Raw genomic sequence first — 65,600 nt, 5'->3', positions numbered from 1 at the left:
CACAGGTATACTATGCTATGTGTTCATATTTTATTTTATTTTTATGATATTTGTTGCACGTTTATTGAATGACCTTTTTTCGGGCTAATGTAACTGCATTTAGGCATCAATTGATAAAAGTTTATAAACGTGAAAGAAAGATCGTCCATGAAGAGTGAAAGAAAAAGAGAGTTGAGCTTGCAACAATGAAAGCTGATAAAGATTCGAAGACGGATGATGAGATTGTTACAACAATGAAGCCGTACATGATACTTCAAGTACAAGGTTTTGATAATGAACAAGTAAATCAACTGCATTTCAGCTAAGGCGATGAAGAAAGATGACAAACATTGAAGAATTCGATGAAGAATCTTTGAAGACTAGTGTGCAAATGTTAAATTCATTAAAAGTCTTAGATTCTTGTAAGAGCCTTACTTAGAGTGCATATTTAGGTTGCATTTTATCTAAAAAGTCTTTAGAAAATCTTTTCTAAAAGAACCCTTCATGAAAATCTTTTTAGAAAACTCTTTTCTTAAATTTTCGTGTTTATTAGTCGACCAATAGACTCACCAGTCGACTAATCCTTTCGCGCCATATTTTCTAAAAAGTCATTTTTGTCAAATTAGTCGACCGAAGGTATTATCAGTCGACTGGACAGAATGTCTGTTTTTTGGAAATTTTAGCAGCAGTCGAATAATGCTTTTATCAGTCGACCAGACAAAATGTATGTTTTTCAGAAGATTTTAGCAGCAGTCGACTGAAAGGTTTTTCAGTCTACTGATGATATTATCAGTCGACTAATTTTATCTTTAGTCGACTAAGTTTCAAAAGTTCAGATTTTCAAACAGCTCGATAAACAGATCAGTCGACCGACGATAACTGTCAGTCTACTAATAACTAACTATTAGTCGACTAACTACTGTTCCAGTCGACTAATTTTGTCGTTTTTCCTGAAACTTAAAAAAGGTGTGTCTTTTCATTTTTCAAACGTTTTGATTGTTCAAAATGGACTGTTTTGACACCCTTTCATACCCTCAACGTATGGAAACTTTCAACTATAAATATGAGTGCATTTTACACTCAAAAGCACTTCAATTCAATCAATTTGAATCAATTACTTTTTGTTTTTCACTCATATTCATTTTTTCACTCACGTGATATTTTTCACTTCAGTTTTTCACTCAAATTCCTTTGAGAGATAGTAAATTCATGAGTAGAGTATTTCAACAACCTCAAAAGCCAATTGCATCTCATTTGCATTCAAAAAAAGGGCTCATAGGTTGTATTGTAAGTTGTTACTTATTTTCTGTAAAAGGAAAGACTCCTTGGTTTAAAGGAGTTGTTTGCTTTCAGTAGGTGTGTTACTGAAAGTGGGACCAGATTTGGTTTGTACGATCTTGTAGTTACACAAGGTTGATAGTGGAAATCTCAAGTGGGTTTTGCTTGGGGACTGGATGTAGGTCGGGAAAGACCGAACCAGGATAAATTTTGTGTTCTTTGTGTGTTTGTTTTTCAAATTGCAAAATCCGTCAATATTCCGCAGACAATTTTTAAAAGCACTATTCACCCCCCCTCTAGTGCTCGTTGCCTCGATCCTACTGCACTTTCAGACCTTACCCTTGAGGATGTAGAGATGACATCAGATAATGAGGTGCTAGATGACGATGAGAGTTTATAAGAGCTCTAGGCAGTTATGTGTGACATAATGAAGAAATATGCCAATGACCATATTTTTTAAGTTTTTGTTATGTACATTAATTGATTAATTGAAACATTATAGATTATTGAAGTTGTTTGAATGTGTGTTATGTACATTAATTAACTAAAATTGTTTATGAATGAAGTTGTTTGAGTCTTGTTTTTGAAAGAGGATGAATTATATATATAATAAGGAAGAAAGTTGTTTGAGTATTATTTTTTGAGGAGAATGAATTGTGTATATAGTAGGGAATGAAGTTGTTTGAGTCTTGTTTTTGGAGGATGATGAATTATGTATATAACAATGAATGAAATTATTTGAATCTTGTAAGTTGTTAGATATGTGTTGTTTTTGTATAATGTGTGAAAAAATTGTAATTGGTGAATTTTTACACCCATTTTTTTTTTGCAAAGTGCGTGAGAATTTCAGTTTCTTTTTTTTAAATGAGAAAGTAAATTTGTAAGGTATGTGCGAATTTCTGTTCATTCTTTTTTATTTAAATAAGAATAAATAAAAATTCGCACATGCCTTGCAAATTTACTTTCTCATTTAAAAAAATTTGCACGCACTTTGCCAAATTCCTTTCTGGTGCAACAATTCACCAATTATAAACACATGTTTATTCCGTGTTTTATCACATATTTTACACAAATGATTCTCATAAACAAATTAATTACATGTTACAAAAATAATAAATATCCAACTAAAAAGTTCCAAACAACTTCATTCCTTATTATATACACAATTCATCATCTAAAAACAAGACTCAAACAACTTCATTCATAAACAACTTCAATTAATTAATGTACATAACAAAATCCAAACAACTTTAATAATATACAAGTTTCAATTAATCAGTTAATGTACATAACAAATTTCAAACAACTTCAATCAATTAATGTATATAACAAAATTCAAACAACTTCAATAATATACAAAGTTTAATTAATCAATTAATATCCATGACAAATTTCAACCAACTAATGTACATAATAAAATTCAAACAACTTCAATAATATGCAAAGTTCAATTAATCAATTAATGTACATAACAAATTTCAATAATATACAAAGTTCAACTAATGTACACAAAATTCATCGCTTTAGTAGTTTGTTGATGTAATTTTGCAAATTAGCGATATGAGTACTTTGAGGGATAAACATATTTCTTAAATGGGCATTTTTGACCTCCGCCCGGTAGCTCTTATTGTAGCCCCAACTTCCTTCTAAATGTTGACCTTATCTCCCTCTTCCTCAATTTGTACATCAACCATGAATTCCCTATTGCTATCTTCCCCACTCTTGTACCAGTTTTTCAGTTCATATTCAAACAGAGTGAGGTAATTCTTTTTCTTATCCTTCATTGTACCATAGATTGTTTTACTAACTACTTCAGGGTAATAGGGCAATTGCTGAACAAAGTCAAACTATCAAACGACTTGGCTAGCTAGTTGCCATTCAACTTTGTTCATGTTATAAAACCAAACATCACTCCTTATCTCATGTGCATAACCACATCCTTACAATGCTCATCTATTACATATACTTAGGGGCACTATGTTACCTAAAACATAACAAACATCATGAATGACTCTAACAAAAGAATGAATACCTTCAACAATAAAATGAACACTTCTAATAGATTATTTAAAGAAAACTTACATGTGCTTTGGTGATGTTCTGTAATTATACTATGAAAGACACCCTATTGATATTATGACCCAACCCTCTTCGATCATTTCTATCCTCATTCTCATGTATCTATCTTCACATTACAACACGTGAAAATTCAAAGAAATAGTTACATCTCAAGGGCCTTCCAATGGATATGTGCTCTCATATTCAAACTTTTAAGGATCAATACAAGGATTAGTACCATATCAACAATTTATAGATAATGAATGCATAAAATATCAAATAATAAACATGAAAAAATAAATACTTTTAATAAAATCAAAACACATATAATATTTTTTTTGCCAGTCTTACACTTAAACAAACTTGTATGCATGTGCGTAAGAACGATAACTCACCATGCATATTCATCGATGAAAGTCAGTGGTTGCAACAATTCCAGGTACTATCCATGGATCGTCTTTCCATCTGAGTTGATGAATAAACATGCACAAAAATGAAAAGCAAAAATGCTATGATACCGTTCTGCACATTCTTTTTGCCCTTCCCTCCAAAAGTTGACACCAGCTTCTCACCAGAACTCTTTATCAATATGGGGTTATAGTGGTTCCTCAACCATGATAACTTGACCCCATCACCATCCCATGCCTTACCATCAGCATATATGATAACACAACCCAAATCCTTGAATGATCCCCAACGACATCCAATCACTGGCTTCCCATAGCACTTTAATCTAGTGATTCATGCCACATTCTCCAACATAGTTGTCATCTTAATATTTTCGAAGATGATTGTGTTTCATGACAGACTGTCAGCCTCCCAACGAGCACAGAGGAAGGAGAAGAAGAAAGAGTAGAAGAAGAAGAAGAACAAAGGGAGAAGAAGAGAGGGAGGGCGTACCTGTGAGGGAAGGGGGCCCGGCGTCGACAACGACCGTCATCGTGAGCGTTGTTGCACGCAGGGAGGGTGGAGCCAAGAGGGAGGCAAGAGAGGAGGAGCGTAGGGGTGAGGCTTTCCCTCTCACCATTGTGTGCTTTTAAAGACACATGAGGGGGTGCACGATTTGGGAAACCCCAAAGGGGTTTCTTTTTTTAGTCGAGGGGGAAAGGGGAAAGCAATGCGGGAGAAGAAGAGGGTTTTTTAAAAACCCTCACCCCCTGCGTCAGGTGTTATAACTCTAATGGGTTATCGGATCTGGGTCGGGTCCGAATCTGACCCATGTTTGAAAAGTGTTTTTTAGTGGGTTTTACACCTCCATATTTGGGCGACTATTCTCCTTCAATTTGAAGACATCCTGAAGAACTACCTCCATCTCCATCTCTCCACTACCACTAAAAGTGGCCATGTATTCATCTTGTTCAAACCAGGTATCGAGGTTGGCAACAATCCTACCTTGAGCCAATGACTTAAACTGCTTCACCAATGTGTGTCGTCCCCTTCTTTCGATGCTTCCAGGATGAGAGACAAATATTTGACTACAATGTCATCAACTTTTTTTGTAGATTCAACAACACTTTTTGGGCTAGTCTAAAAATTTTAGCAGCCCATTTATTGAAACTGCGTACAACGAATTGGATAAGCACAAATTTGTATGTTGCAGATCATTGAGGTAGTATTTTTTGTGGATAAGATCTGACAATCAAATTTTTGGTGATAGAGCATGATCCCTCTCTATCACAGTGACAACTTATTGTACGTATCAAGATATGTCTTGTGAAACACCATGTAACTATAAAATGCTACAGGTCCTTCAGGTTCATTTTGTCTGCTATTTTTTTTTTGTGTGCTGGTAGGTACAACTTATGTGTTTTTTATCTTCTTTGGTGACATCTCGTAATAAAAACTTAATTCTTACGATAACAATAATAAACTAGATAACATATATGCAAAAACTTAAACAACAGTAAACTGGATAATATACATGCAACAAACTTTGATGTCATCTTATAATAAAAAATGATAACAACAGTAAATTGAATAATATATATGAAAAAATTGAAAAAAATCAAGGAAACTAACATGCAATGTTCTACACACCAAAAAAACCAAAAAACAACTGATTAAACTGAATAATATATATGCAAAAACAAACCGATTGACATAACTAACACATACATCCAGTTTAAAAAAATATATGCTTTTATAAAAAAAACAACAGTGAAAAACTATTCACCAAAAAACCTAGTTGTCGGTAACCTTACTAGAAAAACTTGATTGAAGGACATCGATGAAGTCTTTGCCAATGGTTTTACCAAAATATTTAAAGGAGATTCGCCAGAAAACTCGTCAGAGGAAGGGTAAAATTCAAGATTTTCCACCGCTGAGGATTTTCGCAAAGTTGTCACCCACCAAAATATTTGCCTGAATCAGAAGATCATTGAAAGGATTGAGGACCACCGGATGGAGAGCACAAGAGCGCTAGGCATTGCTAAAACACCACATCCAGATAAAAAAAAGGGGTTGCGAGAACAAAGCATCTTTTATATGGGGATGAAATTTTGCAAGAAAAAGTAATTTCACAATATAGGTGCAATTCAAATAAGAGATTTTGCAATATTAGGTTTTCACAAATATTTTAGAATGTTGCAATACTTTATGCGATACTTGTAAATAATTTTGCAATTATCGAACTTTCATAAATTTTATAATTTTCGCAGGTTTTTGTGTGAAACTTGTGATGAGTTTCGCAAATTGTTTTAATTTTTGCACTCTTTTGGAATTTTGCAACCTCAGATGCGATTTTGCTGACAAGTTCTATGGGTGTATTATTTTAGCGTTATGACGTGCAAGGGGTAAAAATGATAAGAAAAAATTTGAAACCTGCGATATTGTCTATTCTGTGAATTTGGTAAATAGTAGGGCATTTTAGGAAATGCGCTATTTTTGTTGTATAGTATGGTCATTTTTTGTTCTTCAAATCAGTAGTAGATGTGCTGAACTTAGCTCCTTTCTTCCACAACTATACTCTCAAGTCTTCATTAGTGGTTACCAAATGGGGCTCCAATGGTTTGGTAGGAAAAATTTCTGCAAGTCACCATGTGATGGACCGGGCTGATCTGTTGTAAGTCACAAGTAAGGAGGTCTTCTGAGATAAATCAATCCCGCACAGGTGATTACTTGAGCCAAAAGCCCGGTTCAGGCTGACCCACAACCTGCCCATTAGGTCTGTAGGCCTAAACAGGCCAGGTTGAATATATATGCATATAATATATATTTATATTTATATATAATAATATATATTATACATATATATCAATACATATTATTTATTTATATATATACATAAAAGTTCACACATACACACACATATATTCAGGTTGGGTCCGGCCATTCCATCTTCGCCCGCTTCGGGCTGGGTTGGGCCAGAGGCCTAGTTTGGGCCAAGTCAGGTCAAAATTTACTGACCCATGGTGGGCTAGTTTGGGACAGCCCACGGGTTTCTCGGCCCAATACCCACCTCTAGTTATAATGATCCATAATCTGTCTTAGTGTTTGACCTTGCAGTTGACCATTGACCACTCTTTTTGGTGGACCTTTTTAGTCTTTTCAGTGCTTTTTTGAACTCTATGATACCTTTGTAGTCCATTTACTATACCTAGCTCATTTACTCTCTTTGACTAGTTGTTGAGTCTATTTAGGGCTCTTTATTGCTAGTTGCTATAGCTTTACTACTAGCCACTAGAGATTTATTTCTAGTTGTTGCTTGGGCTTATGTAAACCCAAGCCCTCTCCCATTCTCTCATTCACTCTTAGCTCTCCTATGCTCTCCTCTCGTCCCTCTCTCCTGCAAGCTCTTTAGCTCATGCCTTATTCTTCTCTCTCTCATTGTAACTTAATTAAGAGTATGTCCAGCCGTGCCTAATTCTAATAGAGTCAAGATGTTATTGATGGTGGTCTGTGTCAAGTTGTCATTCTTACCAAGTGTAGGGCATGGGCCGACCTTAGTGAGTAGGCGAAAGCTGGGTTGCATACTGAGAGCAAGGTTGCATGAATACCAATTGCATCAAGGACTCGATCCTAAGTTGGCAACTATCGCTTTAAAGATAACACATTTAATGCGTGCTTTTGAGCATATATGGTTCAAGCTTAGTTGTTGTACCCACTTATTTAATTTACTAAGTCTGCAACATGGTGACTACATGAAGGTTGAAACAAATGGTGTGAGTTACACTTTAAATTTTATATTTAGTTCAATATATCTAGTTAGATGCCTAAACATTCACCTTGTGCTTTGAGTGGTCGTATGCCTTGTTTACCTATTAGAATCATTGAAAATATGTTAATATATTTTCATTTTTTGAAACCATTATAATATATATATATATATATATATATATATATATATATAATATGAGTGTCTTTGTATTTAAAAGGTATAAAATAACTAAATGCGTATTCTTTTATTTGGACCTTCTTTTGGATCTAAATTTTATTGTTTGGATCTTATCTTGGTTTTATATACATATCTATATCCACTTTAGGGTTTTCAATCTTCTTGAGATTAGAGTTAATTTGTTTTGCCATTAACAATGATGAGATCTTATTTTTAAAGTGGTGTACTTATTTAAGGTCTTTTCTGAATTTTGCCTTTGAAATAGTTTTTGGATCCCATCTTGAATCTTTTATCATTTTTCAAATTAGATCTTAGATCCATTTGAGATTGGAATTCATCTTGCCCCATTCTGTTGTGAGACATAAAAAGATGCATTGTCTAGCACGATCATGTGCAATCCTATTGCACAAATGCAGTGTGCCCTTGCACCAAATCACACCCATCCACTGTTGGGCCTCATTTTAAAAGGCTGTATAACAGCAGGTGGAGGGTGATCAGGTGCAGTGGCACATTGCATTTGTATAATGTGAATGCACCTGATCTGGCCTCGGCTTTCTAGTGAGCATGATAAAAATACCCAACCGTTCTTAGCCCTCCTTTCACTCCAAGAGAAAGGGAAACTAATGTTCTCCTTGGTATATACAAGAAAATAAGCCAGATAGCTATATATATATATACAGAGAATATGCCCTCAGGAATAGAGGCTTTGTCTGCCATACTTACGGTCACTGTCCTTGCAGCGTAAAACATTGTGGGCTTACCTCTTTCCCCCAAGGAGTCACTAAGCTAGCTACAAGTTCTTGTCTCCCTTTACATTTCACATATGATCCATATTCCGTGTGGCGGATTTGGTAAGAGCACCTGAATCTTCTCCTCCTGATCCATAAGGCCTTTTTTTATGATGAGGAACCCTCACCAAAGCGAGGGGAACCCTAGTGAGGCCCCACTACCACCCTGCCTTACATGGCCCACCTCTATAATCTACAGACACACCGGTGCAACAGTGGGGTTTGATCCAGTGACTTCATCTCAGCACCCTCATAACCACCCCCCTGGCCACATGGGTGACCCCACGGTGGTCCCGCTTTGTAAGGCCTTTCTTGGCTTTATTTAGCTCCTAGCTCAATTAGGACGAACTCATCTTCCAACCACATGGCCCAAGCCCAAGTTGAACTTGGACCTAAACACGGAGTTAGCCAAAGCCAAGCCAAGTCTATGGTGAAGTCTCGAGCTTGAGCGTAGGCAACTGTAAAATGGAAATACATTTGATTGGCTTCCAAAGAGTTGCCTTCAGCATAAATAGATGAACTTCGTTCCATCGTTCAATATAGAATTAAAAAAAAATTGCTTTATAAAATAGATTTGGAAGGAAACTTGAAATACATGAATCCATAGTTTGCATCAAAGTAAATGGAATCTTACGAGTGCAACTTAACTCACTATACTATAAAACAAATTGAAAACGGTAAACCTTAAAAACTAGCAAGCTTTTACAAAAAATTCAAATTCTCACTTTATTATTTAAAAAACTAAATCTGCACCGTTCATTTTGGTTCTAGAAAAAATAAAAATAATACAAGGCAAATCATAAAAATCTTTTGCATAATTGAAAGCTTATTGAGTTTAATTTATGACACACATTAGGACTTTTGTCCTTGCCTAAGTCTAATAGGATGATTTAAGGGTCGTTTGTTTGACGCTAGAGAAAAAGAAAACAGCATAAACAGAAATCCCCTCAAAGCCCTCCCTTGGGTGGAAAATGCTTCTCGGTGTGATACGGGTTTCCAGAGAAAAAACTTCTTTGGGCGGAAAATGTGTGGGCTCCACTTGCTCTTTCCTGCTTTGGTGTTTGTTTTAATCTAGGCGGAAAAGAGTGCACCTTTCATGTGAAAGATGCCATCCACATGAATGTTTGGGGGGGGGGGGGGGGGGCAGAGGGAGAGACTTTCCTTAGCTCTGTATACTTATTAAATGATAAGTCAGTTTACTTTGTTGTTATTGTCTCAGACCGAGCCTTCAGAATGGGGCATGTGCAGTGCGGAGTTCTACTGAGTGGAAAACACATCGAATGTAGGAGCGTGCAGTATGTGTTGGCTTGATCGGCGACGTACGGTGATAGCGCCACACACGATAAGCAATGATATTGACGTTAGTGCATCACTGGGTGGCGACTCAAACATAAAGCCTTGTTTGATTAAGCAGTGCCAACGGATCAAAGGATATTGCCTTTGGAGATTTGATTAAGGACCTCTCAGCTTGCAAAAGTTTTCTGTGCGTAGCGGTTGGATGCATGGGGGTGCGTGTGGGTTAGGGCCAATTCTTTCAGGGATCATTTTAGGTGGTTCCAACCGACTATGGTGACTCAGGGCTAGGCGAGTGAATGCCTAGACGCGGGTGAATGAGTATGGGTGGTGCTCTTCGCTATGATATTCAATCATCAACTGGTCTTCAGATTGGGGGTTGAAAGACCTTGTCTCTTTGGTGGTGAGGTTCAGCTGGGGGCGTTCCCATGGGGTCGCTGTCCTCTCTATGGTACGCGAGACTTGTTGGCTTGGGGGACTGAAATTAAGGAAAGGTGGCTCGCAATGATACTTGGAGTCTTGGCATGCATCAGTAAAGGCTTTGGGGATGTGTCATCCTCCTTATGACCCGCGTTGGATGTTTGTTAAGTCGGTAGTACCGCATAGACACGTTTTGGCCTATGACAATGTACACTTGCCTGTGTGAGCGGCAAGACACATTTGGCTATTTGGTTGGAGGTGCTAGTCGGTATGGAATGGTTATACACGTAAGTGGCTATGAGATGCACGACAACCATGTCAGAAGGATTTCTTAAAAGAAAGAAAAGTTCGCTAAGTTGAAAATCTGCTATGTAAGAAGATTGTGTATGGGAAACACGTGATGTGAAGCTGACTAGGCTGCGAGGCCTAATGCCGCATGGGCATTTCTTGGCTTGAAAGGCATGAAAGTTGGCCTTGGAATTTTAGCACGTGACAACTGGTATCAAAGCAGATTTTGCAAAAATGACACATTGGATGTCGAGTTGTTTTGAGCAGGAGCATAACAGTACCTAAGTTGTGGATGTGTTGGAGAGCCTTTGGCTGGGTTTCTCTTCACATTGCCAAGGCATGTTCAAAGCACCAAAGCCGAAGTGCGACACTTCATGGTAGAGTTAGCATGAAGGCTGGTTTGCTGGAGGTGGGTTTGGCTATGTAGAAGGCCAACTATGTAGTTAGCTCAGGACAATAATGTGCAGTTCTTGTATAGGCAAAAAAGATGGTTGTTTTTCTTCATGCCTCGAAAGTTTTGTGAGTCACAATAGCATACAGAAGGTGCGTTTAAAGAGGATGAATCATTTGGGTCACGACGGCACTAAAGATGACAGTGTTCGCTTATTATGAGCTCACCAACCACCAAGAAAATTCTCTAAGAATCAGGGCTTATGCGCGACAAAAGGTCACTATGGAATGTGGTGGACCGTTGTTGGAGTTGCTGGAGGTACGCTAAGGTATGAGACTTAGTGTGTTCAAAAGTTATAGTGACTACGGGTTGAAGCCAAAAGTGCAGGCATGCATTTGGGTTCGAGGGTGCCTTGGATGTTGAGGGCAGTGCAAGGAAAAGCTCGGTTGTCGCTCATGGTTGAGGACAACGTGAGAAGGATTGCCTTAGCTATCGCTCTGTGTTGACGAAGGCGCGAGGAGAAGCTCGGCTATCACTCGTGCACTATAAGAAAAAAGCGGATTAGCGACAGACGATATCCATCGCGAATCCGTCTCAAAATCCATCGCTAACGTGTTTAGCGACGGATTTGCGACGAATATCGTCCGTCGCATAATCCTAGTTGCTAAATTGTGATGGACTTTATCTGTCGTCAATCCGTCGCTAATTAGCGATGGCTTAGCAACAACTTATAATCCGTCACTAACTTTTGGTCGGCAAGTTAGCGACGGATTAAAGTCCATCGCAAACCATCGCCTAATTGAAATTGGCGACAAATTAGTGACGGAAATAATCCCTTGCAAATCCATCGCTAAGTTTAAAAAGAAATTTTAAAAAAAATTTGAAATATGAAACTCGAGAAAAATTTCTCGAAATACAATTCATATAACTTGCTTATAAAAAACAAAATACATATACAGGTAAAGACCTTCCACTTGAGAGAGAGATTACTGAAACCATCATATGGAAACATGTTGAGGCCAGCCAACTACTACTACATTTTGCATGAGCGAAAGCCCTAACTTGCACCAAAAAAGTGCTAAAGAAACAACAAAACAGTGCCACTGCCATAATACTAAAATGAAACATACACTGGACAAGAAAAAGCCAAAGAAAGACATGGTCATGGTGAGGTCAAGCTTGCTCAACAAACTGGCTCATTACAAAAGCCATAACAGAAAGTCAACAAATTCACAAAGCATATGAACTTTATTATCATAGTGAAAACACAAAGCTTGACAAACTCACACTTATATTTCAAATGAGTTCAGTAGAAAAAGTTGTAATAATAGCTACCAAAGGAAGCCTGCTAAAATGAGCCAGCAAGAGCTCCAACACCACAAATGGAATCTATGTGCATTTCTTTTGTGGTATTAGAGAATTGGGCAATTCCAATCATTATCTTCACGGACAACAAACCATGCGTCATATCTTCTGCAACAGTTAGGAACAGAAGGGTATGGATCCTTCTTCTCCTCCTTGGGAGGTCCAACACTCACAATCTGTGCACGCTTTCTGAATTTCCTTATCTTTTTTATTATCAATGCCGGATCAGCCTCTCTGATGACTGTTGCTGTGCTTTTTGATGGGTCGAGCATAATGGAAGTGACACCAGCCAAGTCTGCTACGAGCTTCATAACTTTCCTCTTGCACTTGGTACAAAACATGTCCACAGAGATCAGTTTTCCGCAACAAGAATTGGATAGATGCTTTAGTACGTTCAGATGAGATCATGAGAATGCAAAAATCGTGCAATGGTTTAATTTACTGAAAAAAGGTTTATAGAATTCTCTGGTGAAGGTGTCAGTAATAACAATGAGACAGAGGAAGAACCAAAATGGCATTAAAGGTACCTTTGACATGCTATTAAACTAGAGTTGCAGAAGGCACATACTGTGGCAGTGGCAGCAAGGTGGTATCATAAGAAAAATTTGCAGAGGACTTGATTGCAGAGTTCCCTATATAGAGAACTGCATAGATGCAAAAATTAATAAATAAGATCTAATGTTCATTCTGCAAAATTTTTCTTGTGCTCTTCAATAGTTTGAGACAACTCATCTAATGTTCAGTTCATCTCACCCACCGAATTTTAAGGGTCGGTAAAATGTTACAATATGCAACTTCATATCTTGAAATGCTAGCAGACCATGACCCAAGTAACCAGGTAATGCAATTTTTAAGGGTTCGGAAAATGTTACAAAGTGCAACTTTATATCTGGAAAAGCATCACCTACTACCGAATGGCAGAGAAAACCTTGCAGGAAAGAAAGCGGGTTTCTCCCATTCGCACATGATAAAAAAATAAAATAAAGGCAAAAAGGATTATTTGGACAAAACAAAATCAATTTCTCGGTCGATTGCGAGGGTTTCAAGGAATCCTGCTTCAAGATTAAAGTTAACCCACGATGTTGCAAAAGGGATTGAACCATCATCAGCTGTTTCTCCCTTTTTACATCTGATTGAAACAGAAGGAGAAAGCATTAGGAACTAAAAAGTGAGAAGAAAATCCCCGGCAAATTCAGTTCTCGATCAAAAATTATGGAGTTCTTTTCTTTTCCTTTCCTTTGGGTTATTGATCATACTGGGGCTCTCGAGCAAAATAGGGGTACAGAAAGAAACCCCACTTGGGTCAGAGTTAGTTTTCCGCCTTTCGAGTGACGGATTAGGTATTGAATAAAAGATGGAATAAGTTTTATGGTTTTCGCTAGAAGATCATCTTCTACACGAGAACCATTGTCGGATTACTCTCCTCCTACGATATCTCCATCAACACCCGCGCGCGCACACACACACACACAGCGAGCGAGAGAGAGAGAGAGAGAGTCGAAATAAGGAAAGAGGGGATCAAGATTTTTACCATCAGAAGGGTTCAACCATCTACAAGGAAAGAGGGGATCAAGAGTCGAAAGACAGAAAGAGGGGACTCGCTCGCCATATGGTGGCCATCCTCCACTAGGGTTTAAGGTTTCATCGGAAGGGTTCATCGGACTCCGTTGGGTGGGGGTGCGGGGAGGTGCCGGACGACGGAGGTGAAGTGATGCTGGGGTTCGGACGAAAGTGAAAGAGAAGAGGTGATTTGGGGGTAATCAGAGAGAGGGAGGGAGAATTTCCCGCCCGAGGTAGGCAGTTTTTTTATCAAAAAATAGCGACGGATTTGCGACGGAAAAAAAATCGTCGCTCCTCCGTCGCTAAGGTGCGACGGAGTTTAAGACACAATTTTTTCGTCGCAAATCCATCGCTAATTAGCGACAGATTTGCGATGAAATTTTGTTCATCGCTAATCCCATAAATATTTTGCATTTTAGCGACAGATAGTTTTCTCTCACTAATCTATCGCTAATTTGCGACAAAAAAAAACTGTCACAAATTTCCGTCGCTAATAAGCATTTTTCTTGTAGTGGTGATTAAGGGCAGCACAAAAAAGATTGTCTCGGCTGTCGCTCTGAGTTGAGGGCAACATGAGAAGGAGTGCCTTGGTTGTCGCTCGTGTGTGCTGGCATACTCTCCATGAACCACGATCAGGGGGATAGGTGGTGTGCAATTGAGTATAGCTGAAGTGATGGAACTTGAAGTGACCGAGCTAGCGAATAGGTAATGAGGGCTTATAGGGGAGTCAAGTAAGGAGAACCCCTAGAATGGGCTTCACCTTGTTTTGGCGGTCTGTGTGGTTGAGTGGTGAAGTCGGGATGAAGGGGGCGCCTGAGTGGGTAAAATGATAGTGTGCAAAGAGGGCACACATGCGAAGTGAGATGAGATGAGATGACAAGATATCGTGTGGGTATGGGAGACCCGCTTGAGAATTTGGACTACGCTAGGGTCCCGTGATTGCGAGGAAAAAAAAGGAACCGAATGGGATGAATGAGCACAACATCCAGATGGGTTGCATTATCGAAGGGAATTCCTTGGTTGTTAGCAAAGAGATTGTCAATGATGATGATGGCTGAAGTGGGAGAGAGTGTTGCACACGAAGTCTCGGAGAGCCTTGCAACGTGCCATTGGTATGAGACTTGGTGTGGTGCCTGGTGTGGAAGAGGAGTGTGCAAGATCGTCAAGGACGACGATGGCTTGAGTGGGGGAGAGTGTTGCACACGAAGTCTCGGAGAGCCTTGCAAATGTGCCATTGGTATGAGACTTGGTGTGGTGCCTGGTGCAAAAGAGGTGTGTGCATGCCACAAAGTGTAACATGTGCCTGGGTTCAACACTGGACTGTGCAAGGGGTGTGGCATGTGCATAAGCATGGTGTAGCCTAGGTCTGGTAGCAGATGCATGGATGTGTATGAAGTACGATAGAATTACCCTTGTTGGGGGTGAGAAGGCACCATAAAGATGACAAGTTTATCGTGCGGACGAGGATAACCCGTTTGTGTTTGAGACTGCACTAGGGTCTCACGAGCAGAGAATGCTCGATGTTGATAAAACAGAAGACTGTTGTCTAAGTGATCGAAGATGCGTTAAGGTATGGTAGTTGGCGTATTAAAGGTTACGACAATAGTGGATGAAAACCAAAACAAGTTGAGTATGGTAAAGAAAAGAAGTAAACTAAAGATAAATCTAAAGAAAAACTGATATATCAGTTAAGACTATGTTCTTACTTGCACCGACATTGTCGAGGACGACAATGGTTTGGGTGGAGGAGAATATCTTGGACCGAGCCTTCCGAATGGGGAATGTGCAGTGCAGAGCTCTACTGAGTGAAAAATACACCGAATGTAAGAGCGTGCGGTATGCGTTGGCTTGATTGGTGACGCGCGGTGATAGCTCCACACACGATAAGCAATAATATTGATGTTAGTACATCGTTGAGTGATAGCTCAAACATAGAACCTTGTTTGATTAAGCAGTGCCAGCGGATCAGAGGATGTTGCCTTTGGAGATTTGGCTAAGGACCTCTCTGCTTGCAAGAGTTTTCCATACGTAGTGGTTGGACACATGGGGGTGCATGTGGGTTATGGCTAATTCCTTCAAGGATCACCTTAGGTGGTTTCAACCAAGTATGGTGACTCGAGGCTAGACAAGTGAATGCCTAGGCGCAGGTGAATGAGTCTCAGTGGTGCTCTTCGCTATAGTATTCAATCATCAACTGGTCTTCAGACTGGGGGTCAAAAGACCTTGTCTCTTTGGTGGTGAGGTTCTGCTGGGGGCGTGCCCATGGGGTCATTGTTTTCTCCATGGTACATGAGGCTAAGGCATCCGTGCGTTGTTAGCTTGACAATGATACATGGAGTCTTGGCATGCATCAGTAAAGGGTTTGGAGATGCACCATGCTCCTTATGATCCACATTGGATGTTGGTTAAGTTGGTAGTGCCTCATAGGCACATTTTGGCTTATGACAACGTACACTTGCCTGTGTGAGCGACAAGATATGTTTGGCTATTTGGTTGGAGGTGCTAGTCAGTATGAGATGGTTATGCATGTAGGTGGCTATGAAGATTACATGTGGGAAACACGGGCTGTGAGGCTGACTAGGCCACAAAGCCTAGTGTTGCATGGGAATTCCTTGGCTTGAAAGGCACGGAAGTTGTTGTTGGAATTTTAGCCCGTGACAGTTATAGCAACCTAGCTAGCACCTCTTCTTCACATGCATGAGTGAGGCTAAGAAATTCTTCATTTTCTTGATAAGTAAGGTTCACTGCAATCATTTGTATATTTATTTGACTCTGACCCTTCAGATCTTCAGGAGCTTTAAATAAGGTTGTGATTATAGAAATAATTTAATTAACTCCATCCCCATAGAAATTTTATTCACAAAAATTCCACTAAGGCATTCTAGTCGATTGATCGGCTATGATTTTCAAGGGCTCCCGTTGCCTGTAGAAAATTTAGTTCTTTTGTTGGCAATCAAAATTCTTGCTAATAGTAAGTAATGATGTTTTTATCAATGGATATCTGCTAATGAGTTTTTAAGATATTCTGCTTCTCTACAGATGCAATTATCGCAACGAATTCTGCTTATATAGCAAAAGGATAATGCGTGTTTGTTTACAAGAATCCGATGCGACAATACATGTACAAGGTGATTGAAGCTCAACTTTACTAGATTATCTTACCCAGTTAAGAATCTTTGACAACCATTGATAAATGCTCTCTAAATGTTCATCAGAAAGGCAACCTACTTTCTATAGAAATACAAAGAATCTATGTCGTACCCCTTCTTTATATCTTTTAGTTAGTAAACCAGATTTTTTTTTTTAGTTTTATATGAAAACTCCAATATCCAGCATTTTTTTGAGACGTGCAAGACAGACCTGAGAGAGATTCTCATATATATGGTTTAAATAGCTGCTGTATGAACTTGAAACAGGTGTTAGATTTTCCCAATTCAATATATCCAGTTGCTAACTTCATTTGATTTCACTACTGTCGGAGTTGATAAACGTTCTTAGTTTAAGAAGCTGGGTTTTCAGAATGCTGGCTGCCATTCAACTGTTCATTGCTTGCACCATAAAAAGCTCATTTCTCGATCGCAGGAAAAAGGAGCGAAATTAAGATTTTTCGGGCTGATGTGTGCATGAATGTAAGAGACCACGTATGGATGAAACAATGACTTTTGTGGCTGAATTGGATCATAAGCCCCCTCTCTCTCTCTCTCTCTCTCTCTCTCTCTCATGCGCAGACACGCATAAATAAATAAATAAATTAAATATGGATTTATTGATATTAAAAAAGAAGAAGAGCTCCAAGTCAATCCAATCCGATCTAAATCATTGGAACAATCAGTACAAAAAAAGGTGAACGGAGGAGGCTTTTGGCTTTTGTGTGTGCTTTTTTTTTCCTGATTTCTTGGGCCGGGGGTACATTAGGCAGATGATCGCATCGCATCACATCACACCTCTGATATGTTTGTTTCTTCAAGTGTAGGGAGCGGGCTTGGGAAGGCCTGAGACGATGCCGCAGAGCGGGGCGTCATCGGGCATGTTGTATTCGTCTCGGAGGGAGCGAGCTGGCGACACGACGTTCACGTACAGCTGCTGTCCTAGGTAGTGGCGGTCCCACATCTCGCTCCTGAGGTTCCACATGCCGGCATTGTCAAACGTCAACAGGATGGCCGTCCACGACTTGGGGTACACCTGAATCGTGTGCCTGCTCACAGCGTCAAGGTTGTTGTACAGGGCGCGGCTGTCGGGGGTCCACTTGCCACTCTCCATCCTGCAATACAAATACAAATACAAATGGATCTATGAGCCAGCAGCCCAAACAACAACAAATCAGAGAGATATATGGTTGATGGATGGATGGATCGAGAGAGAGAGAGAGACCCAACGGGGAAGAAAGAGTATCCATCCAAATGCCATGTCTGCAGGCTCTTCTCGTGGTTCTCGAAGACGATCTCCACAAAGTCGCGGAACGTCGCGTTCAAGACAGCGGGCGCCAGGCTGAGCGGGGTGGAAGCCGAGATGGTGCCGGGTTCGTCCACGATGGCGGTGTCGTTCATGACCTTGTCGCCCACGCCAAAGTACTGGGCGAGCTTCAAGGGGGTGTCGGGTGCGACGAAGGAGACACCGTTGATGCCGTACCTTTTCTTCCTGTTGGCATCCCTGCCGGCGGAGTTGACGATCTTGATGGTGCGGGTGATGTTGATCTGGCCGTAGTGGTAGGAGCCCTGGGGGTTTGGCCTAGCGGCACTGGCCGTCAGGTTCCACCTGAAGGAGCGGAACTGGTTGAGCGACCAGGCGACGCCGACGGGCGCTGGGGGAAGCTCATGGGAGGCCGTGCATTTGGATGACGAGTTGGTGGCACTGTAGCGGATCAGGGCGGTGCCGTTCAGCATGTACTTGGTGAACCTGGTGGATGCGACCATGTAGTAGTCGCATGGTGCCTGGTCGGCGGTAATCAGCACCGAGTAGCACTGCCCCACATGCACGTCCAGCGAGTCGTAGACGTTCTGCACCGTGTGCGACCCTTCGATCTCCACCAACTTCATCTTGTGGCCTTGCACTCGGAAGTTGAGGGACGTCTTCATGCCTACGTTACATATCCTGTACCGGTACGTCTTCCCTGCCTCCATGTCGAACACGGTGCTCTCGGCTTCGCTGTTGCCGGATTTTCCGTTGATGAGGACTCCGTTGGGCTTGGCCAGGATCTGACCGTTCTCCAAGTTCATCCGCAGCGTCTGTTTTTTTTTGGTACGTTTGCAATTACTACTAGTCAGCTATCGTTCTAATTAATCTCTAAAGTTTTTTTTTTTTTGAAAGAAGAAGAAGATAAGTATATATATTTGTTTGTTACTAATTACCTCATGGCTTTTGGTGTACCAATCCCCGATGAGCACGGTGTAGTCGTCAGCAGGGTCATCGAAGGGAACAGGGATGTAGAGACGGCTGTTGACGCGGAGGCCACCGAAGGCGCCGGCAGCCCTGTGCATGTACGTGGAAGGGAAGTAGAAGTAGCTGCCGATCTGGTCCTTCACTTGGAAGTGGTAGGTATGGTTCTTGCCCGGTGGGATGGGGCAGTTGGTGCCGGGCATGCCGTCCTGCCACGAGTTCTTCCTCTGCTGGATGCCGCTCCACGTCAGCAGGAAGGGCTGATCCAGGTTGTTGAACACGTTGACGACGATATTGTCGTTGGTGGTGGAGTTGATGTTGGGTCCCGGGAACTCCCCATTGATGAGGATGCCCTTCTGAGGCATCCCCAGCGGTGAGATGGTGCCGTACGTGATGTTCCAAGTGAAAAACCGGTAAGGATTCTCGGCTTCGACCACGGCACACAACAGCAAAGCTGCTGCTACCAAAGCCATCACCACAGCCCTCCTCGATGATGATGATGCCATCTCTATTTTTCTTCTTGCTTTTCTCTCTCTGTATCTCCCTCTTATAATTGATCCGTTGTTGGCCCTTTCTCTTTTTCTAGCTCTTCTCCTAGCAAAATTAAATGATATAGAACGGAAAAGAATGACCTCCCCCCCTGTGTAGGTTGAATATGGATTTTAGCGCGAGGCCATCGTTGAGTTCCCGGCCGGCACTTTTAGGCTTTGAACGCACAAACACTGGGAAGGGGGCCGATCGGGAGCTTATTCTTCACCCTCCCATCCTTTTGTCAATTTATAGCTTCTCCTCCACCTTCCTTTGGAACCCAAGCCAAGCCCGCTAGCTCCGCTGAGTTGGGACAACTGGAAGGCCACGTGCACGTGGAGGTCATTGGACACTTCCCAACTATTTTTTGGTATAACGGCCCTGCTGATTCGCGGGGTTCGATTAGCGTGGGAAAATGCTTTTGACTTTGTCCACTCACTCCCAATTATCATCAACTAATTCTCTCCTAATTAATTCCCTTTCATGCAAACTTCTCGCTAGGAAGAAAAATATGAAAGAGACAAATGCCAACCTTTCCTATCTAAAAAAGAACTCTTAGTACAAAAAATTACATTAGTGCCACGTACGTAATACTTTCTTTTTTTGAAAAGATATACAAATACCCCCAAAAAATTATAATTACATTCAAGAAACACATGATACATATGTCATTCAAGGAAAAGTTACAAAAAACTTTTTGGCTTCCACTGCCCATGCTTCTGCTTTTATAATATTTATTTATTTATAAGATATAAGATTTAAGATTACCATATTTGTTATAAACACAACGGTGTCTGCCAAAGAGAAAGATGGGTTAATAATGTAGGAGCACCGCAAGCAACTAAGCATTTAAACATGATCCAAGAGTTTTTCAGGTGAACCAAAATCAATGGCTACGAAGGTATCAATTTTTTCCGGCTCATAAAAATAATTGTTTTGTTCAAAAAAACATGATTCAAGAATAGATTCCCACTAAATCGAGCATCCTAAAACACATCCAACAATTCAGATCTATCATAAAACACTTAAAACCTATGGGACTGAACGAGAAATGGGGCTCAATATATTCAGTTCTCATATATATATATATATATATATATATATATATATATATATATATATATATATATATATATATATATATATATATATATATATATATATATATATATATATATATGTATATATATATATGTGTGTGTGTGTGTGTGCGCGTGCGCATGCGCACACACAGCCAAGCCAGTTTGAGCTTGACTTGTTTAAGTGCGGCTCAAACTTGTCTGAGCAGATAAACGAGCTGAGCTTGAGCAAGGGCTCAAGCTTGGTATACATAAACGACTGAGCTTAATCAGGCAATCAAGCTCAATTAACCCGATTAAGCTCAGTTTGTGCAGTTATTTAAGTCTCCAATATTATTAATATATGAATAATTTATGTTGACAAGTTAGTCACACAAGAAGTGGTTGCTTGAATGGGGAAGTTGAAAACCCTTTGTAGAGGTGGTGGGTAATTCGAATCCCACAGTCCTCACTATGCTTTAAAAAAAACATTTAAATAAGAATGTTTGGCTCGAGTTGAGCCAAGCTCGAGTTGGACTCTTGAGCTCGAGATGAGTTAGCACAAGAGCTGTTGAAGCTCGGCTCGTGCAGCCCATGTGAGTAGACGAATGTGGATATCAATTGCTCGAGTGTTTGGAGGATGGAGAGTTCCAAATCTTAGTCGGGAAAATGCATATTTGAAGATAGTCGATATATATATCAGTGGTAGTTTATTGTGTTTCGTGTGTTGAGGATAATGGATCAAACTTTGGATGGGAGATGCCAATGAGGAGTCTTCACACAGAAAAGAAAATTTGTTTCTTTGTGGGATTGAGGGTGTCTCGGACTGAGCCTTTGGAATGGGGTATGTGCAGTGCGAAGCTCTACTGAGTGGAAAATGCATCGAGAGTAAGAGCGTGCAGTATGTGTTGTCTTAATCGGTGACGTGCAGTGATAGCACGACACGTGATAAGCAACAATATCGTCGTTAGTACATCACTGTGTAGCGGCACAGACGTGAAACATTGTTTGATTAAGCAGTACCAGTGGATCAGAGGATATTGCCTTTGGAGATTTGGTTAAGGACCTCTCGACTTGCAATAGTTTCCCACGCGTAGCGGTTGGATGCGCAGAGGTGCATGTGAGTTAGGGCTAATTTCCCCATGAATCACATTTAAGTGATTCCAATCGAGTATGGTGACTCGAGGTTAGGCGAGTGAAGGTCTAGGTACCGATGAATAAGTCTGGGTGGTGCTCTTCGCTATAGTGTTCAATCATCAACTGGTCTTCAGACTGGGGGCTGTAAGGTCTTGTTCCTTCAGTGGTGAGATTTGGTGTAACGTACGCATGCAGTCGCAATACGCTACATGACACACAAGGCTAAGGCAAAGTTTGTGCCCTTTTCGGAAGTGATAGCTGATATGAGACAATTATACGCTAAGTGGAATGGACAGCATAAAATACACATTTAAAAATGTACTTGATCAGGTTCCGATAGGCAGTGGCGCACGAGGTGTGCAGGGCCAATGAAATAATTCATCACATCAAAAGGTGTTGGTATGTTGTTTTTGGCCGTTAGGCTGGCCTGATTAGGCAGTTTTGTGCATCACGAGTTTGTAAAGCATTCTATGCCATGACAAATTAGTTGCAAATGAGCGACTGAAAGGCTTGCGACGGTAAGGAAGGACCGCCGCACCGTACTGGCCTATGAAAGAAATAGACCTGTAACATAGGGTACCTAGTTGAAAAATGTTAGCTAACTCCTTTCAGGAGAAGAAACCTAAGAAGGAAAGTATAGGTAGCATCATGGTTGTTGAGGGAAAGGATACCAAATGTTCTAAGTTGATTGAGGAAAGTAAAATAGGTGAAGAGGGAAAAGCGTACGTGTAATCCTCTAAGAGAAAACTGTTGTATGCATTATAATGGTACATCTACTTGTATTCAACATTATAAATACGAGAAAGCACCTTTCTCATGTGTGTTAATTAAATACTTATCGTGCGTCCTTCTCCCTTCCCAAGAACAAGAGCCCCCATCTTACGAAGCTCAAAATGGAACATCGTCGACTGTCTTCAGAATCTCCCGATGTAAACTCAAACATTACGGGTAGGAGCGGGAGAACAAGGAAAAATAACCTGAACCAATGAAAATTTTCTCGTAGAATGCATGGGATCTAAAATCCAAAGATGGGCAGACTTTCCTTTCTAACTGGATAAAGTTGTTGAATCCAAGCTAGAGGAGGTTTCCACCGAATTTATCAACACTGTACGACACAATAATCAGCATTGTTTTAAACCCTTCCATAGTGCATCAGGAGAAACAATTATCTTCTAGAAACAAGAGATCTTGGCCTCCGACATAGAGGTGGGTGATCCTTCTGGGCAGAACTGAACGAGATCGCTTCCTTAATCATTCTTCCTTTGTGCTTCCTGGGCAATTTCAACACCCTTCTCCGTATTGTTGATTGCAACCTTCCTGTTAAGGCCACTCGATCGATGAGATCATTCAATGACTTCTTATCTAAATGGTTTCTTTATAACGTTCTATTAGGGGGCTCCTCCTTCTCCTAGTCCAGCAAAAGAAGCAAGCTTTGCCTTCGACGACTTCATCGTGCGCTCATAACCAATGCATTTTAAGACCTCTTCCACAACCTCCAAAGTTTTATATGCCCATGGACCTCCTTGGATAATACGAGTACAATGCTTGCATCAACAAAAGATTTCACTTTGAATACTGGTGGCTACACCTACCAACCTTCGATGACATGATTTCTGAGTGGTGGTTGCAACCTGTCATAGGCAAATGGGCATGGGCATCCTTCTGGATAATCTGTAAGCTACGATCAATCAAAAAGTAAGTCGGCTGACGGGCAAGGTGGTTTGTTCAAAATGGAAGAAAGGCTTAGACAGGGTTGCCTACCGTGTCACGGGCTTAGAAGCGAAGGCCCCCATGATGTAGCTTCGAATAATCGCAAACACCGAAAGCAGGCCTTTTTAATGCACAAGCAACACACAACACACGCGCACGAGCAAAAGCAAGAGTACGCACATGCACAATCACAAAGAGAGCAAAGAGGCAAGGATGCAAAAAGCTTCTTTATAGATACTTGAAAGCAAAATACATCAAGAGGAGAAGAGAGAGTCCGAATACACAGGATTCTTAAGTCGTAAGGCCCTGTGGGGCATTCAAGAGTGCCAAAGAGGTATATACATCAGAAACAAAAAGGTGAAAAATATGACAGTCCAGAACACGCTCCCCCACCTAAGTTGGCACCGTCCTTGATGCCAATTGTTCATGATAGTCTTCTACAAGCTGTCGATGTTGAAACATGTTGTTGGCCTTTTCTTAAGTGGCTTCATATTCTGGCAATCACTTTCACTGTACTAGGTACTTTTTGACATCCCCAAGGTAGTTGTTGGAATGGTTAAGGATAACTTCTGGTTCTCTGCCTGGGGTGCTGACTGTTGAGGGTGTATGCTACAGAATGAGAGCACGTTGAGGCATGTTCATTAAGGGTCTCCTTCATCTTCATGAAACGACTTCAGGTTGCAGATGTGGAATATTAGGTGCACTTGAAAGTTTGTTGACAAGTTCAGTCGATACGCCAAGTTTTCTACACACTTCATAATGGTAAATGAACCATCATACTTGCAAATAAGGCCTCAGTGGTGGCCCCAAAAGATGGTTGTGCGGTCGGGAAAGAGCTTCACCAACACCTTGTCTCCAACATAAAATTTTATTGGTCGACGCTTCTCATCTGCCCATTTCTTCATGCGCTTGGTCGCCTTATTCAAATACGTCTTTGCTAACTCTATATGATCTTGCTAGTTCCTGACGAACTGGTATTCATAAGGCACTTTGTCACGTCTACAGTAAGGGAGTTCATAGTCTGCGGTTGTTGTCCAATTGTAACTTCGAATGGGCAATGGCTGGATGACTCGCTCTTTTGGAGGTTGTAGCAGAATTGAGCTGCATCAAGTAAATCAACCCAGTCCCTTTGATTGGCACTGATAAAGTGCCGCATATATTCCTCCAACATGCCATTGATCCTCTTTGTCTGTCCAACATTCCTATCAAGTGAAACACTTCTCGCCAAAACTTGCCAATGAAGCAGACATCACAATCGCTGACAATGCTCTCTGGGATTCCTCAATGCTTGACTACATTATGCATGAACAACTTCGCAATATCGAAAACTGAGCAGGTGATAGGGGCAGGCACAAAGATAGCATACTTTGAAAACCTATCCATAATCATATAGATGAAACTGCAGCCTTGTGCTTTTGGCAAACTCACAATGAAATCTATGGTTATGTACTCCCATGGATGACTTGGCACAGGTAAGGGCTCCAATAGTCCACCAGGTCTCTGATTGATGAGCTTGTCTTATTGGCAAATCAAGCAAGTCTGCATATAAGCATCCACATCATCGCGCATCTGCGACTAGTAGAATGCACATTCTAACAACACCAACATTCTTTGTTATCCTGGGTGACCCGCCCAGGTAGTATCATGGCACTCATGCATCAAGCACCTTCATAGAGTGTTCTGTCATAGAATATATAGACGATCACCCGCTGAGTGAAGCAAATCATCCTCCAGCCAAAATCTTTGCATTGTTCCTTCCTTCACCAATGTGACCAGTTGTTTAGCCATCAAGTCACTCTTTAAAGCTTCTCGAACCTGCTCGTCGATTGGCTCACACTGCCATTCCACGCGAGCAAAGCTGCAAGTTCTGCCTTTTGACTCAAGGCGTCGGCAACAACATTGGTCCTGTCTGGCTTGCACTCGAGGATCATATCAAATTCTGCCAGCGCGCTTGCCTTAGACTCAACTTCTTCTGAGTCTGAAAGTAGCTTATCACAACATTGTCAATACGCATAATGAATTACGACCCCAATATATAGTGTCTCTATGTGTGAAGACAGTGCACGACCACCAACATCTCGCGCTCGTATACAGTGTATCGACACTCAATGTCATTCAACTTTCTGCTTTCAAATGCATTGAAATGTCCTTCTTGGAATAACACCCCTCCGATTGCAAAGTCAGATGCATCAGTTTGCACTTCAAATAGTTGCCGACAATCGAGAAACTTTAGCACTGGTTCCTCTACCAAGGCTCGCTTCAACCCATCAAAAGCCTTCTGGCAAGCATCAGATCATAGCCATAGTCTGTCTTTCTTTAGCAGATCTGTGAGCATAGTAGAAATATGTGAATATTCCTTGATGAAGCATCAATAATAATTTGCAAGCTCCAAGAAAGAGCATAATTCAGGAACCTTAGAATGTGGCTCCCATGCTTGAATAACCTAAATCTTCTTGTGGTCTATTTTCAGAGTGCCTCCTCCCATAATATGGACAAGAAAGTGGACTTCTTTCTGACCAAATAGGCATTTTTTCTAGTTGACATATAACTCATGGCCCTTCAGAGTTTGAAACATAATCTGAAAGTGTTGGACATGTTGCTCAATAGAATCGTTATACACCACTATATCGTTCAAGTACATAACGACAAACTTGTCAAGGTACAGGTAGAAAATCTTATTCATCAGAGTTGAGAAGGTAGCGGGTGTTTATCAAGCCGAAGGGCATGACAAGGAATTCAAACGCCCCATATCGCATTACACAGGTAATTTTTGGCTTGTTCCCTTCTGCAACTCTGACCTGCCAGTAGATAGATCTCAGGTCCAACTTAGAAAAGACATTAGCCTTTTCAAGCTGATCAAACAAGTCCACAATCAAGGGAAGCAGGTACTTTCTCTTCACAGTCATTTTGTTCAGTGCCCTATAATCGACATACAAGCACTTCGACCCATCATGTTTTGCCTGAAATAACACAGGCGCTCTAGAGGGAGCTTTGGATGGTTGGATGATTCCTACTTTAAGCATGTCATCCAATTGCCTGCGTAATTTCCGTAGCTCAGAAATTGCCATGCGATAGAGAGTCATTGCAGGTGGTTGTGCACCCGGTACTAGCTCAATCTGGTGGTCTACCTCACGCCTTGGAGATAGCTTCTTTGGCAGTTCGATGAGCATAACATCGCCAAACTCCTTCAATACTGGCACTAAGGTTTCTGGAACATCTGCAGCTTCTTCCACCTCGCCTGTAGCACAGATTGTGACAAGAAAAGTTTCATCACCGGTTTTCATGCCTCTCTTTAACTAGAACGCAGACACCAAGCACCCACAGGGCTTCACTGGTATCACAGTAACCATGCAGGGCTAATTCTCACTTTCAAAGTTGATAGCGTTTAGGTGAGGCATCGACACTGCCTTGTTACTTCTAAAGAATTTCATCCTGAGGATGACTTTGAAATCATCCATACGCACGACTGATAATGTGATCCTTCCTGATCAGATGTAGATCTGCACTGGCACATCATGAACAACACCGTAGATGACCTTGGCCTCCGAGTTAACCACTTTCATGTATCTCTCTTTCTTTTCTCACTGCAATCCCAATCGATCTGTCTCTTCACGCGAGATGAAATTATTTATGGCACCTGTGTCTACCAATGCCTTGGTGAGTCTTCCATTGAGCAGAAGTTCCAAGTACATCAGTTCTTTGCATACAATCGGTTCCACAACAGCTATCACGTTCACCACATTCATCATCTGTATTGCACCAACTGTTGGCACCTTTGTAGGTTGATGATCTTCCTCACCCTGAACAACATTCATAGATCGGGGTGCATAGTTATCTTTATTTTCTTGACCATGATTTCTATTGGGACATGTATATGTCCAATGATCACTGTGGTAGATACGATAGTCACGACGACTATTATTGTCGCCTTGAAACTTATTCCAATTTTGATTGTTATTTTGGCCATATCATGTCGACCATGATTTTGCTGGTTCTTGAGGCCAGCATTCTACGCATGGTCATTCCTTCGGTTGTCTCTTTGATTGTTGCGGTCATTTCTCTGTTGTCTGCCTTGAAATGCTGCATTGTTTTTGTCAAGCTCGGCAAGTTTCTCTGCAACTACAAGCGCCTCAACTAGCATTGCAGGGTCATGCCGAATGAGTTATGCCTTTGCCCACCCTTGCAAACCGCTACTGAAATAGAACAACCGATCATGATCATCCATTCTTTCGACTTTCAGCATTATCGAAGAGAATGCCTTGATATAGTCATACACTGACCCTATCTGTTTCAGTGCCATCAACCTTTTGCAAGCTATTTTTTCTTGGTTTTTAGGCAAAAAGTAGTCTCACAATTCTTTTTTAAGGTCCTCTCATGAGACTATAGCAACCAACCCACATCAAACATCACCCAAGCAACGTCTCCACTAAAGAGTCGCTTCATCCGCAAAGTACATTATTGTGGTCCACAACCTATCTGCATCTTCCTCTATTCTCGCAAATTTCAAAAATTGATCCATCGCGTAGATAAAGTTCTCGAGATCCTTTGAGTTTTGTGTGCCCATATACTTTGCGGGCTTAGGTAGCCTGTAACATGGTCTATCCATGAGTGCCGCCAGCCAGAGCAGTTCTCAACTGCCACTCTAACTGATCATTTTTTTCATCGGAAAACATCCAATTCAATGGCCATGATGTTGAACCGATCCAAGAGATCATCAAATCTGGTGGCAAAATCCTCCACCGAATAATCAAGTTTAGTAGCAAGATTTTCTACAGCGTTTTCCACTCCCTCTACCGTTGTCTGCGTTGAGATCCTTAAAAGCAACACAAGTCACATTAACCAACTTCTCCATGTTGGTTACTGACCAGTCAGCTCGGCAACATCACGCGAGATGGCTGACACCTAATCATCGGTCATGAAATCTTCTTCAGAAGGAACCATACTGCCTGAAGGAGTCATGACATTGTTCTTCGGTGCCATTGTCAATCCCAATGTCGACAAGGCTCTGGTATAAACTTATCACTGGCTTAAAAGTGAAGGCCCCCGTGATGTAGCTTTGAGTAATTGAAAACACTGAAAGCAGACCTTTTTAGCGCACAAGCAACGCAAAACACACGCGCATGAGCGAAAGCAAGAGTATGTGCATACACAATCACAAAGAGGACAAAGAGGCAAGGATGCAAAAAGCTTATTTATAGATACTTGAAAGCAAAGTACATCACGAGGAGAAGAAAGGGTCCGAATACACGGGATTTTTAAGTCGTAAAGCCTTATGGGGCACTCGAGAGTGCCAAAGAAGTATATGCATTAGAAACAAAAAGGTAAAAAATACGGCGATCCAGAACACCCACCGTCTCCTCTTATTTAATATGGTCTGGAAAGGTTTCAATACCTTCTTTAGAAAAGATTTGAAGATGAGTTTCATTGAAAGCTTAATTAGATCTACCAGGATGTCAACAGTTCAACTTGTTGCAATATGCGAACGACATCCTCATAATTGGAACAACTAGCAAAATTCAAATAACTGGGTTTTGGCTCTTACTAAAGATCTTGCAGGAAATTTTGGGCCTCACAATCAATAAGGATAAAAGTCGTTTAATTATGATAAATCATTTGTAGAATCCCTTTTCGCATGTCCTCTTTTAGAATTGTCGTTGGGTTACTTGGGTTTAAAAATATTTTCTAGCGGAAGAGAAGATTACATCAAGTTGAATTCTTGGACAACAAACTACATCTCTAAGGCAAGGAAGGTAATACTCATCTGCCATGTTCTTTGTAGTGTCTTATTGTGCCGGTTGACACTCTTTCACCTTCCCAAGAAGGTTGAAAAATGCCTTAACAGACTCTTTCAACAATTTTTGTCGTGGAGACTCGGTCCACCAAAGGCACAAGTCACTTGGGACCATGTCTGCCTCCCGAAAGAGCATTGTGGTTTGGGAATATGGAGGTTATCCTCAATCAACAAAGCCTCCCTTTACCACCGTGGTGATATCCCATGTGGTAAGAGGGGTCTTGTGTAGGGATGACAATGGACCGGGGAACAACGGGGCTCCGCCCTGCCTCGGCCCATTTGGATCAGGGATGAAGGGAATGTAGGCGGGAATGAAGGTTAAAATTTATTCCCGTGCGGGGATGGAGGTGGGGATGGACTTAAGCTTTTCCCCACTCTGCCCTGTCCCCATCCCAATCCCTGCCTAGCCCCACCCCGCCCCATCCCCAATCCTTTAAGGAATGACTATAGACTAAGGAGAAATGGGTTCCCATCCCGCCTCACCTCCGTTTGGACCGGAGATGGAGGACATGAAAGTGGGATGGAGGTGGGGGTGGAGGTTGAAATCCATCCTCGTGCGGGGATGGAGGTGGGGATGAAGGTTTGGATTTTGAAACGGGGCGGGTTGGAGACCTTGTCCCCTGCCCCGGTCCACTGCCATCCCTACTCTTGTGCCAAGCTGAAGGCTCAGGTTGGAATCCCTCTGCCACATGTTTTAAGAGTTATATGGTAGGGATCAGACTAACTGCAACTTGCCTTTCAAAAAAAAAAACAAAAACAAATCCTCCCTTTGTCAGTGGTTATGGTACGAAAGAGGACCTATCGTGTCCTGTACTAATCAAAGCAAAATAGCACGGAAGCATATCAGGTCATGCTGAACATGAGCGTTTTTGCTCTTGCCGACATCGTGGCCGTCTGTTTGCATTTTGGATGAATGCCACGTAGTTTTGTTGACTTTTGAGCTTTTTAAAATGCAAATCGGATGGCCACGATATCAGCATGAGCAAAAACACTCATGTTAAGCATGACCTGATCTGCTTCCAAATAGCACATGACAGAAAAGCTCCTCAATCTGGAAGGCGGGCAGGTTATATGTTCCCCCCGAGAACATGCACTGTAGCTACAGTGCGTGTTTCTGGTCCCCACTGAGCATCGCGTGGCGCTCAGTGGGGTGTAGGGGGAGTCGTACATGTTGATGTCGCTCAGTGAAGACCCCGAAACACGCACTGTAGCTACAGTGCATATTCTGGGGGTGCACACGCAACACCCTCTCGTCTGTAAGGCCATCAACAAATCATTGGACCTTTTAAATAGTTAGTATCTTCCACAGGGACTGGTTCCCTCTCATGGAATCCCTCAAAGGAAGACAACTTCACACTCTCTACCCGCTACAATGCCCGCCTGGAGGACAAAGCAAACCAGTTCCCAAAAAACATCTTATGGTTCTGGGGTCCTTCACCATGATCTCAGTTCTTTGCTGGGAAGAATCAATACTCTTGATCTATTACAGCGGCAAGGGTTCCACCTTGCAAACCATTGTAACTTATGTGCCTACAATTCGGAGACTACCGAGCACCTGCGATGGTGATGCCTTCTTTCAAACTCTCTTTATTGCTTCTTGGCTCGATGTTTGTTTTCAAGTGACGTTGGTGGGCTGCTTAAGGCAACTTGTAACTGGGCTACCGAAGATGCATCATGTAACTAGATGGTTGTTGGTGTGGAGGATATGATTCATCTAAACCAGGAGGAGAGTCTGGAAGGAACGCAACAACAGATTCTTCAGGAACGTCTCAAACTCCCTTAACTCCATTAAGTGTTCCATCCAAGATGACGTTCAGTCTCCGGCTCTGGCCATTAGGCCTGATTCTGATATTTCTTAGATCGCTGATTGTCGGGTAGGACAATAGGACTTTTTGGGAATAGGGATGGTAGTGGACCGTGGGAAAACAGGTTCCACCCAGTGTCGCCTCATTTGGACTGGGGATGGAGGACATGAAACGGGGAATGAACCATGGATGAAGGTTAAAATCAAAACCCATGCAGAGAAGGATAGACTTACTTTTGCCCCGCCCGACCCCATTAAAAAATTTATTATTATATTTTTATACATATTATAAAATCCTATATATTTATATGCACATATATATATATATATATATATATATATATATATATATATATATTTCTAACCCTAAGATAAAACCCTTTTTCGAATCTCTTATCTCTCCTTCCTTTAACGAGCCACTTACGAGCTACCATTTCTCTTATCTTCTTCATTTAACGGTGGAAGGTGGTAACAACGAAAGGATGAAAAAAATAGAGCCCACTCGGGATGGAGGGCATGAAACTGAGGATGGAGGTTAAAATCAAAACCTGTACGGGGATGGAGACGGAGGATGCAGGGCAAAATTTTGAGACAGGGTGAGTAGATACCTTGTTCCCCACCTCCACCCCCACGTCGGTCCACTACCATCCCTACTTTATAAGGTTTTTTATTTAAGTGTATGGTGGCAAACACAACATATGACATCTCATCATCTTTCTCTCCAATATTGTATTTTCTTGTTTCTTCTAAAATTTAAGAAAAACAGTTTCTCTTTTCTCTAAAAAAATGTGTGTGTGAAAGAGAATTGAGAGAGAGTGCAACTTGTAGCCGTAGGTCATATTGACAGATTTAAGTAAAATTTGTGTTTACCTTGTGTGATTGTACTTTTACATTTCCAAAATTTCCAATTCAGAGAATATAAAGAAGAAACAAGCTGATGTTTAAAGGTTAAAAGTGAGTAGATAACGGTCATGCTTAACAAAAAGACTAGCACATGCTTGTTTTGGTCACAGATAAGTAAAAGCTTGAGAAATTAGTTGTGATTAATTGTTAGTCACAAGGTCAACCTTGTGGCCAACTTTCACAAAATTCAAATTAAAAAGGCAAAAATAATCAGTTACTAACCTTGAGAAAGTATTGTGATTTTGATTTACAATTGCTGCATTAAGAAAAATGATTGCATTGTCCTCCAAAAATGAAATGTTTTCATAAATGCTTAGAAATTTGTCAAAATTCTCTACAAACCCAAATTCATCAATTTCTTATTTATTTAGAACCATTTAACTAATTTACAGACCTCTTGACAAGCACACAAATTTGTATAAATTTCTTGTGAACCTTCAAAAGATTAAAATCAAACTAAGGAGATTCACATAATATTTGCATGAACCTCCTAACATTCACACAAAATTTTTATCAACCTCCGAAAAATTAAAATCCAAATAAGGAGATTTGTGTAATATTTGCATGGACCTCCTGACATTAGCACAAATTCACAAAAATTTTATTGCGAACCTCCAAAAGATTAAAAATCATAAAATAAAGAATTCACATGATATTTGTGCGGACCTCCTAACATTCACACAAATTTCTAGCAAAACTCTAAAAGATTAAAATGCAAAATAAGAAGATTCACATGATATTGTATGGACCTTCTGAAATTCATAGAAATCTCTTGTGAACCTTAGAAAGATTAAAATTCTACTAAGAAGATTCTTATGATACTTACTCAAACCTCCTGATATTCAAAAAAATTTATTGAGAACTTTTGAAAGATTAAAATCGCAAAATAAGAATATTCGCATGATATTTATGCAGACCTCCTGACATTCAAACAAATTTCTTGTGAACCTTCAAAAGAATAAAATCTGAATAAGGATATCCGTATGATATTTATGTGGACCTCCTAATATTCGCACAAATTCACACAAAGTTCTTATGAACCTCTGAAAGATTAAAATTGCAAATTAAGGAGATTCACATGATATTTATGTGAATTTTTTGCCATTCGTACAAATTATATTTTTTCAAATAATCCAAGGGAAAACTCCTGCCATCTCTGATCGTTTGCACTTTGCCAATTATATTAAAAAACCCTAGAGCTCTCCCTATGGCCATCGAGGATTACACTCAGCTTCGACCTTGCGGTAAGGGATGCCAGTTGTGCATTTCAAACTTATGGAATTTGTATAAATTTCTTGCAAACTTTCGAAAGATTAAAATCACAAAATAAGGAGATTTTCATGATACTTGCATGGATCTTCGAACATACACACAAAATTTCTGCGAACTTCTAAATAATTAAAATCATAAAATAAAAATATTCACATAATATTTGCACGAACCTCCTAACATTTACACAACTTTTTTTGTGAACTTTCGAAAGATTAAAATTATAAAATAAGAAAATTTATATGATATTTGCAAGGACTTCTTGATATTTTCATAAATTCATATAAATATTTTATGAACGCTCCTAAAAAATTAGAATCCAACTAAGGTGCTTGACATGATATTTGTGCAAACCTCCTGATATTTGGACAAATTCACACAATTTTCTTACAAACTTTTCAAAGATTAAAATCACAAAATAAGGAGATTCTAATGCATTTTGGTAAGCCTAGGTTCAATTTTTAGGATTTAGGTATGCTTGAGTTAGCTTTGGTCAAGTCAAAGGTCAAAATTGTTCAAGATTTTGGTAGGGTTCAAAGAAAAATTAGGTTATCCCAAAATACAACTCAATAAATATTGTAAAAATAGAAGATGACTTAGGACACGTCGGGAAAGCTTAAGTTAAACTATGAGGTTTAAGGGATTCAGGGTTGCAGAGATAAAATTGTTGAAACTTTTGAGTTTATTTAAAAATTAAATTTTGTTTGGTTTCTGGAAAACCCTAAGACAATGGATTATTTCTCTCAGAATAAAAATCTTGAAAATTAAAATTCAGCTAAATTAGAATTCAGGTTTAGAACAAGTTTGTTTCTAGACTAGGTTTTGGGCAAAATAGGTTATAGTGTCAGATTTAATTATCCTTAATAAGAAAAAAATAGGATATAATTTTTGGAGGGTTGGTTAAGGACGCATAGAGGTGTCTGAGGTTAATTTTGTAGGTCTAGACTAGGTACATATTTAAAGATGCGTTATTTTTAAGTTAGGTGATTTTCTAGAAATAACAACTGAATGTTGTTTTCAAAATTGGGTTTGAGAGAGGTTTATGCTTAAAGGGCATTAGGAAAATGAGTCATAAAGACTTACAATGTTTTGGTAAGGGTGTCCTAAGATTGGAGATGAGTCTGGTGCATTCAAGAAAAGTGCATAAGCCATAGTGGTGTAGAGTTGGTCCATATTCATCAAATGGAGTTGATGCAATCTACTAAGTAGAATTGATTCTACTTAGTACTTAGGCAAATCCAGACTTTGAAAGGTCTCATACCACCTTACATGAATTAAATGGGCCCTAAGATATGATGAATGAGTTAAGGGAGGGTAGGGACTCATAAGGGTAAAAAAAGATGTCCTAGGGGTCAAGGAGGTAGGGGATATATATATATATATATATATATATATATATATATATATATATATATATATATATATATATATATATATATATATATATATATATATATATATATATATAGTGAGTGAGTGAGTGAGAGAGAGAGAGAGGGAGTCAACCTCCAAGAGGGGGTAAATTTTTTAAGAGAGAGAGCGAGGCAACTTAATTTGATTTTTATATCATATCTCAAAATACAAAAGAAAACCCCTTTTATAGTCCCAGGAAAACTCCATAATAGCAATTACAAAATCTCAAGCACCCACACATCTAGCAAAGCAATATTAACTCATAATTTCCTTCTTTAGATAAAGTCAACTCTAACTTAAGAAAACACCTCTTCAATGAACTAATAAGGCCCAACACACAAGGCTCATTTGAAATACCAAGGAGGGAGGCCCAAGGAGGTCTACACGCTTCCTTAGAAGGACTTGAATGTCCTTGGGTGGGCCCCCTTGCCAATAAATGAGAGGTGCATCCAAGGGGGGTCCCACATGCTAAAAATTATAGAAATTTGGATATGAAAAATCTAAAGCAAAAAGGCTTCAAGGGATTCGGGGTAACAGAGATAAATATATGAAAATTTCAGAGTTTATTTGAAAACTAGATCCTGTTTGGTTTTTGACAAACTCTAAGAGAGTAAATTATTTCTCTCAAAATAAAAATAAAAAAATTTACATAAAATAGGGTTAGGATAGTGACATGCTAGAGAGGATCTGGTTATATGGGGGTCTGGGTCGATCTGGTTTGGGAATTAAAATTTAGCTAAATTAGGACACATATTTGGAACAGGTCTGTTTCTTGACTGGGTTTTAGATAAAATAGGTTCTATTGTCTGATTTAATTATCCTTAACGGGGAGGAATTAGGATCCGATTTTTAGAGGGTTGGTTAAGAACACACCGGGGTGTTTGGGGTTAGTTTTGCAAGTATAGACTAGGTATAAATTTAGAGATACGTTATTTTTAAGTTAGATGATTTTTTAGAAATCACAACAATAAAATGTTGTTTTCAGAATTGGGTTTAGGAGATGCTTAGGCTTAAAGAGGAATAGGAAAATGAGTCCTAAAGACTTGCACAGTTTAGGTAGGGTGGCCTAAGGTTGGGGTTGATGCTAGTCCATCTGAGAAGAGTCCAAGAGTCATGATAGTGCTAAGTTGGTCTATGTCCGTCGAAGGGAGTTGATGTAGTCTACTAAATAAAATTGGTTCTACTTAGTACTTAGGCAATTTCAGACCTCAAAAGAGTTGTTACTACTTTACATGAACCGGATGAGCCTTGAGACAGAGTGAACGAGTCAAGGAGGGTAAAAAATCGCATAGATAAAGAAGTAGAAAAGAGAGCCTAGGAGCCGAGGGGGTAGGAGAGAGAGAGAGTGAAACTCGACATCCAAGAGGAGGGTGATTTTCTTGAGAGAGAGAGAGAGAGAGTGAAACAACTTGATTCAATTTTCATATCATATCTCAAAATACAAAAGGGCAGGTCTTTTATAGGCCAAGAGATGTTTTATAATAGAAATTATAAAATCTCAAGCACCCACACATCTAACAAAGCAATATTAACTTCTAATTCCCTACTTTTGATAAAGCCTACTCTAACTTAGGGAAACACCTCCCCAATGCACTGATAAGACCCAACACACAAAGCCCATTTGAAATACCAAGGAGGGAGGACCAAGAAAGTCTACACGACTTCCTTGGCGGGGCTTGAATGCTCTTAGGTGGTGCCAATTGGTGGGGCCCACTCTTTTTCTCTTCCTTCTAGAGGGTACTCCCCATGTGTGTCCCACTTGCCAATAAATGAGAGGGCCATCGAAGGGGGTCCCACATGATAAGGTGGTTGTCTTGACGGGATGACTGCATAGTTGAAGTGACATGACTTGCAACAAGTGGAGCTTAAATAACGAATATGGATCATCCTGCAGAGGATCCATTTGTATTTTTTGGACCTTAGGAGTTGGATCTGGGTTTATGAAATGTGGGATCGCATCAGATTCACATGATATTTGGATGGAATTTCTGACATTATATTACAGTCTAAAATCCAACGAACTCACACAGATCTGAACTCCAGGATCTAGATGCCACCTTAGCAGGGAAAGAAGGCTTTATAGACCAATGTGGGGCTTAGGAGGGTGGCATGGCAACTGATGTGTCCTCCTCACATGTGAAAAAGTTAAGAGACATGTGTTCATACCAGAAGGGTCAAAGGCTTCACACATGTTTGCATTAGAACCAAGGAGAGCCACTCACTAGAGGCGTCAATCATAGGAACAAGGTGGAACATCTTCGCTTCTCTATATGCCTTTCAAGTTAATTATGAAGAAGTTTAATTGAGTTTTCTTCTTAATTAATTAGGACTTTTAATTAAAGGAGTATCCAGAATCCCTTTTCTAGTTCAGTTTTTGCAATAAGATTCTTTATTACTTATAAATTAATTGATTAAGTAGGGACTCTATATCAGACCTCTCATCTATAAATAAAGGTTTGAGAACCTCTTTTTATACATGAAATAATATTAAAGTTTTCTCATAACCTCTCTGCAGTTGTCCCCCCCTCTCTCTAGACGTCTCTCTCTCCCTTTATTCTTCTCTCTTCTTTCTCCCCTCCCTCACATTTTTTCCTCCTCTCTATGAATCATATGAGGCCATGCCTCTTTGGATGGTCCTCCATCCCTTTCATAGGGCCAAGTCCTTCTTTTACCCTTGTCTTGCAGCATAACGCTTTCTTACCTCCAAAATCTAATATTGGATCTATGTCAATTGTAGTTCTGTTGATCAGTCATCCTCGCAGCTTTATCTCAGATATTTATACAGTCTTTGGACCCCTATCACATCTTAGGACCGGTCCCTAACCTTCTCTAAAGCTGCATAAGCTGTCTAGACCAAGTATGCATTCGAAGAAGCATTGCAGAATCGTTTTGCTAATTGTGGAGAAGGCCATGAACACCAACCCTCTCACTCTCTCTCCCTTCTCTCTCTACTTATGTGCCTGATTTAGAGTTTTTGCCCTTACAGGAGGGGGGTCCGGGGGCTCCCCCCCTGGCGGGGGGCTCGGGGGGCAGCGCCCTCCGGACCAAAAATTTTTTGGGCCTTCCAACAATGATTTGTAGTATTATCGGGCTTTCCTACAGCAATTTGTAGCATTTGTAGTGTCTTCCGTAAATCGCAAAACGCTATAGCGATTTGTAGTGTCTTCCGCAAATCGCTATAGCGATTTTTAGTGTCTTCCGCAAATCGCTATAGCGATTTGTAGTGTCTTCCGCAAATTAGGACCAACTTGTCAGAGTCATATCTCCCTAACCGGAGGTCATATTCCAAATCCGCGATTTGTAGTGTCTTCCGCAAATCGCTATAGCGATTTATAGTGTCTTCCGCAAATCGCTATAGCGATTTGTAGTGTCTTTCGCAAATTAGGACCAACTTGTCAGAGTCATATCTCCCTAACCGGAGGTCATATTCCAAATCCGTGATTTGTAGTGTCTTCCGCAAATCGCTATAGCGATTTGTAGTGTCTTCCGCAAATCGCTATAGCGATTTGTAGTGTCTTCCGCAAATTAGGACCAACTTGTCAGAGTCATATCTCCCTAACCGGAGGTCATATTCCAAATTCGCGATTTGTAGTGTCTTCCGCAAATCGTTATAGCGATTTGTAGTGTCTTCCGCAAATTAGGATCAACTTCTCAGAGTCATATCTCTCTAACCGGAGGTCATATTCCAAATCCGTAAAAAGTGGTGTCTTCGTTATTGAGTCTAGTTTATTTCTGTAAATTTTCAGCAATTTCTATTGTCATTTCATTCCCCATTTTAACTTCAATGATACATTACAACCACAATCATCAAAAGAAAGATTGCCCAAGCTAAGAGTCACCATTCTCGCCCTCCTCCTCGACAGCAACCGAGTCGGTGCAGTCGCGCTGAGGATGGCCAGCAGAAGCTCCACCACGTCGTCTTCTTCTCCCTAGCGAGGAGGTCTCAGCGGAGCCGTCGTTCCGGTGACAGGTGTTCATCTCGTTCCGGTGACGGGTGTTTTACGAAATGTAAATCCCCCCTTCTGTAAGGGCAAAAGGCCATGAACACGCTGGAAGGAGCCCTCAGACCCCCCTTCTGTAAGGGTAAAAGCTCTGAATCAGACTCCATAACTCTTCAAGTTGAATGATGCTACCCACACTGGGAGGAGCTCTCAGACCCCCCTTTCTGTAAGGGTAAAAACTCTAAATCAGACTCCACAACTCTTCAAGTTGAATGATGCTACCCACGCTGGGAGGAGCCCCCAGACCCTCCTCCTGTAAGGGTAAAAACTTTGAATCAGGCTCCACAACAGTAAATGTGCAGGTCAGTCGGTGCTTGATGGAGCAATGTATGATCTTCTAATGGATGTGCACAGAAGCAGAAATAGAAGAGAGAGAGAGTGAGAGTGAGAGTTGAATGATGCTACCCACGCTGGGATGAGCCCCCAAACCCTCCTCCTGTAAGGGTAAAAACTTTGAATCAGGCTCCACAACAGTCAATGTGCAGGTCAGTCGGTGCTTGATGGAGCAATGTATGATCTTCTAATGGATGTGCACAGAAGCAGAAATAGAAGGGAGAGAGAGAGAGTAAGAGGGTTGATGTTCATGGCCTCCTCCAGGGAAGATTTCTTTCTCGGATAATCCTGCAGTGCAGAGACTGGGTCTTAAATAATCATCTTCGGGGCACTTAAGTCTTTACAACCACTCCTTTTCAAGAACCGTCATTTTTTTTTGCACCAATGGAGGAGAGGGTACTTAAGTCTTTGCAATCGCATCAAACTCCAACGCTAATTAATGCTGACAAACATGGGGATACGAGATGCACATGCTTACATACGTGGTGCTCTTTGGGACCCCCGATCATGAGATGCCCTGTTCGGGGGGAACATATAACCTGCTTTGGTAGCACACAGTCACTTTTATCAAAGTGTGGGTTCCCGAGAAACACTGAGCCCGGTGTCAGCCCAAGTTTTGTCCAAAGCTGTTGTTCCAGTGATTGGAATGGGGTGCTATTGGAAAAGTCCAAAAAAAAGATTGCTCTGAAATAAAGAGTTCCCGCCTAAGGACATGCGCACATACAATCCTGAGGGTTAACCTTTTGTTGGGTTGGACATTTTTCTGCACTGCCGCAGTTTGCTAAGCTAGTTGAGTATGCATTTGCTGGCTCAGGCTGCACCTGGCAGTACGGAGTACTTGCAAGTAACCAAGAACATACTGGATTTCTCTTAAGCCTGAAAGTTTGAATGACAAAGAAGTGGCATATCACTAATTTAGAAGAAAAACTTAAGTACCAACTTTAAATATCTCGTACAATAGAGAGTTCCCGTAGGAGTTCCAAAATCTGAAGGAAGAGATTTGGTTATTTTCCAAGTTTACGAGCTGTAACGAAGGAGGGGTGCTGTTTCCCATATCTAGTGTGTCATTAAATAAGTTTGTCTTCAACCTCCTGCAGTTTTTAAAAAAATGATTCGCTGCCAAAAACTCGGGTGATTTGGACCAATCGACCAAGAAATATATTCTTCTGTGCTTACACTGTCTGAAGAGAATGCAAACTGAACAAAGGTGTTGGTACCGGTCCTTCCAGTGTTCCAAATTCCATGACTCTACACGATCATGTACAAGTTAGATCAAGAGAATGAAAAGCTTGAAAAATAAGGAGGCAAGTTAAGGACTCACAATGTTGTTAGAGACGGTATGGTTGTGAACCAAGATGGGGCTACTGATACATCAAACGAGTTGTCGCTCAAGTCCCTGTAGAAAGAGAACGTCAGTTCAAGGATGAGAGAGAGAGAGAGATCATATTCTTACACATAATTGAGCCTGTTCATGTTCGTCAAATTAGGTATAGGACCGGTTAGCCGATTGCTTGCTAAATTCCTGAAAAAGATGCAAGGAGTTGAAAAGTTAGGCCAATTAAATTGTTACTGCTGTAGAAGTCCATCAGATAACAGTAAAAAACTTACAATTCACTGATATTTGCAAGGTTGTTGAGAGTGGATGGCACTGAACCATTCAAGAAATTCTTATCAAGTCGGCTTTTGAAGAAGCAAATCCAGGGTTAGGTATTGATAAAAAGTGAATGAAATAATGATGGTGTATAACAAGTGCTTACACTAGCATATAAACACGTAATCAACAGGAAAAGATATTATGGATACTCACAGGACTTCAAGTATGGATACTCACAGGACTTCAAGTGTTTGCACAAGCCCTATTGTGGAAGGGATTACTCCAGACAAACGATTTCCATCAAACAATCTTTTGTGAAGCAAAGTAGTCAGTAAGAAAGGTAAGTTGAGAACATTCGATATAAAGGAAAAGAAAAAGAGAATCCCGATGTTGATGCAAGTGTTTGGCGATCACAGCTAGCTTACATGTGTATAAGCACCATTCTTGAACTAAAACGCTGAGGTGGAATAGGACCTGAAAGCTGGTTCCTACTAAAATGTCTGCATCCCGTAAACAATGAAATGAGTCTACTGTTCAGTGCATGAATACATTTTTGGAGAAGTGTTTTTCTAACTTACAAGTGTTTTTCTTTATGAAGCATATCCAAACCATGTCTGCTATCAGGTGAGACCGGAAGAGGTCCACTTAGACTATTGTCTGCAATGTCAAGCCAATAAACATTTGCGAGCTTACCCAAGGAGGGAGGTATGCTGCCCGTCAGTTTATTAACATTCAGCGCCCTGGTAAAGAAGGAAAACCACAAACCCAAGAATGAAACAGGAAACCAAAGAAGCACATATAAAATGACGTTGAAACTTCAAAACATTTGAGGTCTTAAATTCTTACAGGAAAGTAAGTTGTCCAAGATTGCCCAATTCTAGGGGGATGCTACCTGTGAAACTGCAAGCTGCCAAGATTCTGACACAGAAGAAGGTGACAGTCTTGAGCATCAAATTAACAACAAAGCCATTTGCACGAATGAAAGTAAAAGAATCCCAATTCTCTTACAGGATCGTTAGGTTCGCCAAGTCCCCTATACTTTGGGGGATTGAACCCGTCAGGTCCTGATTGGAAGATAAATCCCTATGCCAACCAAGAAAAACAGAACTGATACTTCAACAATACCCAAGGGCATCCAAACACACACTCACACACAAGCTAGCTAGCTAGGAAACAAGCAGTACATACAAAAGGGCATCAACCCAATGAAATGTTGTCTTGTCGTCAAATTAAGATACAAACAAGGGTCAGGGACTTACAACACCTGCAACTGAGTGAGCAATCCAATGTCAGAAATGTCACCTTGAAGGCCCATGGATGATAGTTTCCTAAAGAGGAATCCAGAACCATAAGACAGGTAAAACCATTAATTGAATACCCTTTAATGGCAATCCTTCCCGACAAGTAAGGTACCAATACTATGTAGGCTCAGATAACACTCACAAACTAGTCACTCTGGAATTAGTGCAGTCGACTCCCTCCCATGGTGCACCACAAGGATCTGGAGTCCCCCATCTTGGTGGCGTATTCTGCCATGAAGCCTTGAGGGAAAATAGCACAGCAGCTGTCGAAATCGAAATATTCCGAGAAATCAAAACAAGAACGGGTAAGTTTTAATGAGCATCCTCGAGTCTCTCTTCAGAATCTCAGATAAAGTTTAAAAGGAAAAAAAAAGAAATCCGATCGAGAAACAGTAGTCCTTTGTTCTAAGTTAAGAAAGGCAAAAGGCTATCTTGGGATTCTACAACCTTGGCACGATTATGGCTACCGGTTTTAGTATAAAACTTGGAAGCTCGCACAAGAAGTAAATCTTGAAATAGGTAACAAAAATCAGGTCATTTCATTTAGAGAACTAATCGACATGGAGTCTAAGCAGGTTATATGTTCCCCCCGGAACAGGGCAGTTAGCTACATCTCATGATCGGGGTCCCAAAGAGCACCACGTATGTAAGCATGTGCGTCTCGTATCCCCATGTTTGTCAGCATTAATTAGCGTGAGTTTGATGCGATTGCAAAGACTTAAGTACCCTCTCCTCCATTGGTGCAAAAAAAATGACGGTTCTTGAAAAGGAGTGGTTGTAAAGACTTAAGTGCCCCGAAGATGATTATTTAAGACCCAGTCTCTGCACTGGAGGATTATTCGAAAAAGAAATCTCCCCTGGAGGAGGCCATGAACATCAACCCTCTTACTCTCTCTCTCACACTTCTATTTCTGCTCCTGTGCACATCCATTAGAAGATCATACATTGCTCCATCAAGCACCGACTGACCTGCACATTGACTGTTGTGGAGCCTGATTCAAAGTTTTTACCCTTACAGGAGGAGGGTTTGGGGGCTCATCCCAGCATGGGTAGCATCATTCAACTCTCACACTCTCTCTCTCTCCCTTCTATTTCTGCTTTTGTGCACATCCATTAGAAGATCATACATTGCTCCATCAAGCACCGACTGACCTGCACATTTACTGTTGTGGAGCCTGATTCAAAGTTTTTACCCTTACAGGAGGAGGGTCTGGGGGCTCCTCTCAGCGTCGGTAGCATCATTCAACTTGAAGAGTTGTGGAGTCTGATTTAAAGTTTTTACCCTTACAGAAAGGGGGGTCTGAGAGCTCCTCCCAGTGTGGGTAGCATCATTCAACTTGAAGAGTTATGGAGTCTGATTCGGAGCTTTTACCCTTACAGAAGGGGGGTCTGAGGGCTCCTCCCAACGTGTTCATGGCCTTTTGCCCTTATAGGAGGGGGGTCCGGGGGCTCATCAACCCTCTCTCGCTCTCTCTCCCTTCTATTTCTGCTTTTGTGCACATCATCAGAAGATCCTACATTGCACCATCAAGCACCGACTGACCTGCACATTGACTGTTGTGGGTCCTTACTGATGAGCTGCCTCTAAATTTATTCGACTCTGGGTCCTTACTGCACTTGAAGTTGAGTCGTTGTATTTTTTGTTATTCGGTGGGTGGTGAGGCCCTCCTCTACTCTCTCAAGACTCTTAGCTTGGGCAATCTTTCTTTTGATGATTGTGGTTGTAAATTGCTGCAAAGAAGGAAACAAGAAATCGAGGAGAAAGAAAGGCGGTTGAAGGAGAAGGAGGAGGAAGAAAAGGAAAGGGAAAGGAAGAAGCAGGAGGAAGAGGCGAAAAGGGAGAGACAAAGGAAGCAGAAGGAGGAGGAGATAAAGGAGAGAGAAAGGAAGGAGAAGGAGGAGGATGCGAAAAAAGAGAGAGAAAGGATGCAGAAGGAGGAGGAGAAAAGGCAGAGAGAAAGGAAGCAGAAGGAGGAGGAGGAGAAAAGGGAGAGAGAAAGGAAGGAGAAGGAGGAGGAAAAAAGGCAGAGAGAAAGGAAGCAGAAGGAGGAGGAGGACAAAAGGGAGAGAGAAAGGAAGAAGAAGGAGGAGGAGGAGAAAAGGGAGAGAGAAAGGAAGGAGAAGGAGGAGGAGAAACGCGAGAGAGAAAGAAATCAGAAGGAGCAGGCGAAAAAGGAGAGAGAAAGGAAGCAGAAGGAGGAGGAGGAGAATAGGGACAGAGAAAGGAAGCAGAAGGAGGATGAGAAAAGGAAGGCGAGAGAAAGGAAGGCGACAGTGGAGCCGGTAGAGATGGAGATTGAAAGCCAGTTCGAGGCAGTGGACCCACCAGAAAGTCTCAGGTTGGAGCGAGAACAGCAGAAAATAGCGACCAAGGTAAATATATCCGTCTTGTCTGCGAAGATTTAATAATATGTTTAGCGATTTTGGTATAGCGATTACTGTGTTAGGTATTGATATTTATAGCGATTACTGCGATAGTATGTCTGCAACCGATATTATTTATAGCGGTTAGTAGAATAGTATTTATAAGTACAAATAGAAGTAATTTATAATTTGTAGGAATAATATGTTATTTTGTGTTACAGGGAGGTCACAGGAGAAGTAGAGCACCAGGTGAAAAGCTCAGAGGTCGCTGTCAATGGCCTGTAGTTCTGTCTTGGTATGGTCAACTGAGTGCATATCAGAAGGACCGACTACGAAATATGCACTTCGGTGGCCTTTTGGACCAGCAATATTTTGAAACTTGCTGGAATACCATGACTCACCTGGTAAATAAGTGGAATGATAAGACTAACACATTCCAGTTTGATTCTTTTGAGATCACCATGACTCTAGAAGATGTGGCGAGGATCACTGGCCTTAAGTGCGCTGGCAGTGCTGTCCTATTACGGCATTCAAACTATAACGCAAGGGAAAACTGCACTGCCCTTCTAGGAATGTCGATGGACGAATGGAGTCAATGTATTTCTGGTGGAAGCAATTCCACATCAATGAAGGTCTCAGTTTTCCGTAATAAATGGGAAGGCCACTCCGCTACTTGTGCATCTGAAACAGCTGACCAAGAGTTGCGCGGCTTCCTTCTATATTTTTTTGCTCTTACATTATTTTCCGATTGTTCTGGTTCGAGAATAAGTTCCATGTGGCTGCAGTACCTGGCAGACTTAGACGAAGTCGACAACTATGCCTGGGGTGTCACTATGCTCGCACACCTGTACAGTCATCTCCACCGTGCGAGTAATGGTACAAAAACAGTTGGCGGATTTTGGCCATTTGTTCAGGTATTTGTTGATTACATACTTAGTATTTGTAGACAAATCTCATTGCAGTCTGTGGCGTTGCTAATAATATTTTTTTTGTTAGGCCTGGGCGTTGGAACATATTATCCCATTGCGTCCACGGTGTGGCCCTCCGATTTGTGGTTTTCCAAAGATCGGTCGCTGGGCCAGAATAAACGTCGCAGTTTATAATGCTAAGTCCATTTTAGATGGGCTGCAATTAAATGAGGTAAACGTTCTAAAATTGTTTACAATCGCGTCAGCATTTACCATTGAGTATTATAAGTCGTTGTAATGTTCAGCATTCTTAAGTATACATCGCTGCAGGATTGTCTTTCGTAGTGCATATCGTTGTTGCCATATCATGCGTAAATAAATTTTAATATATTTATCATTCGTTATTAAAAAGAATTACCAATGTACAGGTTTTGTGGAGACCTTATGGAGATGGGGGCGATGATGAAGACGTTGTTGCGGAGGCTGCCAGATTGTCTGGCCGCGATTTGTGGCTATTCTGCAATTTTGAAGCCGAGATGCAGCAAGGTAGTCGAGTTCTCCTACAATCTGGCTTGGGGCAGTCTATCCCAAATAAGCCTTTGGAGGTGAGAAGGAAGATGAATAATGGTGGGGGCAGGCACGTGAATTGGAGCGATCGGTACAGAGACGAATTCTTTAATTGGAACTCAGGTGGTGTCAGTGCCGTACTGTATGATCATGAAGGACGACAATTTGATCCCTTCTATTTCGAAAGCTATTGGGAACCAATGCGGCGAAATCGGAAGATTGAGAAAATTGTCAACCCATGCCTCCCAACTGTCCCTTCTCATGTTGTAGCCCAGCCTCTACAACCAAAACGTCGCCTCGATCTGGTTAATACGACTAGTCCATCAGTAACAAATTATGAGGAAGATCGAACTCTTGCTCCAAAAGAGAAGACTGTCTCTGCCGCAAGGTTCGAACTTATTGAGAGGGAGAATAAGAAATTAAGGACAGAAGTAAGCACTATGGGGACCCAATTGAATGCAGTGGTGGACATGATGACCAGTCTTCTTAGGCAAGGTTTCGCAACGTGGAGGCCACCCAGGATAGACGGTCCACCAATAAAAAGTGAGAGACAAGTCTATGAAATTTCATCAGATTCGTTCAGTGACTCGGAATAAATCCTAGATTTTCTTTTTTATCACGCTATACATTTGTTGTAATTGTATAATGAGTTGCGGTAACGTGAAATTCTTTTACTTTTTAATTCTTTATTATTACATCTTTCCGACTTTGGGTCTCGGTAATAAATAAACTTTCCTCTATGGGAGGATTAGTAGGTTGATAAGAAGGATGGTTGTCTTCATCTATATTTTCTTTTTTAGTAAACTATTTGAGTTCATCATCACTAAAAATATCATCATTTCTAGATAGTAACTTAAACAAGAAAGAGTAATCCATATTCTCTTTATGGGATTCATCCTTCTCAAAACCACTAACGTTATCTAAGAAAGTCACATTCCTAGAAACATATAGTTTGAGTTTCAGAATATCCAAGAAATGCATAAGGAATGACTTTTGGTGAGAGTTTGTCATTTTTGTCGGTAAGGACAAAACATTTACATCCAAAGATTCTTAACCTATTTTAGTCGGGTTCCTTTTGGTATAAAATTTTAAAAGCTGAAGTTTTGTTTAGATTTTTTGAAGAAAAGTGATTTATAAGATAAACGGATGTAAGAGCCGCCTCGGCCCAAAAACTTTTTGGAATGTTTTGAGAAATGAGTAAAGTTCTAGTTGTTTCAATAATATACCTATGTTTTCTTTCAGCTAGACTGTTTTGTTGTGGTGTTTTTGGACAAGATCTATGATGAACTATTCTATGGTTTTCAAGATAGTTTTTAAAATCATTTGAAAGATACTCTCCTCCGGAATCAACTCTAAAGATTTTTAAATTATCATTAAATTGATTTTTAATCATCATATGATATGTCTTAAACGATGCAAAGACTTCATGCTTATGTTTAAGGAAGTATATCCAACAAAATCTTGAATAATCATAAAAAAAATAACATAGTAAGCAAATCCTCCCTTAGACTCTACGGGTGTCTTCGCCTCGAAAGAATAGCGCACAAAGTATTGGCGAAGACAAATACAGCGATTGTTTGCCATCGCTGATTACAGCGATGCAAATAATCAATAGATAAGGAAAGGATTTGTTGCCATCGCTGGATACTTCGTGCTTTGAGTCGGAGAGCGATCTGTGGCATCGCAGCATAAATTCGAGTGCACAAGTTCAAAAGATTTGTTTGTAAACGTAGATCTTTGTTCAAAAGTCAAGCTTCTCATTTTTTCAAAAATGCAATGATTACAATTGAAATTACTATTACAAAGTTGTATCCATATATTATAAATAAAAGGCTACTCAATGTGTATTTTCCAACGGTTCGCCTTTTATTTATAATATATGGATACAACTTTTCACAAGATAACAATAATGATTTCAAAAGGCAAGTGGAGGTGTCGGGAACGCGAAAGATTTGCTGGAGAAGAAGTTCACTGAATGACAAATACAGCGATTGCGAAGACAAAGATCTCTGTAATAGTAATTTCAATTGTAATCATTGCATTTTTGGAAAAATGAGAAGCTTGACTTTTGAACAAAGATCTACGTTTACAAACAAATCTTTTGAACTTGTGCACTCGAATTTATGCTGTGATGCCACAGATCGCTCTCCGACTCAAAGCACGAAGTATCCAGCGATGGCAACAAATCCTTTCCTTATCTATTGATTATTTGCATCGCTGTAATCAGCGATGGCAAACAATCGATGTATTTGTCTTCGCCAATACTTTGTGCGCTATTCTTTCGAGGCGAAGACACCCGTAGTATCTAAGGGAGGATTTGCTTACTATGTTATTTTTTTTATGATTATTCAAGATTTTGTTGGATATACTTCCTTAAACATAAGCATGAAGTCTTTGCATCGTTTAAGACATATCATATGATGATTAAAAATCAATTTAATGATAATTTCAAAAATCTTTAGAGTTGATTCCGGAGGAGAGTATCTTTCAAATGATTTTAAAAACTATCTTGAAAACCATAGAATAGTTCATCATAGATCTTGTCCAAAAACACCATAACAAAACAGTCTAGCTGAAAGAAAACATAGGTATATTATTGAAACAACTAGAACAACTAGAAGCAAAAACCCGCTATTTATCGATTTGAACAAATTCAACCACGAACCGCAAGTCGTCAATGACAAACGACTATAAACTCTCCAAAAATCCGGCATTGTGGAGATCGGGTCATGCAAAGAGGCATGCCAACTAAGTTAATAGCCCACACGAGATTCCTGTGTCCCAAACTTATCTGTCGACTGCATCGTAGCCTGTCATGAAAGAGAAAATATTAGACACTGAATTAAGTTTCACAAGAAATTCCTACCTCCTCGCAACATCGATTACATACCAAAAGCCTTGTAAAACTGTAGCGATCGTTGCCGGAAATCTGGTCGGGAGGAATGTAGGTTTGAACGTTTGCCGGTACTTCTGCAGGGTATTGCTGCATGATGGACATTACACGAGTTAGCTAATTGACAAGCTTCACGCAATGGGGAGCAATATAATGTTTTACATACCTGTTCATTCGAAGGGCTTTGTTGTTTTTTATTACAGGTTGGTTGTTTCTTAGTCCTTTTCTTGTCAACCAATTCTAGTGCACCCTTTGCCCTCCGACGACTGCGATCAAAGGCAAGTTTTCTTTTGATACCCTTTGCTTCATGAATATGTCCATCATAATTAACAACGTTCACTACTGACTTGTTGAAGATAATGTTTACGCTTCGACGCAACTTCTCGGGAGTGTCAAGCGAGACATGATTTTGACCTACGTTGTTCGATCCCATTATCTTCGGCTGGTATTCATTCGCTGCAAAAGACTTAATGTGAATTAACTCCACGTTTTCAAGTAACTCCGTCGCAGCTTTTCTCGCACATGCATAGCCTTCTTCGCTTCTCGATGCCAAATCAACAACATGCGTGAATGACCTACACAGTTGTTGGTAACGGGAGGCTATGTGGCACTTCTCGTCAACACCAGATTTACTCGCATTGTCCATAACGAGCATTTCAATCTTCGCGCATCTCGTCCATCTTCGCATTACGTAAGACTCAGGTATTTCTTGTATCTTCTCTTGATTGAGTGCCTTTAATGCATGACAGCATAGGATACCTTTGAATTCATACATTTTGCACGAACATTCTACCCTTCCGTTGTCGACATTGTACGTGACATGCGCTTCTTGCCTTTCTTAATGCTTTTCGCCCTAACAAAAAATATGGTATTTGTGCATATTCTCGGTTTGCACCAGTTCTTCTATTCTGCAATTCATGACATGCAACACCTCTTTCTTGATCCATTCAAATACAGTTAGTGTATACAAAGCTGCAGGTTGCATCAATATTTTCATGCCAAAAGTTAGAGGTCGTGTATTGAAGCATTTCACGTCTTGTTCAAGCTCATTCTATCTTAGACCGTCTACAAATAATTCATATTGTTCCATGAAACGAAACATTGTTAAACATGAATACAGGGTTTTCTTCAGCGTGGCATGCATAGATTCGGCTCTTTGTGTGCTTATCATACCTGCACAAAAGTATTATCTTCCATATGCCAATGCCCACTTCTCTTTTTCTGCATATAAATTTTGTAACCACAGACAGTCAGCAAGGTCGTATGTCTTAATCATTTTGTCCCAATCTGACTTAAAGGTGACCTCGTCTACGCTACGAAGTACACACCTTGTAAAATGTTTGTCAAACCCTGTATTCTGATTAAATATGTGTCCTATGTTCTTTGCTGCATTTTGAAAGATATGCCACAAACACAGGCGATGATGTGCATCTGGCCACACATGAAGCACTGCAGCCGCAATTGCGTGATCACCATCTGTGAGTACAGTTTCAGGATGCTTCCCGTTCATTGCCTGTGTAAATACTCTGAACAACCACTCAAAGGTTTCCTTGGTCTGGTCATACACAAAAGCACCGCCTAATATACAACTCTGTGCGTGATGGTTCACTCCCACAAACTGCGCAAATGGCCACTGTTCAGTGTTAATCTTTACTGTAGTATCAAACACAAGCACATCATTGAAGCATTCATAATCTAATCTAGACCTTGAATCTGACCAAAACATATTCACGGCATATCCATTTGCGTCCACTTGCATTGCACTAAAGAAACCATGTTTATTGCTTGATTTATTCTGTAAGTAACGAACCAAACAACATATTTCTCCGTTCTTCATGTTATCTGTCCTCTTCCTGCTCAAGTGGTTTCTAAGATCCAAAGGTGTGAATGGCACATTTTCGCGACCACCATCTATGCGGGTAAACAAATTGTATGTCTTCCTTGGTGCAATGCCGGCGCTATCGGCTATTTCAGCCATTGCAGCATGAGCTACAGTTACTTTACGATGTGACCTTAGCATAGGAGTCATAAATGATGCAGATAAATCATGATTATGATCACTGATTAAAGTACGCACGACAAATTTCCCATTCGGATGTCTTCTCAAAACCAATCTCGCCTGACATCCACATCTTGATTCTGGCGTGCTCCTAGTTGGATTTTCCATTGATTTCTTCCAACCTTGCTTGGAACAGACATATGTCTTTCTAACCAAGACACCCTGTGCATTTTTTGACCAAGAATACCTTCTCACACTGAAGCCAACTTTTAAGGCATAATCATTGTAAAATTTATATGCATCTTCTTCGTTATTAAAATGCATTCCTTCTACAGGAACATAGTCAAGTGCAATTCCATGTACATTCCCAGTTCCTACGGTTTTATTAAGTGTACTGACATCAAAATCAGGATCATTATTGAATTGCATTTCTTCTCCTGGAACATTGAAGTCAGGTGTACTTCCGTGTACATTTCCGGTGCATACACTTTTATTATGTGCGTTGTCCTGGTAGTCTACCTCATCATTGAATTGCATTTCTTCCACTGGAACATTCAAGTCAATAGTGGGTCTAATGCCTGCACCCTTCTTTTCATGTGCATCGTTAGTGCAGATGTTCAATTCTTCAGTTGGGTCATAAGTATAGATATTCAATTATCCAGATCTTTCTATTGATTGAGCTACATCGTCTTTATTACAACCTAATGATAAGCTCAATAATGTTTTAAGCAATATATCAATTTGTGTTTGAAGTAACATGGCAAACAAGTCGATATTATCTCACAAAAATGAGAGTCTATTACTAATACAGCGGTTTGAGATACAATGCATATGATGAGTGAATGTAGAATACCTGATGGGGTAGAGGCCCTTCCTAGCATCTGCAAACAAGCATTCCTGTCAACAGGTCCCAGCATCTTACAAATATCGATAAGTTTCCAACCTTCGTAAGAACAAGATCTACCTGCAATAACCAAACAAAGCCTTAATGACACACAAGACGACATGCCTTCTTCATCGATAGCATGATGCTGGGAAGCTACTCACGCCGCCTTGATGGAACTGGTTGGAATGTTTGTGCATCATTGCTTTCTTCCTTAATGCCTAACAACAACGACAAATAAAAGAAGACAGTGGAATGTTTTGTAAGCAATATATCAATTTCCGTTAGCAAGCGGCATAGGTTTACTACGATTTAATCAGGATGCATATAAGAACGGATACCACTAGGGTTACGCAAGTCAAAGCAACGATTTAATGAATGAAAGTATCAAAGCAAGTGCGGTTTGATGTTTGCTTGTGCTGAGCATCGACGTGTCGCTTACCATGCCAATAAAATAAACATGTCGTACATGTGTGTTGACGATAACGCTCTCATAATATCCACGAGGCTCTAAAGCGAGTTCAATAGAAGTCGCTGAGAGAGCAATGATATGCATGCGAAAATCGCTCCGCCATGCGTGTCAAGATGTGTTTCTGCACCCAAACGTTTTCAAAGTCTGTGTACAAATATCTTACAAATACATATTACAAAACATATAATATCTTACAAAATGATATGTATAGCGATTTGTCAGATATTGAAAATCGATACGGCAGTTCAGTTTTTATAACTTATAACTCGACGATACAAAAACATACTATCTAAAAGGTCGATAAATATATCGCACAATAAATTACAAATCGATAAGGAAGAACTTGAACATAATAGCAAACAAATCGATATTAACTAACAAAAATGTATCTCACAAAAACGAGAGTCTGTTACTAATACAGCGGTTTGAGATACAATGCATATGATGAGTGACTGTAGGATACCTGATGGGGTAGAGGCCCTTCCTAGCATCTGCAAACAAGCGTTCTTGTCAACAGGTCCCAGCGTCTTACAAATATCGATAAGTTTCCAACCTTCGGAATAACAAGATCTACCTGCAATAACCAAACAATGCCTTAATGGCACACAAGACGACATGCCTTCTTCATCGATAGCATGATGAGATGAAAAGCTACTCACTGTGCCTTGATGGCACTGGTTGGAATGTTTGTGAATCATTGCTTTCTTCCATGATGCCTAACGACAGCAGTAATGAAGAGAAGACACTGGAATTTTTTGTAACACTGGAACGTTGATAATGGGAGCACTGTTACAGCAGATGGCGCAGGCGAACGTCTCCACTTTAAATGGTTAACATCAAACTTTCTGGAAGGAGGACTTTTTTGTCCTTTTCCCCACCCGTCGTTTCACAACTTTTGAATGGAGGATATTTTTGTCATTTCCTCGAACCGTCATTTCAGGGCAAGAAAAGCAAGTAAGGGTGATTAAGTCTTTGCAACAGCACCAGAGTCCGATGCAAAGTTATGTCAACATACACGGGAATACGAGCCCCATGTGCATGAATACGTGGCGCTCATTCGATCCCCCGAACACGGACGTGGGATTCAGTGAATCATCGGGGGCGAACATACACAACCCTCTCACATGGAGTGCCAAGTGGCCACAGGGGCTGCAAAACAGAACTCAATTGATCCCTGACATTAAAGATCTCATGCTTCAAGTCACCTCCCAATTAAGAAAACAAGGAAAAGAAGTTCAAAGTTATTATCCAAAGCGAGGTATCAGACCAACCACAGCCCTGTCTCGGGAAAGAAATCAGAAGAACCGACGAAAACATGAAGAATATCATACATCTCAGACATGTTATGTTTCCACTGTGGCAGTACTAGAAAAGGAAGAGAGAAAATGCAGAGGCAGGTGATGCTCCTATCATAACTAAAAGCAAAGGAACAAGAGAATCTCCTCTGTCAAAAAAGAAAAAAAGAAAATCTCAGAGAGAGAAAGAGGGAGCACCATCATCAGCGGAGACTACAAAAGGAAGGCACGTAACACACAGGAACAGCAACTTCAAACAAGCCGAACGAATCTCAGCCATGGTGAAATTGTGAGAGACGGAGGATTAGCGGGTGAGCTCAAATGAAATAATTCAGTTGAAAGTCAATCATGGCTCAAAGAACTTTAAAGAGGATGAAGAAACTCGGTTTGTACGTCGAGAGGCAGAGCACTCTATTTATAACGAAAAGAGTTTTACAATATAATAGAAAACAAGAATAAATACACAATTATTATATTTTAACCTACAAGAAAATGATAATTCATGAGACTCCTCGAGACATCTTGAACACTTTGCGAGCTCAGGAGTTAACAAAGTTGAGCTTGTCATGGATAAAAACAAACATAGAGGTTTAGTGATAGCATAGCTGATGACAGGAGGAGATAAACTTAACTAGAAGATGACTCTTTTGCACATTATCTCGAACAAAATGAAAATCTATTTTAACATGTTTGGTACTAGCATAAAAAATCAAATTTGTGGCGAGATATAACGCTTCAAAATTATCACACCATAGAATGGGCGGAGAAGCACGGACACCACCAAGCTCAGTGAGAAGTGACTTAAGCCAAAAGATATCAGGTGCCGCACAAGCAAGAGACTTGTATTCAGATTCAGTGCAAAACCACTTGTTGATTTGCCGTGATCAAGGCTTCCAACCCAATTAGCATTAGAGAAAGTACTGAGTTGAAAAGAAAAAGACCGTGACAAGAACAAGCTATGATGAATGGTATCCTTAATGTAGCGAAGGATGTGTTTAACAGTCGTTGTGGGCTAGTGCATAAACTAACAAACCTTATTGACCACAAAGGCAATGTCGGGCCACGTGATAGTAAGATATTGAAGAACGTCCACTATATTGTGATATAAAGTGAAATCATGAAAAGGAGGAGTATCATCTTTTGAGAGCCGAGTAGAGACACTTAGAGGAGTAGAGACCGGCTTCACATCAGCCATAGAAACACGACGGTGCAGAGTAAGTCTGTATATGTGCTGACAAAGAAGAAGCCCGGATGAAGCATAATGGACCTTAGTGCCCAAAAAAAAATTTAACCTGCCAAGATCTTTGATGGAAAATGCAAGACTGAGGCAATGAATTAGCTGCTTGATGGCAACAAACGAACTTTCGATGATTATAATATCAATAACATAAATGAATAAATAAATAACCAAATCATGATCTTGGTAAATAAATAACGAAGCATCAGAAAGAAAGATGTGAAATCCGCAGGACTGAAGATAAGAACTGAGGCATTGGTACCAAGCTCGCGAAGCTTGCTTGAGACTATATAAGGTTTGATCTAATTTGCATACATGCTGAGGAAAAGATGGATCTTCAAAACCAAAAGGTTGTGTCATATAAACATCCTCAGATAAGAGAATGTTAAAAAAATATTATTAAAATCCAATTGGTGTATTGGTCAATCAAAAAAAATTGCTAGCGCAAGAACCACACGAATGATGGTGAGCTTTACAATGGGACTAAAGGTCTCAAAAAAGTCGATGCCTTTTTTTTTATGAAAGCCCTTAGCAACGAGGCGGGCCTTGTAATGAGCCACTGAGCCATCAACATGTCGTTTAATTCTAAAAAACCACTTAGAAAGAATGATATTATAATGAGGCAGATGAGGAACAAGATGCCAAGTGTGATTGAGTTGGAGTGCATTAAAGTCTTCATTCATAGTCGTGAGCCATTTAGGGTCAAGATGAGCCTGTTTAAACGAAGAAGGTTCTGGTCTAAGTAGAACAGAGCTAAATCAAGTAAGAGGTAGAGGATAACAAGTGGTGGTAAAGACACAAGGTTTAAGAGAGTTGGTCATAAACCGAGTGATCATAGGGTGAGTATGATCAAACAGATGACTCACGAGGAGGGAAGGAATAGAGGACATAGGCAAGGAGGAATCAGATGGATGAGGAGCGAGAGTGTGGCTCATAGGAGAAGATGGAGCAGGCGAAGTAGGGGGGGAGAGATATCAAGTGGGATCATCAGTTGCGAATGGGGCGAAGAAAGAGTTTCAGGAGGGGTAGGATGATAGGAGGAGAAAGGCCCCAATAATAAAAGTTAGGTGTTGAAGAACAAATAGACTGAGGGACGGGTCAAAAAAAAAAGATTCATCAAAGTAAATATGATGGGAGATATAGGTACGGAGGTGAGAGAGGTTGAAACAAAGGTAGCCTTTATGGCGAGAAGCATAGCCAAGAAAAATATAGGGAGTGGTTTTTAGCTGAAATTTGGAGGTATGATAGGGTGTTAATAGGGGGTAGCAACGGGCACCAAAAATACAAAGATGGTAATAGTCGGGGGTTTTATGAAAGAGAACTTCATACGGGGTTTTATGATCAAGTACAAGGGTAGGAAGACAGTTAATAATATAAACGGTGGTACGAAAGGCATCAACCCAGAAGGTATATGACAATGTGAAACTATGTAACAGACTAAGGCCAATTTCAACGACATGTCGATGTTTGCGCTCAACAAGCTCGTTTGTTTTGGAGTATGTGGGCATGAAAAATAATAAAGTATACCATGATCTCGTAAAAAAATTTTAAAATCACAACTGGTAAATTCGCGTCCATTATTAGTTTGAAAAGCCCAGATAGAAAGTTGAAGTTGATTTTCAGTGACTTGCTTGAAAGACTTAAAACACTCAAACACTTGCGACTTAGTATGCACTGGAAAAGGCCAAGAGAAACAAAAAAAATCATCCACTATAAGAAGATAAAAGTGAAAACCTTCACGTAAAATGACTGGAGCAGGTCCCAAACATCTACGTGTAAAAGTTCAAGTGGAGATATTGTAGAAAAGTAAGAGTGACCAAAAGAAAGTTTGTGAGCTTTGCCAATGAGACAATTCTCATACACTTTTATTTTGTTATTTTTATGAACGAAAATAGAATGCCGAGAGTTTAAGTAAGAGACAATCTTCTTGTTTGCATGCTCAAAGCGTTGATGCCATATTTCAAAAAAGGGCATTCTACTTGCATATGTTGCCACCTGCATAGGATCATCAAATTTGATTGGATATAGTCTCGCGCTGGATTTCAGTCTCCTGAGATGAATCTTACATGTCTGTCAATTCTTGACAAGGAATTCAAAAGAAGTGAATTTAAAAATACAATCATTATCTTTAGTAAACTGATCCACAGATAAAAGATTCTTCATAATGAAAGGAATATGAAGGACATCCTTTAAATTAAATAAAGAGCCATGAGCTTTCATAATAAGATTACTAGTGTGTGAGATGAGAAGCATCTTACCATTATCAACCATGATTTGCTCACTCTCATGATATTGTGATTTGTGAAAGAGTTGTTGATCATCTATGGTTAGATGATTCGTAGCATCAGTGTCAAGATACTAATAGTCATCAGCGGATTAATGAAGAGACATGGTTAAAAAGGCTTTAAGGATATTTCAACATTTTTTAGCAATATATCCTCGTTTTTCACAATATTAACATGTAACAACCCCATGACCACCTTGATTTTGAGAGACAAGGTTATTAATGGACGAGTTTGGAGAGAAGTTTTTACCTTGGCCCGTGCCATGGCCTCGATAAAAACCATGGCCACGACCTTGACCCCTAGATGCAGTGAAGGCAGTTTGCTGAGGTTCAAGGGTTTCAAGAGGCTTGGCATGAATTAGAAGCACACATTTTTCTTGGTTAAGAAGCATATCATATAGATCTGTGAAGGTATACAAAGTCGGATTAGTGGTGACAGAAGTCATAAAGCTTTCATACTCAAGAAGAAGGCCATTTAGAGGTATTTGGACTAATTCTTGATCTTCAACAGGATGATTGGCGGTGGCAAGAGAGTTGTCTAGAAACTTTATGCGGTCTAGATATGACAACATATCCATACTCTCTTTCTTAATAAAGGTCGGGTCTTTCTTCAGAAGCATGAGTCTCAAAGGAGATTGAGATCCATATGCTTTTTTCCAAAACATTCTAGGCTTCACAAGCCATTTTTGTTCTCATGATTTGACCGAGAACAACTTCAAAAATAGTAGCTTTGATCCAACTGAGGGCCAATTGGTTAGAGCAAATCCAAATAGGATAATTTTGATTGTCTAACTTACCTCCATCTGTCGCAATAATGAAGGGATCGGGTTGAGAAGATGAGCCATCGACAAACTTGAAGAGGTATTGGCTAATCAAGTTGAGATCTCCACAACAAATAGTTGTCCCGATTTAATTTTATTGAGACAAAACTAGCAATGACATTCCACTGGGTCATAAAAGAGGAAAGGGATGATGAAGCTGCCATTGATAACTCGCTTGAACTTGAATGCTTTGATACCATGAAAGAAATTTAAAAAGGATGAAGAAATTCGGTTTTGACTCTCTTGTACATCGAGAGGCCGAGCACTCTATTTATGGCGAAAAGAGTTTTACAATATAACAGAATACAAGAATACGTAATACACAATTATTGTTTTTGATAAAAATGATTACTCTTATCCTACAAAGAAAACGATAATTCATGAGACTCCCGATTGACGATAATTAGAGACATCTAGAACACCTTATGTTGTTTTAGCACTTTGAGAACTCTACGAGTCTTTTGTTTTAGAGTTCTGAAACAGTGTTGTGAGAGGCGTACGCCTCAGTACCTGAGGCGTACGCCTCAGAGGCGAAGCGCAGGCTCAACGCCTCGCTTTGCCTATTCGCATTTACAACCTTGCTTGAGAGTCTCACGTTGTGAGAGGCGTACGCCTCAGAGGCGAAGTGCAGGCTCAACGCCTCGCTTCGCCTCATCGCATTTAACAACCTTGTTCTGAAAACTCATGGAATCTTTATCCTTATCACTCGCCTCCACGACTTGGCACACCTCACACCCTCCCTACCAACTCTCTCATTCAAAGAATACCACTCACTCTATCATAATTGCCGAAATCATTTCACACCGCACCACCTGGTCCTCCTATTCTTCCCCTTCCTTTGCACTCCATGTTCCCTCTTGCGCTCTCATCAATTTGCCGTTGTTTGGCCCTTTCCTCCGGCACTCCTTCACCATTCGCCTCTCCCCGTCGACTTTTCAAACCGTCTGATTCAACGCCGTCGCAATTATATTGGACTTAACACGTCGTTGGGCCCCATGGCTTCGCTTTGGTGATCCTTCACCTCCAATTTGAAAGACCACCCACAAAGTCTTCAAGATGATCACATCCAATGACCTGTATATATTATTTAAACAAAAGAAGGGAGCTTACCTCCAAGCGAAAAAACATTAATGAATCAAACATAAGGTATATACAGGCAAACCACTTTTATCATCGGCAAAAAAATACAACTAACAACCGAGAGGTACTTGGACGGATTTGATTGTGTAAATCAAGAGTAACCACTTGAAACGGTTCCTATCTCACACACACACACACACACACACACTATATATATATATATATATAACAACATCGTGTTGGAACTAACTTTATCATATATATAATAAAAGCATTTAGCATGTGAAACTTGATACAAAAGTTAGTTTTGGGTTTTTGAAGATTAAATTTATGTAAATCAATTGAGTAACCACTTGAATTTTACATAAATTTAATCTCCAAAAAAAAAACTAACTTTTGTATCAAGTTTCACATGCCAAATGCTGTTATTATATGATAAAGTTGTTTTCAATATGATGGTTGGATCACTTCTTTAAATATAATTATTTTCATGAATTTTGAGCATATTTAGGTCAAGGTAAACCCCCACCACCGCTCCTTCACCCCAAGTAGGTCTGGTAAACAAACCAAGCAGCTCGTGGCTCGTTTCAGGACACAGTGTGTGTGTGTATATATATATATATTAAGTGTAATATATAAAAACATATATATTCCATGTATAAATAACATTGAATGTTTTACACGAGTCAGCTGATGTTCGGCTCGTCTCATTCAAGAATGAGCCGAGCTCAACCTCGGCTTGGCTAAAAAAGAACACCAGCCTAGCCACGAGCTCAATCCTGGTAAATGAGCCAAGCCAACATGCTCTGTCTGGTTCGTTCGGCTCATTTACCAGACCTACCCCCACCCTGCATATTAACAATTCTTCAGTTGGTAAAATTCTTGAGATCCCCTACTTACCAGTGCAAACTCCCAACCTTGGACCTTTGCAGCAAGGAACCCCTCCATTGGTTTCAAAGGGTGATCATTCCACATCAGGTGATAAACCGCAGTAAGTATATATCCAGGAAAGCAGACCCCTTGTGGGTATGAACTGTTCATTTTTCACCATCTTGAAATTTGAATACTACTAAATATTGGTGGTCATTACCATAGGCGGAGCTGGGGGGAGGGGGGGCAGAACTGGGCTGTAGCCCAGTCCTGCCTTCCGGCCCAGTTTTTTTTTTTTTTTTTAAAAGCCCAGCCCTGATTCCATATGAAATAGATTTTTTATCCATTTTTGTAGCCCAGTCCTAGCCCAGCCCAGCAAATAGTTTGATTTGTCCATATGAAATAGATTTTTATTAATAATTGTAGCCATTTTTTATTTTATCTCAAAAAAAAAATCGGGGCGCTGCCCCTGAACCCCAGACTATCACACCAAATTTTTTTTTTTGCTACACCCCTGTTTGCGCCCCTCCCCCACCCCGCGTCACATGAATCCTAGCTAAGCCCCTGGTCATTACATCAGCTAACATAGTAAATAAACCCTGCTAATCATGTTTGTATGATGTAAAAACATGATTCTTAGGGTTGTGAAATTTTGTTAGATTGTAGGCCGTTGATTTTAAACAAAAACTTACATATTATAATCACATGATTCAAAATTCATTTTTTACTGAAAAAACAGAATAGATCACAAAAAATATGAAATAAAGGTGATTTCTACTCAATAGTTTCATACCTTCATTACTGCCAAATATTTACTCATTTTTAATCCATATCATCAGATGAAAAATACTACACAAGTGTATACAGTCCGGTCTACTTGAAAAATGCATGAACGGGTGAGACTGCACTCAATGAAACAGTATGTACAGCTGCACCAAATAATTATTGTGGTGATATACATTTAGTATTGGAGGACCATACCTACTCTTCTCGCCTTATCACTTTTCTATTGTATACTAGTATATTATAAGAAGATATTTAGCATTTTCATCCGTTCAACCGCCTCCGCAAAGGACCGGTTCAAACGAACTCGGTAATATCTTTTTCTTTTTCTCCACGAGGTCTCAGCTAAAACTCTTAGCACTACGCTGCTCGTAGTTCCATCCACACGATATGCCAGTTTTCTGCAACCATCCCACCCCCAAATGTTGACCCTTTTACGGATAGGCTTGAGGGGTTAGTGTCTTGCCAAAACCACCATAGAGGGTACGAAAGAAAAAAAATTATTAATTGTTCCCGATTGTCATAATTAATATTAGTAAAAAAGTAAAAAAAAAAAATAAACGTATAATATTCTTCATGCATATTAACAATATTTGTACTTTATATATATATATATATATATATGGTAAATATTGGCTACTATCGAAGGTAAGGAACTGAAATCACTCTTTTCTTCAAAATTTTTAATTTTTTTTGTAGATCAAATGTTATGGATGTGATTTACATGGTCTGTTTAGTAGTAAACTTGTTTTGAATCATGTGATTATGACAAGTAATTAGGTTTTTAAAGGAGTCCAAAAATCAATCATTAGCTGCAATTTTTGTCGCTGTTTATGCTCATTTTTTTGCCCAGAGCATTAGCAGCTACAATTTTGTCACGCAAATGCCCCTTTGGCTGAAAAACTCGTTAAAAATGTGATTTTTTGTTTTGCGCTGGCCATCTATCAATGCACACAATGGATGGTCAGTGCGTTTGACTACGGATTTAGTACCTATGGATTTCACAGCTCTCTCTCTCTCTCTCTCTCTCTCTCTCTCTCTCTCTATATATATATATATATATATATATATATATATATATATATATATATATATATATATATATATAAACAGTATTTTTTATACTACACATTTGCTCTGCTTGGAAGCTGAAAAAATGGGAATTTAGTTCTATTGTTTGGAATCCCAATTTGGGAGATGAGAGTGGTGATGATAGTGATGGCTCCATTTAAACTACATAATTACAGTTGGAGTCAGGTCATCTCCAGCTGGATATAGGTTGGTTCCATGCCCTAGCTTGTGGATGCAAGCCTCCTTGTTTTATAGAACAAGATGACTGTTAGATGCAGGCTGGCTTAAATGGCGCTTGTCCACACCCCATGGCTTATGTTTCAAATCCGTTGCATTGTGAACAACCGGGTTGGACTTCGGTAAGGCCCACAATCTTCGAATATTAATGCAGTTTGGGTCATCAATCTCTGTTCAGATCTGCTTTTACCTCTATTGCATCATTAAATGTTTTCCTATTATTTTATTTAGGCTCATTTCATTTATTTAATTAAGAAGTTATGTAATTTTTTAGTCAAGTTGTTTAGTGGCCATTTGATTGCAAGGGAAAATATTTGAAACGGAGAAACTTTTTCTGAAACACCCAGACCTTTCTCCAAATCTCATCAAAACATCATACCAGAAATTTCTCACCAAACTTTTTGCTCGGATGAACTTCTAATCATTTTTCTTTCGGTACTTTTTCTACTTTAAATCCAGCAAATCAAAAAGCTTCTCTAGTAAAAATGTGAGAGAAAATTGTCTCGTGGGAAATTTTCTCCCGAGTAAACAAAGATGTCACGCTGTGTTTGAATAAGAGCTGAAGGATCTGCTCGGATCTGAGATCAAACTCTCTCAGGTCCAACCTTCCTAAGTGGGATTTCAAGCCCCGACTCTCTCTCCCTTTTGTCTCACAAAAGTAATGTCCTCAGATCCGCACAACTCCCCCCCCCCCCCCCCCCCCTGGATTTGAGATCCCGTGTTTGATGACACCTCAGATTTTGGCATGGGGCTTGCACCACATTAGCGAGCTGTTTGTGTCTACGTGTGATTCAATTGCAAACCAAGAATGCAGTTGAACATATTCCCATCCCATGGAATATAAAAGGGTTGAGCTTGAATTTGAAAGAACTTAGTTCCAACAAAATGTATCATCGATTTAAACATCAAATTCTGTAATTCCAGACAAGTCACAGGAAAATTTGCTGCACAGAGAACCCTTTGATCGACCAGGTTATCCTTCTGAAAATTCAAGTAACCCGCTAGGGTAAGATGCCAGCTGTCACTGCAGTGGAAACCACCAGTACTTCCTCCATTTCTCGACAATTACAAATATACATTTCAAGGATACACTTCAAAAGGCATAGTTTAATACATTGCCATTTTCTAGTCATTCAACAGATACTAAAAGACTATGGAAATTAGCCGTAAAGAGAAACGTTAAACCATTTAGAACCAAATGTACACATGCTGAAGCTTTGTTCAAAGTAGCACAAGTTTACTCATCTGAAATTATATCAGTTCCCCTCCTCTCCATGTAAACCACAGCCAATTTCCTGTGAGAAAATTCCTTGACAACCACTTCTAAAGCAAAGCATTCGCTTTTGTCTTCACCATCTTCTTTAAACAAAATATGACAGTTACGTACATAAATTATAATGACTTCAACTCATAACCATGGAAAAGTGACTTTTTAAAAAAAAAATAATTACAAAAATAAACCTAAAGACCTGAAGCCTTACAGTCATAACATATCAACAACCACAAGAGATCTTACACAATCATTATCCAAACAAAAATAACTTTATTCATCATTCAATAAAGTTTAAGAATAATAAGTAAAGGAAAAACAAGTAAAACAAAATATAAAGTCACTTTGTCTCAAAGTAAGTTGTCAGGTAGTCACGCGGTCCTTGTAACTCTCAACAACAACATATCTTATCATTGGGCATTAGAAGCTTTGAAAAATAATAAATATACGGTATCTAAATCATAGATCTTGCGTATGAATTCTTTAACAATTTAAATAGACAAAAAAAGTATAAATCAAATTCATGTAATATTTTTAAAAAAATATATTATAACTATTTCATAATCCAATTAATCATTCATGTATTTAAGAACAATAATCATTCAACGATAATATATCACATGTAACAAAACAAGTAAAGATGAGGATCTAATGCAGAACAGTAAATATGCATAGAATTAATGCATGAGCATAAATAACTTATTAAGTTATTATCAACAAATTTTTTTGTATGCATGTCTCTATTAAATGCATATAATTTTAGTTACACTTTTCATTAAAACTCACGGATACTCAAAACGGGCACAAAAATTTCTCAAAGTTCAAGTTAGGTCCCCAGTTGTAGCTTAACACTCAATTTGTATTTTATAACTGGGTTTCACACTTGACCCTCGACCGATATCAGAAATCAACATAATCCATCAGAACATTAGAAATCAATATCTAATATCGGGATATCAGAAAAATCAATATTCATTGATGTCACTTTCTTTGTATACCAATAACAATAGATGTGTCTACACACCACCCCCCACACAAAGTGACGAAATCTTTCTAAAATCGTGGTTGGGAGGTGAACCACCTAGTTGGGTTCATGGGCACAATGGCATACAAAATTTTAGTATCCTCGCAGTTCCCCAAAACCGCAATTCAGGATTCCCACATTGTGGAAGGGACATCCAAGATAAACATTAATAACACTATTTTATCTCTTTTATCCTTTTTTATTATCAAAAGACAAATTCTTTACAATAGTTTTGTTTTGCAAATCAACATGTAAAACACAACACGGGACATTTGCACATTACAAAAATTAATAGTGTAATTAGTTTAGAAAACCAATAAATTTTATGAATTTTGCAATGCATTCAACAAAAACTTAGAGCAACACCTATGGCTCACATGGCCTACAGTGGTTCACATTAGATCACGAATGGATTTTATGCAAAAACCACAATGAGCATGTCACTTATGCAATCATAACATGCTTTGAAATTCGCATTCATACACACAAAATAAGAATGTACATTAATAACAAATTCCACATGCATGTAAACACATTATGTTTTATCTTATGCATGTCATTCAAGTATGCACATGATTATATCGATGTAACATAAGCACCTTCCAAAAGTTCAAGTGTTCACAATATGCACATATATGCCATGATATTTTTTGCACGTATGTGGTGTCTCTATATGTCAATCATGTATAGACTTTTGTGACATTTTATAGCATATGAACAATCATGAAAAAAGTATGCATAACAATTGTATAAAAGTATGCATATCACCCTAATCATGTGAAATATACATAACATGGACATAGGCGGAAACATAAATCTGAAATTCAATATACATAAATCTGAACATTTTACTTGCGTAAATATAAGCATTGAGCATGTAAAAATCTGTACATTGACATGCATAAGCCTAAGCATTTAACATGTATAAATCTATACATCAACATGTATGAAGAAAATTTGATGCATGTAACATATAAAAATCTGAATATTTGGCATGTAAAAATCAGCATATGTGACATGTATATACTTGAACATTTATCATGTGAAAAATCTAGATATTTAACATGTACATGTTTTTTTACATCTATCATATGTATTTCAGATCGCACGTGGGATATATATATATATATATATATATATATATATATATATATATATATATATATATATATATATATATATATATATTGTGAAACTGCCCAGACGACTGCAGATCGACCGGGCTTAACCTCTTTAAGATTTGCCCATGCTTCTTTAAAAATTTCAGAACTTTTCTAGTTAAACCAAACTGGTTTAAGCTTATTAAATTAAAAAAGAAACGCAGATTTAAGACCAGACTTTATATTAGCCTAGACTATGCAAAATCGTCAGTCTGGTCATGCTAAACACGTCGAGCAGGTCATGCAAAAAGAGTCTGTAACATGAACAAAACCTGCACAGGCTTGCATAACAGGATATATACTATGTCACATGGGTGTGGGTGCGGGTGCGGGTGCGACACGAGTGTAGCGCAATTTCAAAAATTTTGGACACGGGGACTCGGTTATATATATATATATATATATATATAT

The 65,600-nt window shown here is 39.9% G+C and overlaps 1 protein-coding gene, 1 long non-coding RNA gene and 1 pseudogene across 2 annotated transcripts; all 3 read right to left on the bottom strand.

Moving 5' to 3' along the window:
- Nucleotides 1-12,057: 12,057 nt before the first annotated feature.
- Nucleotides 12,058-13,863, bottom strand: LOC149833581 (uncharacterized). The gene is made up of 2 exons (XR_016432704.1): nt 13,725-13,863; nt 12,058-12,519 (listed from the first exon to the last, which is right to left on the bottom strand). It is a non-coding gene; the product is annotated as an uncharacterized LOC149833581 (long non-coding RNA).
- A 3,658-nt stretch (nt 13,864-17,521) lies between these two features.
- On the bottom strand, nt 17,522-19,871 carry LOC149833580 (protein SKU5 SIMILAR 14-like). The gene is made up of 3 exons (XM_090010887.1): nt 19,102-19,871; nt 18,125-18,978; nt 17,522-18,014 (listed from the first exon to the last, which is right to left on the bottom strand). The coding sequence occupies exons 1-3, from the start codon at nt 19,633-19,635 to the stop codon at nt 17,717-17,719; spliced, it is 1,686 nt and encodes a 561-aa protein (XP_089867013.1). The 5' UTR covers nt 19,636-19,871; the 3' UTR covers nt 17,522-17,716.
- A 5,490-nt stretch (nt 19,872-25,361) lies between these two features.
- Nucleotides 25,362-57,451, bottom strand: LOC149833579 (uncharacterized; annotated as a pseudogene).
- Between the last annotated feature and the right edge of the window lie 8,149 nt (nt 57,452-65,600).

The sequence above is a fragment of the Nuphar pumila genome, chromosome 6 (assembly GCF_984573655.1).
Source record: "Nuphar pumila chromosome 6, dmNupPumi1.hap1.1, whole genome shotgun sequence".
In the NCBI taxonomy this organism is placed as follows: domain Eukaryota; kingdom Viridiplantae; phylum Streptophyta; class Magnoliopsida; order Nymphaeales; family Nymphaeaceae; genus Nuphar; species Nuphar pumila.
Note: the sequence above shows the minus strand (reverse complement) of the source record. Positions and strands in the feature narration are given on the sequence as shown.

Coding starts and splice junctions, on each gene's coding strand:
- LOC149833580 (XM_090010887.1), bottom strand. CDS start 19,635: ATGGCATCATCATCATCGAGGAGGGCTGTGGTGATGGCTTTGGTAGCA. Junction 18,979..19,101: donor GGTACACCAAAAGCCATGAG/GTAATTAGTAAC, acceptor AAAAAAAAACAG/ACGCTGCGGATGAACTTGGA. Junction 18,015..18,124: donor TACTCTTTCTTCCCCGTTGG/GTCTCTCTCTCT, acceptor TTTGTATTGCAG/GATGGAGAGTGGCAAGTGGA.